General features: G+C 33.6%; 5 protein-coding genes across 8 annotated transcripts in view; 2 read left to right on the top strand and 3 right to left on the bottom strand.

Moving 5' to 3' along the window:
* Window positions 1-8,850: 8,850 nt before the first annotated feature.
* On the bottom strand, window positions 8,851-10,601 carry LOC131655403 (heavy metal-associated isoprenylated plant protein 7-like). Its single transcript, XM_058925286.1, has 4 exons — window positions 10,475-10,601; window positions 9,984-10,376; window positions 9,805-9,889; window positions 8,851-9,562 (listed from the first exon to the last, which is right to left on the bottom strand). Exons 1-4 carry the CDS (start codon window positions 10,481-10,483, stop codon window positions 9,078-9,080), a joined length of 972 nt encoding a protein of 323 aa, XP_058781269.1. The 5' UTR covers window positions 10,484-10,601; the 3' UTR covers window positions 8,851-9,077.
* Window positions 10,602-28,343: 17,742 nt separating this feature from the next.
* LOC131655401 (squamosa promoter-binding-like protein 13A) lies at window positions 28,344-31,169 on the bottom strand. 3 transcript variants are annotated; one of them, XM_058925283.1, is made up of 5 exons: window positions 30,900-31,169; window positions 30,707-30,778; window positions 30,098-30,579; window positions 29,468-29,604; window positions 28,344-29,098 (listed from the first exon to the last, which is right to left on the bottom strand). In XM_058925283.1, exons 3-5 carry the CDS (start codon window positions 30,538-30,540, stop codon window positions 28,515-28,517), a joined length of 1,164 nt encoding a protein of 387 aa, XP_058781266.1. In that variant the 5' UTR covers window positions 30,541-30,579; window positions 30,707-30,778; window positions 30,900-31,169; the 3' UTR covers window positions 28,344-28,514. The 3 variants fall into 3 exon arrangements, with proteins under 3 accessions (XP_058781266.1, XP_058781267.1, XP_058781268.1); XM_058925284.1 differs by having other exon boundaries at window positions 30,710-30,778; XM_058925285.1 differs by lacking the exons at window positions 30,707-30,778; window positions 30,900-31,169 and having other exon boundaries at window positions 30,098-30,699.
* Window positions 31,170-46,946: 15,777 nt separating this feature from the next.
* LOC131660999 (F-box/LRR-repeat protein At5g63520) lies at window positions 46,947-55,213 on the top strand. Of its 2 annotated transcripts, none has more exons than XM_058930389.1 (10): window positions 46,947-47,307; window positions 47,440-47,547; window positions 47,626-47,718; window positions 47,804-47,938; window positions 48,914-49,015; window positions 49,113-49,152; window positions 49,524-49,679; window positions 51,012-51,187; window positions 52,396-52,514; window positions 54,513-55,213. In XM_058930389.1, the coding sequence occupies exons 1-10, from the start codon at window positions 46,948-46,950 to the stop codon at window positions 54,958-54,960; spliced, it is 1,737 nt and encodes a 578-aa protein (XP_058786372.1). In that variant the 5' UTR covers window position 46,947; the 3' UTR covers window positions 54,961-55,213. The 2 variants fall into 2 exon arrangements, with proteins under 2 accessions (XP_058786372.1, XP_058786371.1); XM_058930388.1 differs by having other exon boundaries at window positions 50,994-51,187.
* Window positions 55,214-55,717: 504 nt separating this feature from the next.
* LOC131657874 (uncharacterized) lies at window positions 55,718-62,457 on the bottom strand. The gene is made up of 3 exons (XM_058927225.1): window positions 61,734-62,457; window positions 61,278-61,655; window positions 55,718-56,964 (listed from the first exon to the last, which is right to left on the bottom strand). The coding sequence occupies exons 1-3, from the start codon at window positions 62,455-62,457 to the stop codon at window positions 55,718-55,720; spliced, it is 2,349 nt and encodes a 782-aa protein (XP_058783208.1).
* Window positions 62,458-69,786: 7,329 nt separating this feature from the next.
* The window catches only part of LOC131660998 (CBS domain-containing protein CBSCBSPB1), a 7,108-nt gene continuing 4,805 nt past the window's right edge, over window positions 69,787-72,089 (top strand). Inside the window, exons 1-5 of the mRNA XM_058930387.1 lie at window positions 69,787-70,301; window positions 71,176-71,344; window positions 71,468-71,600; window positions 71,691-71,861; window positions 71,995-72,076. Of these exons, the coding sequence (XP_058786370.1) occupies window positions 70,216-70,301; window positions 71,176-71,344; window positions 71,468-71,600; window positions 71,691-71,861; window positions 71,995-72,076 (641 nt within the window). The 5' untranslated portion in view covers window positions 69,787-70,215. The remainder of the gene's footprint in view (window positions 70,302-71,175; window positions 71,345-71,467; window positions 71,601-71,690; window positions 71,862-71,994; window positions 72,077-72,089) is intronic.

The raw sequence follows: 72,089 nt of genomic DNA, 5'->3' as shown, positions 1-72,089 counted from the left end.
TTGGTTTTTTAGTAATAAAGGCTACTAAAGCGCTTCTGAAAAGCGCTCTCATAGCCTGGTCTATACCAGCGCTTTTGACTAAAAAGCGCTCTCATTAAACCCCCCTATACCAGCGCTTTGAAAAGCGCTTTAATAGACAACCCTACCAGAGCGCTTTTGAAAAGCGCTCTCATACCCCCCCTTACCAGAGCGCTTTTTAAAAGCGCTCTCATACACCCCCCTACCAGAGCGCTTTTTAAAAGCGCTCTCATACCCCCTCCTACCAGAGCGCTTTTTTTGCATCATTTTCCCTTTGTTTATTAATTTTGTTTTTAGCGAACCCTACGAGAGCGCTTTTGATAAAAGCGCTTTAGTAGCTGCGCTGCTACAGCTTAAATTTGGCGTAGTGGATATAACAAAGGAGGCAACAAAAGCCTTTTTGTATGCTCATTTGGGCAACTACCAAATTGTAGTTATTTTTGCGTATAGTTTTGTGGCACTTATCGTCATTTTTTCCTCAATTTGTGCGTGAATGCATACGTTTTCGTTATATTTGAGAATAATACGTATTCTCCCAGTTTTGATTCATTTATGTACCGTTTGACCAATTTTTTCCATTCATTTTATAGGTATTATTGTGTATCGGAGTCTCGAGCAATAAAGTGACGAAAGCACAACTTCGATTATGCAGTTTTGGAGCAATAAAGAGAAAATGTTGCAGAAGCTCGCTACACCAAAGTTGCAGCGCGCTATACCTCCATGACAATAGCCAAAATTTATTTTGCAAGCTCACTTAGCGAGATCATTTTTACTGTTCCAGATATTTTCCTCCAGAGGCGGTTTGGCTCAAATAAACGTGGACTCGCTTAGCGAGGTCTGCGAAATATTGTGCTTATATTTTCATTTCGAATAATTTTCTATGCTATGGTTTGGGAAATTTTTGTCCCAAATTCATCAAGTCACATTTTTAGGTTAGATTAGTTTAGAAAACAACACTGAGTTGTGCATTTGAATGATCGGAGGTGGATTACTCATCAATCGGAGTCGACAACCCGTGAGATGTTTGGTTTATCTCTTCTCCTCTTTGTGTATTTCTTTTGTGTTGAATTTGTATGTATATTTACTCAGAACCTATGTGTATTTGTTATTCTATTATTGTATAAAGTTTGCTTTACAAATTTTTATCGGTGTTTCCTTGATTTTTTGCTTAAATGCTTTGAATTTGTGTTGTTGTAGAAATAGACATCGCAAGTCTCAACTAGGGGGATATTTGTTAGCTTTTGATTCTAGAGATAAGGTTGGGGTTAACATCCACATAATATCAGAGTTTAATGTTTCTGTGTTGTTTGATCAGTTGAGACATCGTTGAAAGAGCAATACAGTTAAACTCTCGTCGGTGTTGCATACATGGACATTGATGTGAGGGATATGTGGTGATTTTGACGAGTATTGTAAGTTGAGGGCAATAGAGTAATAGGTTTAAGTTTGTGACGAGTGAAGTATATTTGTATACCTGATATGTTAATTCTTTCCAAAGAGTATATTCATTTTCTGTTCATATGTTTTATTTTCCGCTTTTACTTAAAACCATTTTTACCCGAGCTCAAAAACATAGAAATCGTTGAATGACATTTTAACGGCCATCTCTATCGACACGATAAATTTCCGGATAAGTATTTCCAAATCTTTTGTTGCTTGCCCTCTACCACTTCAACAACAATAAGACTAGGGCGGGGGATGGTAAGAAATGTTCCTCGTTTTTCTTCACGGAATTCCCAAATGATTTTGGAGCAAGGGTTTTATGCAATTTTCAAAGATTATGGAGAGATTGGCAAGGTTCCGGTCTCCCCAAGAGAGATGCGAGAGGAATACAATTCAACTTTGTCACATTCTTCAACGTCCCAGATGTGAGGTTATTGGATACTAAGCTTGATAACATTTTCACTTGCAAAAGGAAAATACATGCAAAACTTCCTAGGTTTAATAAAGAGGAGATCAGCGAGGCAAGAAAAGAGTACTCAAGCTAAGAACAGACTCGAGGAGAATAGGAAGAGTGAATAAGTACTTCAAGCCCCATTCTGCCAAGCTCAGAAGGCATGTTCAAGAGATCATAGGGCTCATATGACAGGTTCAAGAGATCCTAGGGAATCAAAGTCTTATGCGCAGGCGGTCAGGATGTAAAATAATTTTCCAAACTCAACAAAGCCTTTAGGATCGGGGTTGCATTATTTCATTTGAGAGTTCAAGGTGGAAGAAGCTGAGATGGAAAGATTGAATAAAGCATATATTGGTCTTGTGGAGAATCCTGGAATGTCCTTTAACATCAAGAAGCCTTTAATATGGACGAGTATTTTTCTATTAAGGCTACCCCTCTGGGTGCAAATTCATGTTTACTAGAGGAAAGAGAAGACGCCAAACTAGAATATTTAGTTTCTGAAGTGTTGGTTGAAAACATATGGTGTCACATGCACGTATGCATATATCTTTTAAGTAGCAAGTGATAGAATAATAAGGATGTCGAACCCATATAGAGTGGAAAGTAATTTAGAATGATTTTGTAAAGAACTATCTTTTATATATGAGCATGAGCAAGATAAAAATAGATTATGGTTGTCAGAGGTTCAATTTAGTAGCAAAGAATGCCAAAATCATCTTTAAGAAAGTAAGTGAGTTCAATAATAGAGAACATGTTGGACAATGGTTTTAACTCATAGTGGCCTTAGTACATACAATATCTAGTTTCTAAGCTAATCATTCTTAAACACATAGTAAAAAAGAAATAACAACCTAAGAACAACTTATTCGTCTTCTTGCAATGGTTAGTCACCAAGAGACGCCTTTTGTCATGCCAAGTACTGGTATAATACACTTGAAGGGATGGGAAGGAGAATATTTATTTTGTCCATCTTCATAAGGACGGTTGTCCACTAAAAAACATACAACAAACATAAAAAAAATATAGAAAGTATTTAGCAGAACTACGGCGCTCTGACTTCTCCACTGCACTATGGAGGTACGTAGGCATAAAGTTCAGGAAACTCTGGCGAGCACAACAATTATTAAAACACCTTATGTTTATTCATGCATTGCATTCCTCTTTAGCATATAAGTAGTAAAGTAGACACACCCTTTGATTAGAAACAAACAAAAACAGATCTTGTCGAGTACGATGGACGTGAGGAGTGTTAATCCCTTCGTCTCGCGTAACCGACTTCCTTACCCTTTTCACTGTTCGTGAGACCTGTGTTCTTTATATTTGAGGTTTGCTGATATTCCTTTCTCTTTATGAGATAAATATATTAGTGGAGACTCTGTTATTTTTCGCGGTAGTGACAATATGCTATGTACATTGTTTGTTTCATTAACCTTTCACTAGAAATACATTAATTTAAATTGGTATAGAAACTTATAATTTGAAAATTAAGTTGTATTTGAAAACCAACTTATATCAATCAATGTTTTTCAAATTGCATACGTCTCATCATTCATATCACGTTCTTTAGCATTTAGAATGTGATTCAGTGACATGATTCCTTCATTACATTGATATCCTCTCTTATAGTTTAATTTGAATAAAATATAATTATTGGCTAGGTCAAGCTCATTGTCGTCATTTATCATCGTGATTTTTAACAAGCACGATGATAAGCGACGATGATGAGGTAGATCTAGCCAATGTTACTCAAATTAAACAAGAATCAAAGGAATCGGTGCAATGAAGGAATCATACCATTGAACCATATTTTATGTGTTAAAGAGCATGAAATGAATGATGAGAGACATGCAATTTGGAAAACAGTTGTTTTTTTAAGTTGGTTTTAAAGAATAGTTTAATTTTTCAGATTATATACTTCTTCATCAATTTGAATGGTTGTATTTCTTTAATGAGGTGTATGAAAAAAAAAAGCAATCTACATATTATATAATAAATTAACCGTTGAGTTAACTAACCGTTGTGATATCGAGTGCGCCTTCCTATATAATACAATGGTTCCAGGATCGTGATTGCAAGTAGTGCATTTACAACAACACTCTACATAACAACACCCTTGTGTGATTATATATCTTTTTCAACCGTTGTTAAAATCGGGGGTTATATATCGTAGTAGTGATACCGCTGTTGGGGATACCAAATCGGGGGTTTAACACTAGAGAATTTTTCATTTGTATTTTTTTAGGGTGAAAATATGCATTAAATTCCATTCATAATACCTCAAAGGTATGTATACAAAGTACAAGTGGATTGGGACATAAGCAACAAAATCAAATATCCAAAAAACTGGAATTACGTACATGTAATCGGTTACAGCTACTTCTAAAACTAAATTCAATACAGTGGTAATTGATTACAGTAACCGATTACGCCCTCATCAGAACCACATACCTCTAACCAGTTACACCTTTGTGGTAACCAGTTACAACACTTAAATCATTAATTTTCACGTAGCACACCACCTTAATTCAAGTGCTTCAAGTCTTCCATGCCCATGTTCATCTTCAACATCTTGAACACTTCAATTGTGACTTCCTTGGTCAACAAATTATCCATTTGGTCTTCACTTCTACAATATCCCAATCTCAACCTACCTTCACTAACAAGTTCTCTCAAGTAGTGAAACATCATCTCAATATGCTTGCTTCTCCCTGTGCAATTGGGTTCTTACCAAGGTTTATAACAAAAACGTTATCAAGCATGCGCGTCACAGTGTCACCCTCGTCACTACCCAGCCCCTTCAATAAATTCATCAACCACACGACTTGGCACGCACACAACAAAAACAATTATTCTTAAAATATAGTTTACGGTAACGACAACTCGAGTATCGTATCACAAGTATTCTTGTACAATTTTTAACCAACTGAAAACAATTATGGGGGGTTTGTTTGATTGAGAAAAATCGTTCAAATAAGTGATTATCAAAATAAGCTGAAACGATTAATCTACTGTTCGGGTTTCCCAACTTATCATCGACCCAAATATTTCCCAATTCCTAAAAGCATTCTATTCCCTTTTCGATTATAATAACAACCATACAAGCGTAATTGATATTATATGATGTATGTTCCTAATTTCCTAATTAAGCAAACAAATTAGAAACATCAATCGTGAATTAAGCAAACACGATAAACATACGCGAATTAAGCAAACGCGATTAAATTGTATCTACATGCAATCATCAAAATAAATCAAACAATCCTAAGATAAATCGAATTAAGCAAAATATCAAAGAGAAAAATTGAAAGAAAGTATAGTTTTATTGGAAATTAAAAGAACCTCAAAGTATCAGCGGAAACCAATTACAACAGATTAATCTCTTGGACTTAGTTCTCCATGATTAAACGTACAAAGTTCTCCCAAAGTAAAATCGTGAATAGTGTCTTTGCTATAGTACTGCGGCTGTAATAGGTCTAAGGGAAAATGGGATTTCTCCCTCTAATTCTAACCGGGTTGAAAACATAAAAACTGACCCAAAACTAATTATTTCATATAGTTTGAAACTTCAACGAATCATTTGAGATTCATGCACTCCGAATCAGCTTTTGCCTTCAACATGAAAGTTATAACTCGTTCTCTTAACTTTCCAACACATATCAGAATGCGCAAAACGGCATCCCGTAGCTCTAGTTATGATCCACACATTGGACATGTATCAAATAACCGCTAAAGTTGAAAACAACATACGAAAATAGATTAAAGGTAAACAAAGACTTGATTCTAAAAACATAATTAAACAGAAAATAAACAAAATAAACTAGGGAAATGCCTAAGTTAAATCATAGTAGAATGTGCAATAAAATGCACTGATCATCTGCCTCACAAGACGAAAGTGCTACTACTAGTTCCTTCTTTGAACACCACAAGATTGGTGTTCCACCAAACATAAAGATGCATCTAGTTGTGCGGGAAAGAGAATTCTGCAACCAATGTGATTTTTTTCCATTGCGGGTTCAATACGAGGGAGCAATTTCCATTGGATTTTCTTCTTTTTTAGCAACACGTGTCCAGCTGTCGCGTACGAATCAAAAACGAGTATTTTTAAAAATTAGAGTTAACGGTAACGACAACTCGAGTATCGTATCGCAAGGATTTTTGTTTTGTTATTAACTAATAGAAATCTAATTGGGGGTTTAAGAATTTAGAATCAATTTATAAAACAGAATAAATAAGTGATTATCATAATAAGTTGAAAAGTCAATTTGCTGATTTGGTTCCTATCTATCATCGATTATTGTAATTCCAACCTCCTAAGCAGATTATCTATTCCTAATCGATTATAATATCCACTGACAAGCGCAAATGATAGTATAAGTTGTATGTTTTTATTATCCAAATTAAGCAAACGAGATTAAGTTTCATGAATTAAGCAAACATGAATTAAACAGACACTATAACGAATTAAGCAAACGATAATGTGACTATAGTTAGGATCATACAACCAATCGAATTAAATCAATATAATCAATGCAAATTAAATTAAGCAAACAAGAGACATAGATTAATATTGAAAGGAATAGAACCGAATTAGAATTATAATAACCTCAAGGTCGGAACCTGAATACAACAAATTGTCTTAAAGGAATTAGTTCTCCATGGAATTCGTACAAACTTGCAAAATAATTTCGTGAATAGTAAAACATGAATGAACAGTAGCGGCCAGACCTGACCTAACTATAGGGAAGAAACAAGGAATTCGGGTTATAACCCAACTGGGTCAAAAACATGAAAAACCCGGTCCAAAACTAATTGTTTCTAAGTTGCAAATTCAAACGAAATTATGGTAATTATTCACTTAGGATACGCCTTTGACTCCAACATGAAAGTTGTAGCTCTTTTTCTTAGCTTTCTGGCGATTATTAGAACGCGTCGATCCGATTCTCGTAGCTCCAATTATGATCATTTTAGTGCAGAATGCTAATACTGAAAATAAAGTGCGAAAATCAAATAAGTGCAAAAATAAACTGATTTATAAAAACACATTAAAATAGAAAAATAACCAAGGTAAAGTATGGAAATGCATAAGTATAAACATAGAGGAATGTGCATCAAAATTCACTGATCACCTTGTGAGACACACACCACATACTCACCCAAAACCTTAAGGTGATAAGTGTGTGAGTTCTCCCACTTATAAATGTTCGATTCTCCACTTTTCTAATTAATGTATGATTTTTCCTCAAACAGAAGTTCTTTCATCCACGTACACTTGAAACCCTTTAATGAGACACCTCTTACCCACCGCCACGTGGGGAGTACTTTCGACACAAGTGAGCCTACCCACCACTTGGAGAGTACTTTCGAAATAAGTGAGCCTGCCCACCACCATGTGGGAAGTACTTTCGATATAAGTGGGAGACACACCGCTTCTCCACCTAAAACCTTAAGGTGATAGGTGAGTGGGTTCTCCCACTTATATATGCTCAAGTCGCCACATGCATGTCCAATGTGAGACTATTATCCACAGTCACACTTGTATTTATTCTCAACATTCCCCCTCAAGTGGAAACTCTTCTTCCACTTACACTTGTATCACCGATGGACACACGGGACACTCTAGGCATATGCGGAACACATACCAACGACCATGTGGGGATACTTTCGATACAAGTAAGCTGGTCCCTTTCTCGAACCAAAGGCTCATGATCTAGGACATTTCGCTTGAGCTCGCTTGAGCAACACACCTTTGTGGAAGACACACCGCTTCTCCACCTAAAACCTTAAGGTGACAGGTTAGTGGATTCTCTCACTTATATATGCTCAAATCACCACATATATATACAATATGAGACTATTATCCACACTCACACTTGTATTTATTCTCAACAATTTCTTCACAGAATTCACATTTGTTATTGTAGACAAAGAGCAGCACAACTCACTCACACACAAGTTAACAACATATGGCAGGGTCCACAAAACTACTATCAACTAAGCATACTCATTAAATTGTTCGCATATCATCAATTGTTACATTAAATAATGGGGATGCTTACTACGTGGAAGCCCACTTCCCATTTCTATCATATAATCTAGAAGTTGGGATCAGATATCCACATTACAAGCTATACTCATGCAACACGTTTTTTTTACCAAATTATACGAATGCTTGGCATGTTTAATGAAATACAAAAAAAAAACTTATTTAAAAAATCACAAGATATGAAATGCCAAATAACCAATGAAAATGCTACATATTCTACAACTCTCAAGACTTGAACTCCGTCTTTATAGTTGCATAATAACTAAGTCATCCATACTAGTAGTAAGTCAAGTCAGGAAATGTTTTGGAAATCTAACAACACTTTTGCATCAATATTAACAACTTTCAGAAAAAATATTTTGAAAATCTAACACAAAATGCTCAACAGTATTTGGAAAGCACGGAACAATGCCGAGAGCAACAATGAATTAATGGCTCACGTTTAATTGCATGAGTACTTCTAGTACTCTTATTTACTGCTATTTGGTCTTATACAGAATACATGATCATGAGTTCATGACCAAATTTGAACTTTGACTGGAAACAGCTTTGTTTGTCAGAGCTCAAGGCAAATATTCCCTCTGAGTTTTCTTTTCAGATTTCACCATAAAAAATTCTCTGAAGGACTAATATAGAGCCAAACATAATGGAAGAGAGATGGTCCACCAAAAAAACACAAACATAACGTCCAATATAATATCAGAAGAGGCTAAAACAAAAAGCATGTAAAATGCATCAACTTTCAAAACATAATGCTTTCCAACTAAGATAGAGGCGTGTTGGTGTTTGTATATCATAACAAACTTTCCCTAACTATCAACATGCCATTAAAATTTGTTGCTAATTTAAGATATAATGACTTTTTGTCTTAAAATAATCAAACCTTTTAAAATAAAAAGCAAAATAGAAATTCCCACTTCAACCGAAAGTATATGATTTATGTATAGAGTCTATCCTCTAATAATATATGATGTTTTTGCAGAACTATCAACTGAATTCGTTTAGCATAACAATTTATACTCTAGTATATTTAGCAGGACTTGTAAACGGCGCAAAAGCAAAATAAAACTAATTATCCCTTATTTCCAATATGACCCATGATATTTGTGAAATTAAATTTTACATAACACTGCAAGCATTTGGATTCTCATCGCTGAAGATCTGAGGTGCTGGTGGAATGTATGCTTGATAGTATGGTGGATATGCAGGATAAGCTATTGGTGGATATGCATGATAACCTAATGGTGGTTGTGCATACAAATCCATCGGTGGATTATAGTAGTGTTCATTTTTCTTAATCTCCTCTTCCAGTTTTGTCTCTTGTACAACAATTGCTCCTTCTAGTGTTTTGGCCTCACTCTCTCCTTCTTTCTTCTCCTCCTCCACTTGTTCACTCTTCTCCTCTTTTTTCTCTTCCTCGGCTTTCGATTCTTCCTCCACTTTTTCTTCCTCGGCTTTCGCTTCTTCCTCCACTTTCTCTTCATTCACAATCATAGCTTGCTTCCCAAATCGCTTGTGCACGTATTGAACCAACATTGCTGGATCATACACTCCCTTCACGGTTACCTCCGATTTCTCCAAATCAGTTTCAACCGATTCCACTCCTGTCATATCACTTACAAATTAAGTATTAAAAGAGATTTTCACATGACAGACAACAGATAAACAATCTCGTTCAGATCACTTATTCAAACTTATAGTGTTAAAAATTAAACATAATATTCTGCGGCACATCATGATTTTATTGGTTCAATCAATTACTTTTTAATCAAGTCAGTTAACCAATATAAAATAAAAATTTAAAAAGTAATAAAAAATATACACATAAAGGAAAATTCAATCATACCCTTCATTTTGAGTATGCGTTTTTTGATTTCTTCAGCACAAGCTTCACAATGCATGTGAACTTTAAGAACAGTTACAATCTGAGGCTGCAAACCAGAGAAAAGTGTTTAAAAAAACAACAACATAATTCCACGGATTCAAAGGCTCAAATTAATGAAAAGAAAACATTGAAAAATTCACCTCTTCTTTCTTCTCCTCTTCAGGTGGTGCTGGTTTCACTTCTTCCTCAACAACTTTTTCTTCCACAGGAGGATTCGGGATTGGAGATACAAGCTCAACCTTCCTTCGACTCTTCATCTGAATTCTCTCCATAACCTTCACTGGATCCGCTTTCTCACCTTTCACAACAACCTCGTGAGTTTTGCAGTTAGTTGTCACACCTTCAACTCCTGGGAAATTCTTCAAACACCGACGAACTTTCCGAGCACAGCCTTCACAATGCATAAACACTTTAAGCACAATCTCCTCCGGCGGCGGAGGAGGAGCAGCAGCTTCATCTTTAGTTTCCTCCGGTTTTTCCTCCGCCTTGGTTTCTTCTTCCTCTGTTTTGGTTTCCTCTGTTTTCTTTTCTTCCTAAACAAAAGATGCTTAAAATCAGAACCAAACACAATGAAAAATAGAATGATTTGAGAAAGAAAGTTAGAGAAGAGTTATCATTTGAAATTAGAAACCTCTCCCATTGATGTTAATCTCTATGATTCTGCCTCTGAGATAAGCTTTCAAGAGAGACTCCGCTTTTGCTCTTTCTTTTCTACACTTCTCTATATTATGTGACTAATCCTATTTATAATCACATTTCCTTTTCAAAATTATATTATTTCTAACTTTTTCATTATTTTATATTTTAAAATAGTATGAGTTAAAGATTTTTTTTATAATAATAATAATATTAAATACATTAATGTAATTTAAATAAGTCTCCTAGTCAAATATAAAGTAGAAACAGTAGTGAAGGAGTTGGCACAATTAATATAATTAATGTGTTGATTATGTACTCCAGAAAATAATGTCTTTTTCCTATATCAAGAAGAAATAACGGATAAAAAGAAAAAAGTTATGATTACAAGAAATTGAATTCTAAATAAAAATAAAAAATAAAAGACTTTTTATATAATACAATTTTTATCTAATATTATTTGATCCTTTTGCTTTCACATCGGTTCCAACCTACTTAGTAGATCGACTAATCCGACTCATGCTATGCAGGCACGCGCACTAACCAAGCATGTTTTATTTAAAATAAAAATAAACAATTTTTTTAAGTAATAGAGTTGTAAAGTCTAAAATGCATATTTCATCTATTCTCTTTTACAAATAAATTTTAATTTTTTATATTTATTACGTAATTGATGTAATTGATGTGTCTAACTTATATATACTCTAAATATATTATTTATTTAATAAATTTTAAAAAACAAAATTTATTTATAAAAAACAGGAGGAAGTATGAAAGAAAACGTGATTAAGATTGAAGCAGCAAACACGATTATTGAATGATTACATATTAGAGTGATTAGTTTTTAAAATTGTGTGTTTGAGGATATTTGATATTTATAAATAAGAAATGTTATACTGATTAAGTTGTAGTATATCTATTGGCTTAGGACCACCTATATAGGCATCACAAACATTATATTTATATTGTATCAATATTATCATAATTTAGTTGTGGCCTATTATAAAAGGCACGTGCAAGGGAGGAGGGACATGGCTATATCACATGGTTAGTGACTAAATTACGTTACTACTACTAGCATGTATTTCCTACGTAGTCTTGGATAACTTTAGAAATTATGGAATCTGTTACTAACACTCTTTCTTCCATTTTTGTGTCTAACCGAATTTTACCTTTCACCACACAAATTAATTACCATTATATAGTACTACTACTAGTAGTAAAATATTTGTATTAATTTATTTGATTGATTAAAAAATTAATATAAATTTAATTGATATAGTTTAAATTAAACAATACAAACAAATAATGAGAAATATAACGAATGTTCTGGTACATTGATTAGCATAACTCAAATAATACGATTTTTCTTTTTTTACAGAATATAGCTATACATTGATTATCTGCAATTTAGATTAACTTTTACCTACATATTTACTTTTTATATTAATTAAAGATAATTATTAGTTATAAATATTTTGCTGGTATCCTTTATGTATATGTCTCACAAATATATTTTTTTTATATTTTTGTGTATTAATCACAAATATAGTTTATAATTGATAACTGATGCTTTATAGCTGATAAATTAATTAAAGTGTTTAGTAGAATTAATGGTTCAATTAGTTGATAAATTAAAATGACATAAAACATATTTAAAATATAATTGTTTTATTTTAAATTAAAATAAATTATAAAGGATAGTAATATGTTTTAGTAAAAATAATATGGAGAAAATAGAAGAAAAAATAATAATGTATAAGATATAAGATATAAACAAAAATGTTATTTGAAATAACGGCTGTAGAATAAGATATAAGTTAGCAAAATAAGTTCGTGATTAAAAAACTCTTATCTAATATGTCTTTTATTGTCATATGAATTTATAACTTAAAAATTATAAACTTAAAAAATATCTTGTTAAATAGAGCTTAAATTTCTATGTTTTAAAATTTGAGAAGAAGAAATTATCATGGTAGTGTTTACCCAGAAAAATGGTAAACAAGCGCTAGTTTCCTTTTTAAAGGTTACTTTGCGGAGTCAACTAGAATACTCCAGGACTGATTGCTTTATTTTGTTATGTTATGTGTATCTGATTTGTATTAAATGTAAAATAGTGACTTTAACGTAAAAGTAAACACTGAAATTAAAGGCTTTAAAGTAAATCAAAGCAATAAAAAAGAAAGACAGTAAATGTGCACTGAAAGATAAAATGTAGTGTAAAATGATTGCATTTAATTAAACTGGTACGCATACGTACATTCCAAAGTTGCACTCGTTACTCATTGCGCAGAGATTTGAGTTTACTCGTGTGTATGTAGAAAATGCGGACCCCTAACTATTCCTATAAAACTTGCTTAAATAGAAAAATAAAATAACTACTACTAACGGTCGACTGGCTATCAGTCAACACGTGTCTTCGACATGCAAGATCTTCAATTGTGAGACTTCCACGCGTCCTGTGAGAACTGCCAGAAAAACTGCCTGGAACTGCCTCTTAACTTCTACTGCCTCTCGACCTCCACTTCAGTTTCTGCAGCCAAAAATCCTTAAGTCTTCGCATCCTTTTGGTTTGGTCGAACGCTGAAGCCTCTGATCATCTTTCTAGTCGAACCGCTTCGACTACTAAGCGTTATTTGGTCGAACCACTTCGACCCAAATGGCAATGTAATTATTTAATTGAGGCCCAATTACCATTTTAGGGTCTTCTAACCAAATTGAGGCCCAATTGCCAATTTTGGGCCTTAGTTGCCCATTTATTTAGTAAGTCGAAATCCTAGGGTAACAGGTAGTAATAATTGTTTCGCAATCGTTCTATACAAAATTTAAAAAATTATCTTAAATAGCATTTTAATTTGATCTTTAAATGGGCGAGACGATTTCAAACTTACACAAACCAGTAAAATACAGACGTAAAACATCAAAATAAATACTATAAATGTATCAATATAATTTGATACTATTATAGCAACATTTCTCTTTAAGGATGAAGATAAATTGTTTACTCTTTATTTTACTATCCCTTCACTAAATTGGAGCCATATATTGTGTAGGTTCAACCCCTTTCTTATATTGAGGAGAAAAAACAAAATGTCTGTCGTACTAACAAAGCTTATCCGTCCAAAAGCGTTATGATTTGGCATTTGCCACTAGCTATACAACAACACAAGAGTGATGTGTTATTGAAGAAAACGTGAAAAACTCGAAAACTAACTAGGATATTGTCCAATAAATGTGAATTCTATATATCACTCAAGATATATACTAGTAATATTTAAGTTTCACAATTCATTAGACTTTTGTATCAAAGTTTGGGCGCCTCTTTAGTTATATCATGATTATTGGTTAGGACTTGTCAAATGACCAATAAAATCGACTCAATAAAATCAATCAATAAAATTGACTCAATAAAATCGACTCAAATAGCATGTCAATTAGTGATACATAGGTGAATCTTCATTCTTGGACATTTGTATAAGAGCATGCCCTCTCCTCCATCCCAACATTTGATATGCACCCAACAATTTTTCGTATTTTATGTCGGATAAATAGAAAATAGTTCTTATAGTCTTCTTTATATAAATGTGACGTGAGTTATACTCAAGTATTTCAATCACGCTTGAAAGGTTCTACCTCATTCATAGAGGATTAAAATTTCCAATATACACGAAAGCAGCATCAACTAATGAGCTCAAAAATCAATAATCAAAAGAATTCAAAACTTGTTTTAAATGTTGTCCACCAAATATCGAAACTAAGTGTGGAATAAGAATAACTTTTTAAAGGTAGAGGAAAAATTGAATTTCATAAGTTGTTCAAGTAGTATTTTCTAAAGGGAAATAAGATTTTTTATCATTGATGATCCAAGAAGACAACATTTGAGCCAAACCAAATTGTTTAGACACTAATAAGGTTGATATGGAACACTCTAATTTCTCTTCCAACAAGACTCGGAAGGAGCACCAATCAAAAAAACCCTTCAAATATATGTATACTCAGTTTGAGTTTGATTACATAAGCATGTGAATTTTTGAAAACACCAACTTGACCCTATGATTTGATTAGCAAATAGATCCAAAAATAAAAGGTGTTGAAGATTTGTGGAAGCCTATAAGTTATGCTTTTTTTTTACTTAAACATAATGATTTCATGGATAACTTTCTTCTCCCAAATTTTCCTTTCATCTCTACAACTCTAATTAACTAAGCTAGATACAAAGCCTCGATAGTGGGTTTTTTTAGTTTTTATGGTTTAAAATTATTAGTCGTAGACCTAAAAGAATTAATATTCATTTAGAGAAAATCAGGTCTAACATAATATGTAAGAGATATCAAAGGATATATAGGATGATTGGGAAAGAATGATTCAAAAAATTTTAAAAAAAAACGCATATACACAAGAGGACTAAATTATGTTGCTTGAAAGTCAAAGGACGAGTAAATGTGATCTCTACATAGTTTTTAATTGGTTTAACTCAAGAACCAGAAAATGACTTCTTTCGAAGATATTACACAAGAGACAAACCCTCTTGAGTAACTTATAATATTCTCACAACAATAGAACAACAAATACGTCAATGATATTTTTCATTCTCAAAACACTAAGGTGACTTTGTTTCAGCCTTCACCCTCATTACCTTTTCGACGAGGTTGCTTGCTATTAGGATGTCATCCACATAGAATAGTAAGATGACAAGTGAATTCTCAGATGAGAATCTGAAATAAACTTAATGATTGAAGTTACTCCTTGTAAAACCTATGTGTGCCATGAACTTGTTGAGTCTCCTGTTCCATTGCCTAGGAGATTCTTCCAGGCCGTACAGTGACCTATTCATCTTGCACACATAATCCTCCTTACCTTTTACTTCATGCCCTTCAGGTTGCTTCATCAGAATTGTTTCGTCCAGATTACCATATAAAAAGGCAATCTTGACTTCCATCTGCTCTAGTTCTAAGTCAAACCTAGCCAACATAGAAAGGAACATTCTAATGGATATGTGTTTCAAAATAGTAGATAATACATCATTGAAATCCACTCTTTCCCTCTGAGTGAAGCTTGTTGCAACTATTCTTGCCTTGAATCTCTTTGACATAACGCCTTCGACTCTTTCCTTTACTTTGAAAATCCATTTATAGCTGAATAGTCTTGTCCCTGTGGGCTTCTTGATCAGATTCCAGGAGTTGTTATCATGAAGAGATTTAATCATCATAGATTCCTTCTTATTTCGGCTCCTCATAGATTCCTTGTAGTCTCTAGGTTCTTCATAAAGTAATTCACTAGTAGAGATTAAAGCAAAAGTTACAAGATCTACATAACCAAGTCTCTGAGGTGGTTTGATGACTCTTCTCGATCTATCTCTAGCTTACACGTAGTCATCATTAGTTTCCTCAATTTCTTCAGCATTCAGTGCTTCGACTGCAACTTCATCTTGGTTTTGAACTTCAGCAGCTTTATTGACTCATCATGGAGCTTGAATCATATCTTTTCTTGTCAAATTCACCAACTTTATTGACTCATCACGAAGCTTGAGTCATATAGATCCAATCCCTACAATTTTGTTGGCTTTGTTATTTTCCAGCAGCATTGATCCACCATCTCGATCACATAATTCCTCAAACACATCTTTATTTGGAGTCATGTGCCAAGTGCAACCTGAATCCATAACCCATTCACTATTACAAAACACACATACAACAACGCCCAAGTCACTACGGTTCTTCCAAACACTGCGGTGACATCTCTAAACTCATGCGCTAATATTTTTTATTTTTAATTAAAAATTATTACAATATAATAACGGTTGAGGAACTCACTGTGGTGATACAATCAAGCTTTCAGTCAAGACTTTTCTTTCACTCATCTTGAACGAATACATAGTCTGCTTTAGGTAGAGACGTTTGATGAACGGCTTGGTCATGCACAAACCTTCAAGTTTGTTCCACACACATGCTGCCGTTTTCTCCTTCGAGGTCTGCCGGAGAACCTTTTTCACTAAGGCTCAATATGATGGTATTGTGGTCTTTCTGAATCATCGTCGTCTTCTCCTTCCCCGTTACGGCAACATCCATTTTTTTTAATCCCTTCAACACTTCTAACAACCCTTGTTGAACAAGAAGATCTTGCTTCTTTAAGCTTCATAATCCTAAATCATTCACTCTGGTGAATTTCTCAATCTCATACTTTGTTGATGACATCTTCTCCACGCTCACCGCGCCAGTTTAATGAGAAAACAACGTCAATAATAAAGTGAAACTGTGAGAAATAGAGAGAGATTCTTGATCAACCAAGAAACTCTTTGGTTCACAAAGAGAGAGAAGAGGGAAAAGGAAAAGAGAGAACCAGAGTTGGTTATGACGGTTATTTTTTATTCACTTTCTCAATTTGAGCGTTAAATTATTAGAAGCGAAAAATAACAACCAACCTCCCTCCTAACAAGTGAGAGAGCAGCTTATTTATATTTATAAACTACTAGCATATGTATGATGATAACATGACTACATGACATATTTATCTAAAATATCATCAAATTGCATGCTATATGAATAGACTTTGACTACAACATATATGAACAGACTTCAACTACATATCAATTCGATTTTGTCGAATCCTTATGCTATTCCTATCGAGTTTTGAGTTCTATCCAAATAATATTTTAATTAATTTCATTCTAATTATTATGCATAATATTTTTAATTAATTTCATTCTAATTATTATAAAGCTATTAAACCAATAGTATTTTTAATTATGACTCCAAAGCTATTAAATCAATAGTATTTTTAATTAATTTCATTCTAATTATTATACATAATATTTGAAAATAAATAATTATGTTAAACATTATAGATTATTTTGTAAAGTTTTATTTATAAAGTAGTGTACTTTATAAACATTTAAAAGTTTTTTAAATCATCCACTATAAAAGGTTTCTAGATCCGCTATTATGTATCTAGATCCGTTATTTTTATTATGTATCGTATGGCCGATTCGAACCATTCTTGTGTATCAAAGTTGAAGAATCCTTAATTCTCTCTTTTAATGTATTTCTTGCTTAAAAAAATAATAATCGTAAGTAACCACGTGTTAATGTGTAAGATATTCTCTAAATCATAAACTCTAACTTTTAAGAAGTAATATAGGTGTGTAGAAATTTTGAGACTAAATTATTGAAATGTAAACACACGTGTTAATGAATAAATTTTGGTGTAATTTTAAGGACCTAGCTAGAAATATGTTTCCTAGCTCAATCCTAATCAAGAAGTTGAAGGGCTTAACTCAATCACTTCACTAAGTCATTATATTAATATTCCTCTCCCCTCACATCCAAACAGAAAAAGAACAAAAATCCAAATGAATTGGCAACAAGATAACAAAATTAGACATTTGGCCAAAATTGATGACGTTTAGAAATATGGCAAAAGAGTTATACGTAATTCTCTGATCTCTAAATAGTGGGCAAATAAAGTTGATAGGAGGATATAATCTATGTGACGTGAATGATTGGTGCTTTGCTTGAATGAACGACATATGTAAGAATAATATATTATATGTGGAGACATGGATATTCATAAATGATTCCACAAACTATAGATAAGGATATATAGCATGGCCAAATAATTAAAGAATAATAGTAATATTTGGATGTGCATGTTGCATGATTTATGATTAGACGTCCAAATGTTTTGCAAATATTACGTATATATCATCAACATGTAAATAGATGGTTGGTTCACTTGTTATGCTATATTAGTGGATTGTAGTTAATCAATTTTCTTTTGGTAATAATTAATCAGTATTTTTATTCTAGACTATCTAAGAATGATTTGTAGTATTTGTAATCAAAAGATCTTAAGAATTTAATCATATATTCTTAGTATATGTAGAACATAAGATTATTGTAAAAATAAGAACAATTAATATAATTATTGAATTTTGATTTATAAAAATTAATAAACTAAATTAGTTTCTCCTTATATAACTTATAAATTCCAAAATTCAGTTTTATATTTATATATATATATATATATATATATATATATATATATATATATATATATATATATATATATATATATATATATAGGGACATATCAAATAAAAAGTATAGATATTTTGAAAATCGAAATTTTTTAATAATAATTATTAGATTAAATATCTTGTTCATTTAATTATTAAATAAATATTTTAAAATCTAAAACAAATTTATGTCACGTATCATTGGATTATATATATATATATATATATATATATATATATATATATATATATATATATATATATATATATATATATATATATATATATATATATATGGGATAGGATCAAATGACACCAAGGTGTCAAAGTTTAATTTGACACCAAATCTCGATTGTTAAGATAATTGATCAAATGGTGATACTAAATGAAATAAAATAATAAAAAAAAATACATAGCATATTTTTCTCATAAAAAATAGGCTATTTAGCATCACCGTTTGATCAATTCTTTTAACGGTTGAGATTTGGTGTCAAATTAAACTTTGACACTTTGGTGTCATTTGATCCTATCCCTATCCCTATATATATATATATATATAATTTGATCTTTACGAAAAAGATTTTCTAAGATAAGGTTTTATATTTTGTTTTTACTTTTATTTTTCCATGCATATACTCCTTTATTCATTTTTATTTAATTTTATACTTGAAGATGAAAGACACGTATGATTTAATTTCCCTTTTGCACATGAAACCGACTTTGTAGATAAAGCAAACTAGGAAGAGTCATAATAAATAACAGAAACTCTTATTAACACTCCATTGGAGTTCTCAGGTATGTTATGTGTTTTCAAAATTGCCCATCTTCTTTTTGGAGGTGTATTCTCGAAAATATTTTTTTTATTTACCGTGAAAACGTTTCAAAGATGTTTCTACGGAATATGTTCGTATGTATATCTGTGGAATAAACTAGATATAGAAAATCAACATTCCAACGATTAAAACAATATTCATAGATTAGAATCGGCATTGCATTGATGATTTCAACAACAAATTAAATATTACATTTCAATAGTCCAATGGACGCTTGCACATCTCTAAGATTTGCTCGACCGTTCTTTGCACCGTCACTACGAACTCGAGCGGGATTTTCTCTTCGAAATCGTATTACGTTCGCCACATCGCCAAAACATCCTCTCGGTTCTTAAGCTAAAAGTTGTTGTAAACGACGTTCCCTCTGTTGTCAACTGAAGGTGAACGATACTTGAGCTTCACAATATTTAGCTTGTCTCTGTAAGGTAAGTGATAGCGTATTTCGTCAATAATATCATCGAGCGAGGTGTAATCGTTGAGTTTGAATGTCAGTCCGGGTGTTCTGCCGTCGAAGTAGGAAACACTTGCTACATACGAACAAAGACATGTTGCCTTCACAATTCCCCGATATTACTTCTCCAATCGATGACTTTGCCCTAGATTTTCTAACAGTGAAGCGTGACATCTTAGGCCTATTCCCCCTGGCGTCGAGTCTGCTGAAATTATTGATAGTAGGATTCAATTAGTTCACCAAATGGATAGAAGTAGAGGATGTTGCCAAATTCAGGGCAGAGAGTGGGTGGTTTCTATTGGCAGAAGATAATGTGCATGTACAAACTTATTAGAGCCATTGTCTCTGACAATGGGACCCAATACGCCAACGCATGGTCACAAACTTTTGCAATGACTTGGGGGTATAGACAAAGTTTGTGTGCGTTGTGTACCCCCTGGACAATGGTCAAGTCGAATCAGCAAACAAAGTAATTCGTAAGGGACTTAAAAAGAAGCTTGATGATGCCAAGGATTTATGGGCAGAACTACTCCTTGAGATATTATGGTCATACCACACCACTCCGCATTCCACCACCAAGGAAACCTCGTTTGCCATGGTATACGGGGCGAAAGCCATGCTATCTGTATAGATTGACATCCCATCGTGGTGACGATCCTAGTTTAATGAAGAGGCGAATAATATAGGCTTGAAGATCCTAGCCGCCCCTTGAGGAAATATTTCTTATGTTGGACAAATATTTGTGTGATTTCAGGTGCGTCTGGAGATGCATCTCCTGACACATGAAGAATAATTTCAAATTTTCAGAGATGTGGGACGCACCCTTAAGGGTGGAAAGAACATTCTCCAAAAAATTTCCCTTGCAACTATACATTAACTTAAAACCTATCATGGAGTGACACAAGATTCTATGCAGGATAGAAGGAATAGTGGCACATACTTATTCCATAAGGCCTTGGTCATGCAGCCTACTCCCTATCATCCATGTAACCACTCCAAACAAGACAATGTCTTAAGGGGGTTACTATTTCCACCCTTATTTGTACTCCCCACCACCGTGAAAGTTACAACTAGAGGAGCCTTTTTCACACGCAACTCAGATGAAATTGCAGAGAAACTCCTATTTTGTTAAACTTTAGTCCAGAGATATATCTCCATATGCATAGAAGTTTAATTCGGGGATGCTTATCCGGACCACACCAAACTTCGTCTAGATATATATATTTGGATTCAACGTTCATTTTTTCAGTTGAAAAAACACATTAATGCAAGGAATTAGCGATGAAATAATGAAATCTACCTGCAATTTTAGCTTCTTTTGCTCCCTTTGATGTGATAAATATAAAATGATATTTTGGTGTTGAAAAGTTTATAGAGAAATTTTTTAAGGGTTTTGTAATGGAGTATATTTTTAGCAAGAAGTAGAAGATCGTGCAAGGTGGTGTTTTATTCAATTTTCCACTTGACATTTTTGGAGATGCATCTACATAAACGTCACTAAATTGTTAATTAAACCAGTTCAGTGAATAAAAACAACATATAGATAAGTACAAGTGGTATTTCGGTGATGTATCTTCAGATACACTCAAATATTATACAGAGATGCATCTCTAAATCATATTTTATTCAAAATGAAATAAATCTCAGAAAATTAAAATCTGATATAATTTTAGATATGTCCGGAGATAAATATTCAAACGCATTAAGAACATTTTCAAATTTCCAAAAATATAAGACACACCCATAAAAAATAAAATAAAAAACATTCCTATTTCTTAATCATCCCTCAATATGCTTGGAGCTCCTCTTTAATTCCCATTCTTACTCTTATTGCAGGTACTCTATTTTAGACGTAATCTTACTATTAGCAATGTATAGTATCGTTTACATAATCATTCATACGACTAACTAAAATTTGCAAATATATAACATTTTATCCAAAGTTTTAACAACTTCCAGTTTAACCCCTAAACTCAATAAGAAAAATATCCTTAATATTCCACAATGGTTAATAAAACTAATGTTATTTTTCTACTTTTTGACAAAGCCTTTGTGTTTTTTCTTCATAACCAAAATAGACATTATGCATACATAACATTATGGAGAAACTACAACATAAACGTTGGTTGTGAATCTAGAACATAAGCTCTATCAGCATTACATTACAACCAAAATCCTTAAAATGTGAACGTTGATTGCACTGCAACTAAACAAATTATCCATTAAAGTTGGAACCAAAATATCATCAAAATTGTTTCCACCATAACTTTTTTTCAAGCTTATCTCATAAACATTGCAACCATAAGAAAAACAACAACAAACCCGCCTAAGAAAACAATGTACCTGGTTCCATTAACAAACCTAGAATATTTATAACTACCTACTCTAATTTCTGCTACGTTATCCACCATATCTTTGTCCACAAAATCACCAATAGAACAACGAGATAAAGAAGACGATGAACAAGATATTGATCTCACTTCACGTTGTGGAACCATATTGTCTTCGTTATTATCACTCTTTCTCTCCATAGATTTTTGGAGAATCTCTTGCGGAGTAGAACGATATTTTCTTGAAGCTGTCGATCGTGATTCCTTAAACGCGTTCCAATCATGTTCTAATTTCTTGTATTTCTGAAGGAGCTTTCTTGTTTCTTCTCCTTTTTCTATACGTTGGTGTGTGGGGTCGATGGAGCTTTCTTGATTCTTCTTCTGTTTTTTCTTTTCCATCACTACTTGGTTCATCAAAATCTCGTAATGGCTTTGGGTTTTTTGAAGCTTAAATCAAATTAGTAGATTCTATTTGTTTATAAACTAAGATTATAGTTTTTTTTTTGTTCCAAAGTGGGTGAGATTATAGTCTTAGTGAGACTCAACACTAATCACGGAAAACTTGTTTTTATGTATATCAAATCACTTTATAATTTCATCTTTAAGATCAATTCTTAAAATATTTATCTAATAGGATTTAATTAGATTTTACATTCAATGTCGTGTTTTAATAATTTTAAATTTTAAATTTAAATTTATTTATATTTAAAATTTATGGATATCAAAAAATATATATTTATTCTTTTGAAAATGAATATATTGGAAAAAAAATTCATATCTATAAGATTTGATTGAGTAAATTTTTTAATATCTATAAAATTAAAGATGTCGATATTCAAGTGTTGTAAAGAAAATGACATAACACTAGGTGGCAGTGTTTTAAAAAACTGACCGGTCATCAAATCAGGATACTGGGTTATTGGTTCATTGGTTGAACCGTATAACTAAATCGGTTAACTCGGTTGAATAAATCAGTCTCAATTACAATACTATATATTTATTAAATCGGTCGAACCAGATGATTTAGTCCTTAAAAAATATCACAACACCCACAAAATTTTAAAATATCATAATTTCACATGTTTATTCTTTATCTTTAAATTCTAAATATAATCATCACTCACAACAAAATAATATAAAATTTAAATTTAAATAAATTTTAAATCAAGCCTAATTGCAAACATGGAAAAAGTTGTTCCGAATAATGTTTGAATAAAGTCTAATTATATTTTAATTATATCTTTAAAAAATACATCATGAAAACGACGTCGTTTTGTACGGGGAAAAAAAGAGCATGCTTTGAACCACCGATTTTCTAAAATCGCCGGTTCACCGGTTTTGATTAGTTTTGGCCGATTCTCACCGGTTCAATAGCATACCTGGTCCAGCAATCAGACCAGGCCGATAATCCCCCGGTTCTCGATCTGACTGGTCCGACCAGCCGGTTCGGTTTTTGAAACACTGACACTTGGGATGTCAACGAGGCAAGAAATGTTCGGAGGATGCTTCTCCGTTTCCCGCTTTGTCCCCAAATTTGTTCCCCATCCCCGTCCCTTATCCTCGCCTCAGGGAAATATTTTCCTCCATCCTCATTCCCACAGGTCTCCACGTAGATCCACAGAGATTGAATCTTAAGAAAATTTCTATACTTTCCGATCAAAACTATGATATTAGTATTTCGTTAATTTTTCCTTTAAAATAACACATATATTTTAAAATAAAAAAAAATACATCTTGCATCAATAAAAAAAAAAGTAAAAACACTTGCTTGTTGTTGCTAATATTTTTTCTATAAAAAAATAAAATAAATATTTATAGAACTTGTTGCTATCATACTTCCATTAAGGCTTAAATGCAATTTTGGTCGTTGTAAGTTAGCGAGATTTTGATTTTCGTCCCTGTAAGTTATTTTTTTTGGTTTGAGTCCCTATTTCTTACTTTTTGCTTGAGGTTTAGTCCCTAAAGCCAAAATCCGCAGGAAAATCTGCAGGTTTTCTGTGAATCTTCCTGCGAATTTTCCTACGAATTTTAATTTTAAGGACTAAAACAAACGCGAAAGTGAAATATACGGACTCAAACAAAAAAAAATAACATACAGGGATGAAAATCAAAAACTCGCTAACTTACAGGGACTAAAAGTGCATTTAAGCCTTCAATTAATTTACTACTACAGCACCTCTTTCATCCAGCATAAGTGGTTGATTATGTGTGAGGGTGGCAAATCTATAACTAATAATTTAATAATTGAGTAAAATAGAGATAAAATTTAGTGAGGTGAGAAAAATGAATGTGTTATTTTAAAGTAAGAATATATAATTATGCGGGCCTAACTGGCTATCCATGGTCCATATGGGCTAATCCTAATGGGTAGAGGGTTTTTCAGGGTTAGGGTTAAAAAGCCCTGAAAAATATGGGTTCTAATTTTAAGGCCCAAGTCCTATGATTTTTTGAGTCTAGTCGGCCGACCCATATGGACTAGCCCATTTTGACAGTTCTAGGTATCAGGCAGTGGCATTAGAGAAGACAATTTATTGGTTTCTATATAAAAAAGAGTTTTTAAAAATTCCAAAAATTACTACTAATATCTGTAAATTTTGACGAAAACTCGTTATTTCTTTATCAAAGATTTAGATTCTTTTTTCAAAACACCGATCTCTTTCTCGAACTTATTAGATATCAAGCTCGTAAAGCCATTGTGACATTGAAAAATTACTCGATTTGACACTCAACGGCTTGTCGTTGTTGCGGCCGTTGAAAGTAACAATGCTTGGGTTCCCCTTCCAAACGGAGACGATTCAATTCTAGTGACCTCTTCGTTCGTACCTACACCACAAGATCTTGCTCCTTAAAAATTGGTCAAGGAACATTTCAAGCTTTCCCGACTTTCCAACCTCTGTAACAGGCTTGCCAAGGCTAACCGCTAAAGCAACATCCATCATGATTGTTAATGTCTGTACAAGAGATGCTCCAAAGTCTTTAGAAATTGCAAGGAAGCTTATGCATGAAATGAGGTAGCAACCTGCTGAACAATATCTATAACCTAGTGCGGCAATAAAACTCTCAACTATTGGCGGATAGGATACTTAGGGTTGAAGGGATCTTGTAGTACACTCCTCTAAGAGGCAGCACTATGTGTGAGGCAGCTTCGTGTGGCAACAAAGGAATCATATCATAGTTGATTCCCGATGACACAGTTTCACCTCACAGAGAAATCCTGAGATTTCTAAATCATAATTGTAACGGAAGACATCGCACTCCTCCATTCGGCACCTGAGGAAGAAGTGGTAGTCACACTCCACTGGAAGTTCATTGTCCTCACCAATCACAAGCACGCCACTCCCAGAGATGAGAAAGGAACAACGCAGATGCAGTTGCCCCTGAATGGAAAAAGAACCCACTCTCCATACATATTATCGATAGCAGGATCCCGAGGTCCCTTGAGAAGGCGTAAAGTTACAACGGTACAGGGGATCCGAACTAACACGTCGAGCATGGGGACAACAAACAAGATTATTAGCATGCCTAAGGGGCCGTGAAATGTAAGCTCTTTGCATTAACCCTTAATGGACATGTTATGACATGGTTTAAAACCCTCCCAGACGGGAGCATAGATTCATGGAAGGAATTATTTGACTCTTTCACTGCTTAGTTTACAGCTCGGAAACAGAGATCCACCAATATGATTGTACTCAGCGGGGTCACACAGAAGAAGAAAGAAACCATGCGGGATTACGTCGATTGATTCACAAATGTGGTAGTGGAAGTGGGAGACACAAACAATGAATTCATGTGTTGGTTATTAAAAAAAGGGATTGAGGTCAGACTATATGTTTGAAGAATAGGTAGGGATAGAAGGAGCTAGTATATTTAGTGACCTACAGAATAGGGACCAAACTTATATTAATTATGATGAAGAACTTTTGGCCAAAGAGAGGAGATGAAAATTCGGGGAATAGGAAACCTCGTGTACAGTTGTACGCCTGAGAATAATAGCAGTCGTCAGGAATAGATTTATTTGAAATAAAAAAATAGTAAGGCGTCAATTTTAAAAAATAATAGATAAAATTTAAATAAAAAAAGTTCCTTGTGAAAGTTAAATAGATATATTATAAAAAAAATAAAAGTAAAAACTGCAAGAAATAGGATTCAAAATATGGTCTCTGAGCCATATTTCCTCTCGGTTGGATGTAACAACTAGGGGAATAGGTGATATATTTTTAATTAAAATTTTAAATTTAAATTAAGGTGTCAAATGGAAGTGATTTTATCTCGGTTGGTTAGAACACCGAGGTACAATTTGGTTAGAAAATATAGTATTTGTAGTAGTGTTCTCGTGTTACAGGATCCTAATTATCACTTGATTTGTAATAGAGTAAGGAGGAAAATTATACCACCTTAGAAATACAGTTGTGATGATCTTATTTGTTATGCTTTGAATGTAGATGAATGATTGTAAGAATTAAAACCAATGACTTTAAGGGAGGCCTTTAAAAACAAATAGAGTCAAATGGTTAAAGGATGTGAATGGTAAAAGGCATCCACTTATGAAGAACCTTATTGATGAGCTTTTGAGATTATTTAAGCATGAAAAGATAGTCAGATGCAAATGCCAAGATCAAGGTTTAAACATTGTTTGGATTTGATCTAGTTCGTTGAATAATGACTTCAGTTTTGGAAAATGCATCAATGTGATTGATGGGTAAATTGACATCACCGTCGATTTTGATCTGAGGTGGAGATTTGTGAAAGTAAGTCTAAAAATTCAAGTGATCAATAGTGTGAACATTTAAGATTTGGTGAACCTTGGTCAATGACTTGAATTGACTCGGTCAACAGATTGGCCTACTTGGTTATTGGCTTGACCTGTTTGGTCAATGTGTTTACCTCCTTGGTCAAGAACTTGATTAGCTAATGGAGGCGCAAGTAGCTTTGTAGACCGGGTCCGTAAATATGGTCCGTTAGGGTTTCAGGGTATTATTAATATGATTCTTAATCACTTTTGTTAGTATGAAAGAAAGAGGGAAGATGTGGTAATCCTAGCGAGAGAAACTTAGAGAGGTGAGGGTATAAATTCTTAAGATTCATTGTTCTAAGAATTTGTCACAACTTTAGGGATATCTAAGGCGATTGGAAAACATTTATAAACACTTCAGATTTATGTGATTCATATTATTATAGTCAGAGAGATTGGAAAACACTTAGGTAGAAAATAGGGTTTGTTCTTAAAACTTGAAAGGCTATTTCATTTTAAATCATTTGTAATATCTAGTTACAACTTTTAAAGTAAAGTGAATCAAATAGCTGCTCTCTCCTCCAAAGTAGAACGATTTGATCGAACTAAGTAAATAAATTTTGTGTGTACTAGTCTTCTATCTTATTCTTCTTGCTCGTGTGGATTTGCCAACATTCTCCTTTGTGTACACTAATTTTGTTTGATGTCATTTTTTTTTTTTTTTTGTCATTATTCTTTGTCTCACACATAAAAAAATTGGTGTAGTTGTTATTATCATCTTTCACAACATAATGATTTAATTCATATATATTTATCTCATAGAAGATTGAATATTGGTGAACGCTTGACAATGGCCTGTGAAATGAAACTCCCAGAGGTGGGGGCGCACATGACGATCAAGTCAATATGAGTGATGAAGTTTAGGATTTTGAGTAATGTGTACCTAATTCGGAGCCGTTCTTAAGAGTTACGCTCTAGCGTGTAGAAGTCCAAATACCAACGTATGTCAAATTCGAGTTTCTAAGTAAATTCGTTTTGCATAGAAAAATTTGATAGGTAAACTCGATGCATAAACTCTTCGAATTCACCTCATGATAAAATTGATATATATTTGACATATATACATATGTCATTATAATGCATCAATAATCCAAAATTTCAAGTTAACTGCAAAGTTAAAGTATAATAGAGACTACAGTGATAAAATCTCATAGTCATAAACTAATATCAAACTAAATAAATTTTCTTACCTAGTCGAAGCACTTCTCACCGCCTTAAGAACCATTTGAAACCAATTAAAAATGATATCAATGTCAATGAATAGAGATTACTCAAGAAAGAAGACGAATGGTTGTGTTTCCCTACGTGCTCGATAAGAAAGTGATGCTTGTTTCTTTTGTTGAAAAGGATAAATAAGGAAAGGAAATATGCATGTGCATCATATATTGTGCATCATAAGCTCACAACTAATCTCATTTGCCTGCGGCTTTTACATAAAATCTGATTTTGAATATTATTATCTGGTGTTTCTTTTCCTAAACACAGATATAAATTTCATGATGGTACATTATTTTTATCAACTAAAGAAGGAAAATCATAGTTAAGTAGTCCTTAGGTAGAGAATTCATTTGAAATTAACCAACAAAGGTTGAACACTTATGATAATTAAAATGATCTATTCCCATTGATAGGGGAAGAGTTGAGGTGCTTCATTGCCTTGAGAACCATCTGAAGCCAAGTTATACAATGAAGAACAATGATCACTCTCACTCCCATTAGGGACCAAAACTCTATCCATAGATTCAAAGCTGTTGTTGTTATTACCATGCAGACTCAGTCCTAAGGGCTGCATAAGGGACATTGAATGAGTCTGCTGCTGCTGCTGCACCATTTGGTTCAAACCATTCTCGGGTGTGTGTGTCTGTGATGATGACAGAAGAGAGAGAGCACAAGGAGATTCGTTTACTGATGAATTCGTTAAGCTATCACAGAACATTTTGTTGCTTGTCCTTAGAAGAGATGTGTTCGGGTTATGAAGCGAGGGAATGTTGTTGTCGGTGTGTAAGAATTGAAGTTGCTTCCCTTCTCCGTAACTGGTTGCAGTAGAACCGAGGAAAAGATCTTGTTTGTCAAGTACAGGAACTTGTTGGTGTTGATTGTGGATGTGAAGCATACCACTTTCGCAGGAAGAAATGAGGCCGTTACTCCAAGGTGAATTCACCATAGCAGTAGAACTCGAAAAGGGTAGCAACTGTGTGCCTGAAAAAGTACAGCAGTAAAATTTATTGGTATCGACGTGTTAGTATCAATATCGTGTCTGGTGTCGGTAAATGATATGATATGCTTGAGCAAAATCTTTTTGTTTGGTATATGTACCCTACTTGACATATTATATTAGTGGCCATTAGATTGTCATGAGCTTGTAGGAACATAAATGGACCAAATCAGACGCACTCATCTAGCTAAGTGCATACATTGTGTTATCACACATGAATCTTCTTACTCTTCTGATATACTGTGTATTTTTTGTATCTATGTGAGAATCTTTAGCCAACTTCTGCAACAAATCTAAGCATATATATACAAATGGGTCCACACTCAGGATAATAATGCGGTAGAAAAGCTAACCTTGGTAATTGGACAAAAAACTGCCAGCAGGTCGCGTGATAGGTTCAGGCTGAGGTTTTCTTCTCCTTTTATTGTGTCCGTCTAAACGTTTCCTGCAACTTCTTTTTCTTTCATCAAATTGATCGAGCGAATGGAACCTACGAAAATGGAAATTATGACTCAAGATTTAAGGAACCTCAACCAATCCACGTAACATGATGTCACATAGACACGGACACCAGATACGAATCATCATCACATTGACACCAATAGTCATTTGAGAAAATGCTATAACAAAATCTAAATGTAAGCATTTGTATTGGATTCGTGTTGGTGTCAGACACTAACACATATCAGACATAGGACACTGACACGTATCAGACACATGACATGTCTTTCAATATGAAGTGTTGTGCTATGCAACTTGCCTGATAGAATCAAATTTTAAAGTGTAACCTGCAGGTTTTTTATATGTTGAGATTCTCTTTTGGCTTAAGAATAAAGAAAGCTAATAAAATAGTAAGATGCTAAAGGAATATCAAACAATTGTACTTGTGAAGCTAACATGAACAATGGATAAGATTCAATCAAGGCATAAACAAACTAATAGAACAAATTACAAGCAATCTATAACTATGCATAAACATATACCTGCTACACTGTTGGCAAAATCTTTGTTTTAGTCCACCAATCGAAACCTCCGGAGTTTTGGAATGAAGTTCACAAACCTTATGCCGCCTATGATAATCCCTACAATTACTAAGATCAGAATTGCACCCATCCACGAGACAAGAAACTGTCAATGTAGTGTTATTAACCGCTCGCGCTCTCTTAAAAGACCCCGAAGACGAAGAAGGCGACGCAATTTTGGATACAGAAGAAGCAGAAACATCTTTGGACAATGGAAGTAACGATGATGATGATTCAGTAGCTGAATTCCCAACCTGACCAAGCTTCAAGTCAACAGAAAACTCCCCTTTGGTCTTATAAACTCCAAATCTGTTTGATTCTTCCATTGTTTCTATGTTAGGTAATGCTGTTGCCTCCTCTATACCACTCAAATCCCATGAAGATGCTTTCAAATTCCACTCCATAACCAAAATTTTCACCTATACTTATCAAACAATAACTACCTAGGAGTCATCAAAAACAAAAGTTCCAAAGAAATTCAGATTACTCTACAACATACAATGAAGCAAAAACAATGAAACAAACATAGAAAATAAATAAATGATGAGAGAGAGAAGAGAGAGAGAGTACTAGTAGCAGTAGCAGTAGCAGACAATTGTAGCAGAAGGATGCCTACTTCTTCCTTCAAGCACCACTCGTTGCCTGACATGGATCATGGATGGAATCCGTGAGTACACAAAACAGTAAATAATAAAATAGAAAATAAAAAATAAAATAAATAAAATAAAAAACTGTTTTCTTTTTTAGCAGCTAAGAAACATACCTAAGAAACTGTGGATCACAGAATAATGGATAATGTATTGAAAAAAGTTGATGATACTGTGTAGAGAGAGATAGGAACAGTGATGAAAGTGAGGCAGAAAAGGACCTGGATGATGTATATGATAGTTGTAAGAAGTTGAAGGAAGTAAAAAAATGATTAATATTATTTAATTTTGCCAAATATAGGGTTACTTGCTATTCCTAGAGTGTATAAAAGATTGAGAGAGAAAAGAAAGGAAGATGCATAATTGCATAGTATGATGGTATTGAGTGAGTATTATTCATATAATAACGACAGGCTGTTAGTTGCTTTCAACTTTTATAAGTCAGGAAAAGGAAGTACATAGGAATGGATGCTCAAGACAAGGCATGTGGCATTATGTTTCATTTTTCATGGCATGTCTTTCCCCTGGGCTTTTTTTTTATTTCTTCTTTTTTTATGTTTACTTCATATGATTCTTTTCTTTATATATAACATTTACATTTTTTTTGGGTACAATAACATTTACATTTTTTGATTTGAACAAGATGTCTTTTATAAATGACAAAATAGTAATGGTTTATACAAAGGTCCAAGACAGACAAAGTCTTATAAACACAATTTTGTTGACTTGAAAACGGATTATTGACGTGTTAGGTAGAGTTAGATCCTATGTCACGCAGATCTTTTAGCCTTTTAACTTTGATTTAGGGGCTACTATTTTGATTGGCATGTAACATTCACATTCTTCAGCTCAACCAAATAGATACAACATTAGGGACTTGGGTCGGGACATTGTCTTATTTTCTAAACGGTGACTGAACTTTTAAGATTCATTCGTGTTTATCATTTTCTAGAGGCTAAAATCAATGATTTTTCTTAATATTTTATGGGTAATTCTCAAAGGTAGAACATCATTTGGCTTGACCGCCTCCTAAAAAATTTTAATTATTTTTTATATTAATAGGAATTCAACTCCTTGAGATAAACTTTTTAGTAGAGGTGTACATGGGTTGGGTTGGATCGGGTTGAGACTAACCCGTTCAAACTTTAATGGGTTAGGTTCGTCATCCATCCCGCAATTTCATGATCAAAACCAACCTGAATCGAACCGTTCATTTATGGGTTGGGTTGAGTTCTGGGATTGTGTTTCAAATTAAAAATTATTTTTTTTCAATTTAAAAATATTGTAACACAATTCAATACATTTATACTCATTTCTAACACACAAAATGAATGAAGCACATCATATAATATCTAATAATATTCATCAACATGACATAACACTAGATAATAGTATAAAATTCTACAAGACACATTATTTTTATAAAATACAAAAGTTGGAAATGATACAAAAGAAAATAAGAAACAACATTTAATTTTAGAATTACGTAAACTCATTGATTTAGTAGTATTATTGGTGGAGGATAAAACTTTTTTGAAAAAATTATGATTAGTACTGAGATAATAATTTATATTTTTATTTAAGATAATAATAAAAAAACAAATTACTAATAGAACATCAATGGGTTGGGTTAACGGATCCGCGGGTTGCAAAACTCAAACCCGATACCCGAACCAAAACTATATAGATTGTTGTGGGTTGGGTTGGATATAATCATAAATGAACGGGATCGGGTAATTTATGGGTTGGTTCGATTTGCATTAGCGGGTTCGTGAGTCGACCCGCACCCATGAACACCCCTACTTTTTAAAAATGTTGCATCTCCTCTTTCCAATTCCTTGCCGCTTTGGCTGATTTTGACTCTCAAATGTTTCATAATTTTGACATAGTTGATTATCTTCTATGTGCTTTGAAATTATTCATATAAGTTAACAACTCCCTTTTTTCTATATATTCAAACCAAACACACACAACATTATTAAGGATTGTTCGGACATTTCTGCTTGTGGCTATATTTTCTATGATCCTATTTCAACTTGTTTTGTTGATTCTCTATATCATCATAATAATGTGTTTGATTTGCAAAAGAGAAAGTATTAGACATAACAATATGTGATAGTCCACGATAATTTTTATACCACGCTCTATTTAATGATCGATGCACTAGACAAGTAATTTTTTACCACATATTTTTTATGAAATATAAAGTTGACAATTTTGTGGTGCCCCCCACATTTATTAGTAAACAATCTTCTACCCATTTGATGAATTGGTTGATGGTTGTGGTGATAAGTGTATGCCTTTGGTTGATGTATATATATATATATATATATATATATATATATATATATATATATATATATATATATATATATTCAATTAGATTCAATTAGATTCATGGTTCACCTTATGAATGGATAGGGTTTAATGACATCTGACATTAACTCGATCGATGTTCTTTGTATTGAGTCATGTTATTAACATATTTTGCATTATTTAGTATAATGAAAGCAATCAATCGCGATAGTCGACCAATAACACCCATGACGATGAATTGGCCACTTTATCATTATTTGGTGCATTGTAAAAAAGATAAGATAAGAGGGGGAAAGATATGAAAAAAATAAGATGGGGAGAGATGGATTAATAGGAAAAGGAGGTGAAAGATAAAAGGGGAGAGAGGAGGAGAGGAGAGATGTGAGATAAATGGGGAGAGATATAAGAGAGGTGTATGAAAGTAGGGGCGGAGCCAAGGCCCAGCCAGCCCGGGCAGGCGCCCGGGCTCAACCCCTATTTTCTTTGTATTTCTCCAATGTAATAGTCGATTTTTAGATAAAATTAGAGGTAAAATTAAAGGCAAAATTAGTAAAAATAAGGTGTAAAAATTAAAACAGATGAATAATAAATGGTGTAAAGTTTTTGCCCAGACTGTCTAAAATTTCTGGCTCCGCCACTGTATGAAAGGGTGAGTGATATGTGAGTGAGAGAGAGGGAGGAGAGGGGGGGAGAGGTGCGAGATAAATGGGGGAGATATATAAGAGAGATGTATGAAATAGTGCGGAATATGAGAGAGAGAGAGAGAGAGAGAGAGAGAGAGAGAGAGAGAGAGAGAGAGAGAGAGAGAGAGAGAGGGAGAGAGAGAGAGAGAGAGAGAGAGAGAGAGAGAGTCTTTATTACAACCACCATGATTTTCCTAATTTCTTGAAGTACATATAATTATCTTATTTACTACAACTCTAACAATTTATAATCAAACTTGATGTTTTTTATAAAATATCACTAATGAAAATGTAACCATACATGATTTGGTTAGTGCTAAATTATGAATGTGTGGTTAATGCAAATTGTGCATATTTGAGATATATGTGCCGAAAAGCTATTTACAATGAGATCCCCATTCCTCCCTGAATTATCAGAAAAAATGAGATATCTACGCTAAATTACATTGGAGTTTTCAAATTGCTTTATTTTTTTAAGCAAAATTTATTTAAAAAATATTTAATAAAAAATTATTCTAAAAAATAAGTGAAATATTTAATTGAAATGTATAAAAGTAAATATTAATCTATTAAAAAATAAAAATAAATAGATAAAAAATGGACAAACTTGCATTAATCTGTCACTTTGACGGAGCAGATTAAATTTTTAAATCCAATTTTATTTGACGGAGTTAAGGTGGAATGGAGCAGACTGCCATTTTTTTACCTAATAATAAACATAATAGAAATTATTTTTGACCAAATAACTTTTAATTTGTTAACTCTAACTTAGTTGTGTTGTGGTTGCATTTAAAAATATAAAATATTAATATTGTTTTCCGAAAACTTAAAAATAATCGTTCAAGAAAACTGCATTAAACTAACAAATATATCAAGAAAATGTATGAATATGGTTTTACATATAAAATTTAATAAAACCCACAAAAAAAAAAAAGAAATTTAAAAAAAAATAACAAAACAAAATAGTGAGATGTTATCAACATTACCTAACATTACAATAAGTTTTCCAAAATTTCAAAATCGCGAGTGGCCCCACACCCCTGCCTACACTGTACTCATAGTGACCAAACAAAAACCCTTCAAAAATCTGAAACCTTGCCCCCCCACCTCAACAAAAACAATTTGAGTGGCTCTTTCTTAATCTCACAAACCATAATAGACTTAAAAACACAAGAAAGAAATAAAATAAAGAATTCCAAAAATATGTTTAGTCGTGTCTAATAGTTATTGTGGATTAAAGTATGATTCCGGGACAGTAATGATGAGTGTTGTTGGTGGGACTTGGTCATTAATTTAGAGGGCTCCAGAATTAGATACTTTGCTTATTTGAGCCACAACAAGCATTGAGTCCCAAACAAACGTTCCTATGCCCAAACACACTCGACCATGTGCTCATTTTTACTCCTTATGTCTTCCATCTCCCATACTGATGTGAGTTGTAGGGACTAAGTAATAATCACTATTTTCTGATTCTTGTAGGACTCATTCATGGCTCTTCTCTATTTTGTAAAGTATACTAGTATATGATAACTTTCTTTTTTATTTTGAATAGAAACATATTTTGTTGTGAAATTAAAATTTAGTAGATTGTAGTATGTAGTTTGTTTTATTCATTAAGTGTCAAATATATAATCAGTGTATTTTGATTGGTTTGTTTGAATTATCTAAGCATATATAAGCTGTATTTGGATCGGTTTTTGTAAATTAGAGGGGCTGAATATTTGCTTTCTTTTCTTCTTCTTAAAGGTTAAAATCATATCATTTTATAATCATTTTTTAATAGAAAATTAAGTGAATAAAAATTTTAATTTCTAAAACTTATTTTCTATTTATTAAAATTTTATACAATTTAATAAATTTAAAAAATTCTATAAAATAGAAATATCATCAATCACAATATCTTTGATAGACAACAAATTGATTTAATCTACTGTAGTTTCGACATTTTTTGATGTCATCTCTTTTTTATAAAAAATTTAGAGATTGGGTCAGCTAATTCAGCCTGATTTTATACTCATACAACTTTGTTATTGAGCTCGAGTTATGTGACTGTGTCATTCATTTTTATATGAGTTAGCCATGTAGTTAATTAGTGACTCTCAAGTTTGACAACCTACCTCTTGACCCTATGACCTTGTCGGGTCGATGATCGGTCTAGTTTTTAAAGCATTGGTCGGTGGTTCTTCAGTCAAGGCAAAGTGAGGCAAGCATTTCATGTTTGTAGCGTCACTAACCTAAGAATGCAAAAATGATAAAAACGCAAGCTGCAAGAGTTATGGACCTTTAGATGAAGTCAACGAGACATGTGTTGGGTGCAAGTGTGAATGGTTAAAACCCCACATTGCATATGAATGGGTGGATTGTCAAATTTATAAGAGAGGGAACCCATTTACCTAACACCTTAAGGTTTAGGGTTGAGATGTGGCGTCTCCCTCTCTTGTGGTCTTGGAGCATTAGCCCCGTTAGTGCTTGCGACTCTCCCAGACTCCCCAAACAGTGGTATCAGAGTTGTGGTTCGGCTTTGTGAGGGAGCGGAAGCTTGATCTAGTGTAGGACTCTATTATAGGATGTGGGGGACTCACACTTGTGGGGGAGAATGTTGGTGCAAGTGTGAGTGGTTAAAGTTCCACATTATGGAAAGTTCAAGTCATAAATATGTTGATACAATCAAGATTACACAAGGTGCGAGATTATGTCGGTGGTTAAAGAGCTTACTACCAACAAGGAAACTACACCATAAGTTTTCAACCTAGTTTTTGACATGTGAAATTCTTGGAGTGGTTTAACTTCAAGTGAAATTTATTCTTCATGATAAAGTATTTGATTGTCGGTGATGACAATGTGAAATTCTTGAAGTGGTTTATCTTCAAGTGAAATATATTCTTCATGAAAGAGTGTGATAGTTTTTAAAACTATGATTGTCGATGAAGACGATGTGAAAATTCTTGGAGTGATGTAGCTTCAAGTGACTATACTCTTTATGGTGGAGTATGATTGTCGGTGAAGACAATGAAAACTTATGTATTATTTTCAATCAAGGTGGAGATTGTTGAGGTTGGTTGAAAATATACATGTTGAAGAAGTCACACCTCGCTTATTTTAGTGAAGGAATAGGGAGTCCAATGCTATATATAGGATTCAAATTTTTCTTTACAATGCACCAGTCAAAAGTACTTTAAGCTTGTATTTGACTTTCTTTGTTCTCATATGCTCTTGTGTTAGAATGTTGTGAGATGTAGTTAAATATTTGTTTTTAAGGATGTGGGTGTACTGGTGGTCTAGGTTAGTTGAGGTTACATTATGTGTTGTAACAATTTCATATAGTGTTATTCTCTGGTTGTCTATTGACAACGACCTAAGATTTTTTCTCTAGTTTTAGAGTTTCCACAGTATGTTCTTGTGTTGTGATTATGTTCCTTTTTCTCTATGTTTGTTATTTTTCCAACAACATGCTGAGGAACAAAAGACAATAACCAAACTTTGGATGTCATGTATTCCACAAATGGAGAGAACAATCATGCACTACATGCGTAAATGGTCTAACGAGTATCATTTTCTGTTGGTCATAGTGAAATGACTAGTATGATAGTTTCTTCTATAAATACCACTTTACGTAAGTTTCAAATAATATTCATTCAATCAATCAAGCTATTTTCACTCTTTATATTATTTATTTTACTCTAAATTTATGCCTTTTTTAGACTAATCATTCAACTCCCAAATACCTCAATTGAATCTTAAATAGATCATAGATTAGGTACACCACCATCAAGAAACAATGTTTATATCTATATTATGCATGAACCAAACTATAGTATTATTTCCTATCTAGATAAGTGTTGGTCTTATATAAGATTTATATAACCACGTATATCATGAATAAACTCGTTTTGAAGGTTGGTTAATGAAATAGGCTATTAAGTTTAACACTTTTGCATTCAAATACGTATTTTTGAGGGAGGTTAAAGGTTAGACGCTCGTGTGCCAAAGTCTAAGATTTGATATTTGAGTCGACTCTCACCATTACTATCAACCCTTGGGTGATGATGTTTGACGGGTCTAGGTCGGGGTGGCAAATGGGCATGTCCTCCCTGTTTAGACCCACCCCGCAAAAGCCCTCAAGAAAATAGGGTGGGGCAGTCATAGTTGAAGGTGCAGACCTAAAACCTTAGCCCACCCCACAAAAAAGTGAGGGCAGGACGGGCTAAGCTCGCGGGTACTGCACTTTTTAAGTCTAAAAATACAAAAATTATGTTTATTCTCGTGCCCGCAAAAGTCAGCATAAAAAATGGGGCGAGCGGGGCGGTCACACTAGAGGGCGAGGGTCTAAAACCTTGGCCCTCCCTGCACAAAAGTGCGGGCAAAATGGGTATGTCCAACGGGCCGTGCCCATTTTACCACCCCTAGATCTAGGACGCAAAAAGGCACTAGAGTTGGCGTGATCATCATTAACTACGAGGAAAGATTCATAAATTCAAATGGAACCTAAATCTTAAGTTCTCCAATAATTAAGTTGAAGACAATGCGATGATTATGGGACTAAAAATACTAACAAGCATGTTCTATGAATAGAACCATATCCAGGTGTTGGGAGATACTCGCGTAGAAATCAAACAAATCACTTATGAATATAAATTGTTTGAATCCAAATCTTCTAAGAAGTTAAAGACAAAGGAAATTATGGGTTTATAGCTATTGCATCATTGCAAGTATATGGTGAGGATGGTTGATCCATGGTCTGTCGAGACTTGGATAATGAATTAATAGCTATACAAAGTCTCTACGATAAGTTATTTGAAGAATGCTTACAAGAAATGAGAGAATCTTTGAAGATATTAAGCCATGGTCCTCATCCCCCGAGAGAAATGGATAACAATACCAAATATGATTTATGTGTGACCTCCTATATAGTCACCCCTAGCAACTCAACAATAAAAGCAACAAAACCTTATTTGTTTATACCCATAGGTGAAGTAGACATGAAATATCGTATAGAGTAATCGTCATTTCATCAAATGACATATAAAATGAATATGTCTCTGGATGCCACATCTCTACAAATGTTGATATAAGGTTGGGATCAACCCACTTCAAACTGACTCTTTGGAGTGAAGATAGATTACGTCCATCCAACCAACCTTGAATCATATGAGGAAAATATGCATGGATTGTAGGAAATAATTTAAACTTCACACCATGTCCTGGAACTTAAATTTACTCCATGTGCTGCAACTTTTATTTCCTTTTTTGCACATCGCTCTTGAAAACAAATTAAATTTTACATTATAAAATATAAATAATAAATAAATTAAAAAAATTATTTAATCTAATAAAAATAATTATTTACCTCTGTGTGTCATAATCGACAAACAACATGATGTTTGTACTATACTAGAAGAGACGTGCCGTACGACCTTCCTAAAAAAAGATGTTGCTGATGAGTTGGACCTTGCTCATCTTGTAGTGCAACCATCACATATTTAGCTTAGAAATCTTCTCTTCTGATATACACACTCAATAATTCTATTGCCGCGTCCTCTTCTATGCACCACTGGTAAGAAAATAACATGATTATAAACGAATTTTGAAAAAAATTACAGACCAGATGACTTGACATCAAGACATCCAATGTATAAGCTTGCGAACCTGATTACTCAACCTTAAGAGATTTAGTAGTGAAAAATATGGACTATATCTTTTGATGTTAAGACATCCAGTGAAGAAAAAAGTGGATAAGATGACTCATCTTTAAGACATCTGCTAGTGATAAATATGGATCAGATGTTTAAACATTTAGACATTCGATAGTGAAAAAATATACATTGGATCAGATAACTTAGTTTCCTAATGTTCAGAAAAATATGTGGATAAAATAACTTTTTAAGATTTGCAATACAAAAAATAGGGCGTAATAGTCATTTCAAATGCATTGTTGAGGTATAGGAAAAGATTTCCAACAATAAAATGGGCATTATTTTATCCATCTCATGGGGTGAGGGTGAATATACTGAAAATCCAATTTTGCCCTTCCCATATTCAGAGATGCATCTCCGGAGTCACTCAATACACACAAAAAAAGTGTTGCAAGTGAGCCACACCCCGTTAATACCAAAAACTAATCCAGAGATGCATCTCCATAATCACCATTGTATGTCTTTGATGGTGTTTTAAGTTGATTGAACTATTTTAATTAAATCAATGACAATTCTGGATATGCATCTCCAGAAATGTCAAGCGGAAAAATTAACAAAATACCACCCTTTCATGTTCTTATTCTTCATGACCAAACTCCACTATTCTATCAAAACCCTTAAAAAACCCTCCTTACATTCCCATTCAACTTTTGCACTCCAAAACATTAATTTCGTATTTTTTTCACATGACAAGAAGCAAAAGAAGCTGCATTTTAAGGTAAAGAACACATTTTTCCTTCCACATTGCTTGCATTAATTTGGTTTTTGTTGTGAATGAACATTGAGTTCAGAGATGCATCTCCGAATTAGGTTGCATGTGTTCCAGGTATGCATTTACAGATTGTTCTAAAGTTGAATTTGAATATTAAATATGTTTTTCATATTGTGATAGGTTGTAGATATGATGCACCCTGATACTTCCCTAAAGTTATTGTGTATGTAGATGTTAAATCAGATGAAATAGAGGATGATGTTAAACTGGGGGATGTCGAAATTGATGTTAAATCGGGTGATGTCAAAGATAATGTTAAATTGGTTGGTATCGAGGTGGATGTTAAACTGATTGTTGTCGAGGTAGTTGTCTGTGAACAATTTAAAACTAAATGTGAGTTTTTTAAGCGTGAACATATGCTCCAATGGATCCGCACGGAGGTCGACAAACTTGGGTTCAGTGTTGTAATTGGGATGTCTGGTAATGGTTCTTATTAAAGACATGCATTTGTAACAATGAGATGCAAAAGAAGTGGCACGTACCGGCAACCTATTCGGAAGTTGAAACAGGATGACACCGGATCGAGAAAGTGTGATTTTCCTTTTAAGGGCCGTGGATAGCATAAGGTGAATAATATATGGAAATTTAATGTGGTTTCTAATATACATAATTATTAATTGTGTCATAAGTTAGCCGGTCATCTCATTGTCTGTCGTCTTATTCCTGAGAAGGATGAACTTGTTTGTGACATGACATTGAATATGGTGTCTCCTGAAAACATGCTTGAAACGTTGAAACGAAGAAAAAAAACCTCAAAATGTCTCAAATATCAAGAAAACATACACTGTTTGTGCCGTAAACAACAAGGCGATAAGAAGACCAAGAACTGAAATGTAACAACTTTTGAAGTTTCTGGATGATGATCGTTATGTTTCTAAGTACAAATTGTGTGAGGATGGAGTCATTGTTCGAGACATATTTTGGACTCTTCCTGATTCTATCAAGTTGTTCAACATATTTCCCAATGTGCTTATAATTGATTCAACATACAAAACAAACAAGTATAGACTTCCACTTCTGGAAATTGTTAGCATTACTTCGAAGAAGATGAAATTTTAAGTGGGTTTTGCATTTTTGGAAAGAAAAAAAATAGGTCAATGTTACATGGGTTTTGGAAGTGTGCAAGACTATGTTGAAGGACCAAGAAAATATGCCAAAGATCATTGTAATTGATCACGATATTGCACTGATAAATTCGGATGCAAAGGTGTTTTATACATCCTATGCATTACTTTGTAGGTATCACATAACCAAAAAAGTGAGAAATAGACTTAAACATGCAGTAGGAACCAAACAAATCAAAGGTGAAGATGGGAAAATGGTCAAATATGGTGTGGTAATGGAAAGAATAATGGATTTCTAGAATGATGTTGTAAATTCTTCCGCAAAAGAGTTATATGAAGAATATGTCATACAATTCAGAAGGATGTATGCGAGATACCTAAATTTAGACCAAGTGAAGGAGAAGATTTTTGTGCTTGGACCGATCAATTTAGATGGTTTGTCAATACAATAACTAATAGAGTTGAATTTGCACATGTTACACAAACGAATTGGTTGGGAAACAATAAAGGAGAATTTTGTAGAGGTTGAGATTCTGTGAACCAAATGATCTGAAATCAACATAATGAGATACAAACATCTTTTTGGTCGGAGCATTACTGTATTAGAATATCAATTCAAAGACAACATCCTTTATTCACAATTGGTTGGCAACATCTCTCAGGCGGATTAAATCTTATTTATATCGAGCCCAAGCGAGCAGAGAAAATGGGATCATATGGTTCATAGTGTGATTTTACAATTAAGAAAACGTGCAGTCATCCACGTGTTTGTTTAATTGCAAAGAAAATGAAGGTTGTTGCACCAGTACGTATGAATGATATTTATATCCACTATAAAAGGCTCTTGTTTGATGGTGGTGGTGCGATGTTGTCTACTTTAACGACACGAAACCATCAATTGAATTTAGGGCCACATATTACATCTCTTTTGTAGACTTAAAATCCATACTAGATAATCTCCAACAATACTCTGACAATCAAAGAGTTGTGAAGCTCGAGTATCATTCACCCTCAAGTGACAATAAAAGGAAGATTCAACTCAACAACTTTGAGATGAAGACATACAAACATTTAAGGGTTATGTTGAGTACATTTCATCGTTATAAAACAAATGGTTTAATTGAAGTGGATGCGACAATTGCGAGATCGACCGAAGATATTCTAATGATGTTGCAACGTTCTAATAAAATGTAATATTAAATTTATGTTAAAGATCATATATGTAATGCTAAATTTATGTTAACGGTTATCCATGTAATGTTACTTATTTTGATGTTCATTTATGTTTTTCTCCAACTTTCTATAAATGTTAATGGTTTGGGGTTTAAGCTAACAAAGTGTATTTCGGAGATACATCTCCTAAAAACTCATTGAGTTTTGAAATAAGAGTTATTATGAATCTGCACTTTTGAATTTACCCTAATCTGGATATGGAGATACATCTCTGGACACTTATTTTGGCAACATGGGATGACTAACTCAAGAAAGTGTTGAATATATAATTTGAGTACGTCCGAAGATTCATCTATGAAATCTAAGAGCTTTTGTGACTTTTCAAAGTTGTGAACTAGCATTCCATGTAATGGATAAAGTAACCAACTCTTTCCACCCTTATATGTGTAACCCACACCCTTGAAAAGCCCAAATTTCCCTTCCTGCGTCCGGAGATGCATCTCCGGATGCACCAAAATGCGTTATTTTTAGGTCCACCCTAAATTGATCAAGAATATGGTCCATAAATGCATCTATGTATGTTATTTGGGTGTATCCGAAGATGCATCTTTGAAATATTCTCTGAAGTCCTTTAAAAGGTGTTGGAAGCGTATTAATTGCAATAGTGATTTAATTCGGAGATGTATCTCCGAAAATCCCGTTGAATCATTTTAGAGTAACATCATTGTTCCAACATCGTAATTTTTTGCGGCCAACTTACATTATAGTAAAATCAAAGCAAAATCCAAGTGAAATGAAAATAAAAAGTCATACATTAATCTAAAAAGTCAACACCATACATAATATTTGTCCGAAAATACAAAAAAAATTACATCCAAACATAAACTAACTCAACAACATTCTGTAACTTAGCAACCATGGTCTTCACGAGGGCCAATTGGGAAGTGTCATCCTCAAAGAGTCTTGCTTATATGGATCTTTTACCCATCTCCGCAACATGCTGACAAACCTCCGTCAAGCTCTCAGCATGATCTTCCTGAACCTCAAGTACCTCTAGGTTAGCTGGCCTATGTGGTCTTCCATGAGCATCTAGTGTCATGATAGGTTGTGTTGTGACACCCTAAAGAACCATGTCATGTAGCCCTCAAAATAAGCCAAGTGTACATGAACAAGCTCCCGACGACACTCCTCTAGTACCAGATAACTCTTGAAATCATCAAATATAGCACCAAGATCTCTACGACGGACACCAGTAGGTGTAACACCCCATAAATTTTGATTTATTAATTTAATTGAATTTTTTAAATTAATTAATTAATATCAGTATTTTAGATTGGGATTATTGGGGAATTATGGATGAAGGAGAGAACTGAAGAACGTGAAAAGAAGAGAAGCTGAAGGAGAGAACTGAAGAACGTGGAAGAGGAACCAAAGAGGAAGATGACCAAATCAAGAACTTGGCTAAGGTAAGGGGGGACTCTCCAATTAACTTCTCTTGTCGTATCCTAAGTGATGATATTGATTAGGCATATTAGTTAGAACGATTGGATTGTATGTTTAGGTTTTGGGGTTTTGGGAGATTTAGGTTGTTTTGTTGAATCGATGTGATTGATGAATTGAAGAATGATTTTAGTGTTAGGTGACCACTAAAATGTGTTATAATTGTATTATGTGATGTTATTTGATGATGTTTTGATGTGGGGACTGTTATGGTGCGATTTGATTGAGATTGGGAGAGGAAAGATGTCAAAATCGCAGAAAAAAATTCTGTATCAGCGCAGCGTGCGTCGACCTATGAAAGTCATGCGTCGACCTATAGGTTCCCAAATGGCCAGCATGAGTCGACTCATGGGTCGATCTGATCAAACCCGAGGGGGACAAAAAGTTCTGTGCGTCGACCTATGGATCTTGTGCGTCGACCTACAACATACAAATTTTTAACGAATTTTCCGAAGACCATAACATTCAAACCGTATGTCCGTTTTTAGTGCCTTTTCGAGCACGATGAACCTTATGAGATAATCTATGTGTATAAATGATGAAATAAGGTGTAACTCAAATTATTTTGAAACATGATTTTATTTCTTGATGAATGATGTATGGTACATATATGTTATGAGATGTGTTAATACATGCTATGTTTAAAGTAATAATCATGTGATGATTTATGAATTGTATGATGATGATAATTGGATGATATTTGATTGATGCTAATATATATTTAAACATACTTGATGATGATGATGATGATGATGGTATAAGTATGTTATATATGTTGCATTCATTCATAATCATTTGTTGAGGGCTGAATCCTGATGATGAGGGGATTCAAGGAAGGGCATAATTCTCATTGTGTGGAATTTGTGTTGGCAGGGCCGTATCTTGAAAATGTTGGATCGGTCGGTGGGTTATTCCCATTGATGATGTTTGGTACCATATGCATAGTGTCAGTTCATTCATATGCATGATTTTCATAACATGATTGAATGTGTTTCAGTGTTATGAAGTGTTGATGTGTTGGTTGTGTACTTGTGGAATTGTCTGAATATAATACAATTGGGTGATTGATATAACTATGATGTGTTATTATTTATGATGCAATAATATTTATTAATTGCAATGAGACTCACCCTTACACTATATTTTTCAGATTGAGGATAGCGGCTTCGACTTGGTGAGGATTAGCTCATGAGTCTTTGTTTAGTTAGCGTCAGGTGTCATGCTCTGATAGATGTAACACTGGGGAACGTTATGTTTTGAAATTAATTTAATAACTCTGTTTGTTTTGAATTAATTTTGAGGATTGGTGGTATTGATGATGAAATGTTATTTTGATAATTTATTCCGCTGTGTAAACATGATGTTGATGAGTTAGGAATGATTATTCCCTAGTAAATGCATGACAGTGACAAATAATGTTTATTTTATTAACAATTGTGGCACCCTTGTTTGCATGTACTCTGATTTAATTATTAATTGCCGCGGGGGTTTAGAAGGGTGTTACAGTAGGAGAGGGAGGTCTCTTAATGATCTGCAAGTAACCAAAGTAGTGCATCACTTGCTATGGAAAATAAGAGATGACCCACATGCCAGCCATTTGGAGTATATGGAGACAACGTCAAACAGACGTGTCTGACGGTGACCCCCGTATGGACAGAAGCAAACCTCATCTGGTACCATATGATCAAGAGAGGCTCTGAATGGCTCGACCCCACTATTCCCTCTGTATGAAACAAATGCGGGTGCACATGGCAAGTCTTCATTATAGGCAGGCGCAACCTCCCACCTAGTGATGCGAGAGAAGTGAGAGAAGATCCACCTATGAAAATGTTTTAAATAAAATATTAGTAACAAGTGTAACAAATAAATTATAAAAATATTAGTAATAATAAATTACCATAAGAAGCGTGCAACTCCCTGTAATTTGCTTTGTATTCCAAAGACAACTTTTTCCCAGCTTCGAGTACAGGTAAACCAAACAGGAAACCCTTAATTGTACTCGTGAATCGAAGTCAGGTCGAAGAATTATTTTACCTAATGCATTAAAAGTAAACTATTTTCGAATTCTAATACTACCTAATGCATTAAAAGTAAACTATTTTTTACCTAATACATTAATCAAAAATCAAAATATGTTAATTGAAAAACTTAATCAAATAAGTGTTGATAAGGATAAATAATATTCAATGCAGTATGTGGAGCGAGTTGAGATTGGTAAAATTGAAGTAAATGTTCTTTTGTTGTTTGCAAAATTGATTGGAATGGTGTTGCTCACAAGCTCCAATGGGGGAAGAAAAATATTCAGAAAATGAAGAAGGAGGAGATGGAGGGTCTGGCGCGCGTTATATATACATTAAAAACTTTCGGAGATGCATTTCCTAAAATTTCCTTTAGCTTGAAAACAAAGTTTGATTTGAAGATGCATCTTCGAACAAACTCTTAAACACATTCGATCTCCAAATTAAAGTTGGGTTAATGAACTTTTTGGTCCCTCTAAATATTGCAGATTTCGTTTTTAGTCCCTCCAAAATTTTCCTTTAATAAATCGTCCCTTCAAAATTTTTTGTCTAAATTATTGGTCCCTAACGTCAACTTTGCTAGAGATTAGCTACGACTTTAGCCACCGATTAGCTACGAAATTTGACGTTAGGGACCAATAGTTCGGAAGAAAAATTTTGAAGGGACGATTTCTTGAAGGAAAATTTTGGAGGGACTAAAAACGAAATTTGAAATATTTAAAGGGACGAAAAAGTTCATTAACCCATTAAAGTTTGACAAAATAAGAGATGCTCAAAATTAGTGTTTATTTTGGGTGAAAAATGACGTGTTCGAAGATCCATATTTGATTTTAAGATATTTATAACTTTTCATCGGGGTATTTGGGAGAATATTCAAGGGTGGAAAAAGAAATTCTCAATTCATTTATTTTGTTGTTGGGCCAAAGCTAAAAACGGTTCGAGCCCATGTCTAGAGTGTTTAGCAAATTTCTCTCCGGTGCATTTTTGTCACAAAGCAGAATCAAAACATCAAAATGGAACAAAACTACATTTCGCACTGACGCAGTTGATCTAGAAACCACAATGGAGGAAGCTCAACCAAGTTCTTCATCGGCGAGATCAATCACCAAAGGAAAATCCTCAAATGATCTCAACACCGGTATCACCTTGCTGAACGACGATCTTCTCCACAACATCCTTCCCAGACTCCCTGCTCTATCGTTCGCTTCCGCATCTTGCGTTAGCAAATCATGGAATTCCATTTGCACTCGCATCATTTCTCGTCCCAAGCTCTCTTCCGCACTTTCTCTCAACCCTTCGCTTCGCGTAAGCTCCATTCGGTTTTTCTTCTTGCTTTTAGGTTTTTTCAATCAAACAGATATACCTTCAATTATATCTCAGAATTTGTGCATTTTTGTTTGTTGCTATTTATTTGGTTAATGTTTCGAAATGGAATAGGAGGCTGTGAAGGAGGTTGTTGACAAGGTTCTATCTGAGCCAATTCGACCTCATTTTGCTATTGTCAATATTGGATGTGGATTCGACGCGAACAAGATTCTTCGCCTTGTAAGGAATTACTATTAACTTTGTTTTTTTGTTAAGTAGTATTTGGATTATGCAACTGAATTAATGTCTGTGGTGCAGATTAAACAGAAATTAGGGTTGAATATTCCGGTTATTGTCACGGTCAATAATGGTATTATTGGAAGGGACGCTCTTACAGATGAATTTAAAGAGGTTGGATGTTGATGATTTTTTCCTCTTTGTGCTAGATATTTATATTTGAGAAACTCATGTCTAAATCCTAGGATAATTTGTGTAGGTCAAATGGGGTGCCCGTTTTAGTGGCATTGGCGACGATGAATATGCAAGACATTTTAATGAAGGCATAGTGTTGACAATTGGCTGCTTGCCAGGAATGAAAGCTGAAGCTATACCGTTACTACGACCGGTAAAGGTAATAACATCTAATTGAGAATTTAGACTTTGCATACAATGAAAATGAACATGTAAGGGTAAGACATTTAATATTAATTTTTTCCGTTTGGAATGGCAAATGTTAGTAAGATAGTCTATTATAAATTACTTAATCAATACCTTACAACCAAGGGTAGTCTTGTGTAAAAGGCAACCTTAACCTGTCAATTGGATTTAGTAATATCTTAAGGCAAGAAGAGAAACTAAGGTGTTAATAATAGATAAAAGTAGGAAACAATATAATGTTTGGATATCTTGCATTAAATTTCAATATAAAAAATTAACCACTTAATGTGAAAAGCAGTAAAGTCCAAAAGATTGACATTGTTTTTATAACATTATGATTATTTCATCCTCTTTATCAACATAGTTAAAAATAGTTAAAATGAATTAAATTGTAACACTATTGGAAGAGGGAGTGTAGATTTTAATATAAGAGGAGAGGAAAATGCAATTCAAGCTCCTCTCTGGGGAGGAAAATTGGTGCTAGAATGGCATTCTATGTATGAATGGAGATTAAAAATTCATAAAGGTGAGAGAGTGCACAAGAATGAATGGATGTGAAAGTGTGTTCTGAGTTAGGGAAATGCAGAAAAATAATATTGAAATTTAATATTATTTTATATTTTGTCAAAAAAAAAAATTATATTAGATATTGACTTGTAACCTTGAGCTTAAGTATGCGAGTTTGTTAATGCATTAAGTTTAATGATTTTTATGTCTTTTTAATATTTATTTACATTTCCCATGAATCCAGTGGTGTTATGATCACTTGCTTTTCATGTTTTCTCCTCACTTCCTATCCAAAGAAGGATTTCAATTTTTATAACTTTTTAATTGCAACTAGCAAGAGGGATATTACTCTCCCCTCATTTTAGATTTAGATAATGTGATGCTTTATTCTTTATTTTTTAATTTCATAAAGTTATTTAATTAAAAGTATTTCTGACGCCAGACACCTCAAGAACTATGTGTTGATAATTTTGTTATGGATATCAAAGAATACACAGCCTCTGTCTCTGGTCGCCAATTCCCCGTTGGGGTTATATTATTTGGAGTGAGTTAACAACCACACTTATTTACCAATATTGATTTTATTTTAGTCAATTTACCAGTCTTGGTTCTGTTTCTAACACTTTGATTTGACGATACAGGAAGCTAGCACCGACATGAAACTGGTTCTGGAGAAGTTGGGTTGGTGATACTTGTATACATGTTTATTTACTCTGTTCTTGAGGAAAAAGTTGGAAATTAAATGTTATGCTTGATAGAATATCTGAGATTTATCTCTTCAGTTTTAATGTGTTATAAGTTAAAGGAAACAAACAATTCTAAGATTTTATACACACAATGCCCTGTTTAGTCTGAAGATATAATTGAGTGCTTTTCCAAAAATATTTTGTTGCAAAATGTCTATGGGATACATAATGATAATTGGATACTTAAACTTAGACTAGGCGACTGTGCAGCCAAATAATTGGAAAGAACACAACTTCAATTAATACATTTCTGACACATATATGCTTGGTTGTTTTCTTCTTTGACAACATTTTGTTTCATTTCAGATTATGCCATGCCTAAAGACACAGTCATTGTGGGTGATGAGAGAGGCTGCTCTGTATTCAGATACGGAAATGATTCTAGAAATGCTTACAGCTACAGGAAAGGGTTCATAGAAGCTGTTGCTCTTGTATTTGCTCAGGACAGAACCAGGTCTTCTGGTACCTCCCAATTTCTTTTTCTTAGCTATGGCCACAATGCACATTGTAACTCATGCATGTCGCTGTATCTCAATATTGGGGAATGTAATTTTAATATTCCTTCAAAGCTCAATGGTTATCAGAATTATCGAATTGAGTATAACCTAGCGTAAAAGTATCTAATTGTATTCCTCATAAACTTATGTAGTTAATCTAGTAATAGTAAGTTTTAAGAAAAAATAATTGAAATTTTTTTGAAGTTTGTTTAACACGTCTAGATTACGTTGATCTCTTAAAAGTGGATAGAGGCCGCCTATGATGCAGTTGCTTTCGTTCCTAGTCTTCTTTAAAAGGAAATTGCTTCTTTTTTTCTTGCGACAGGTAGGAGACACTTTTCAGGATCTAGGTGGGAATTTGGGGGAGATTTCTACTAATGCAGTTATTTTTGTAGAAATCGCAATATTGGACACGGATATGACAGTTCACTGGCTTTGGAGTATGCATTATAGGGAAAGGGCCACTACTTGTCTATGGCGGATTGCGGAAAATTGCGGTGAGGCAAAAATCCGCCATAAAAATATGGCGGATGACGGAACGGCAAATTGCGGAAGCATGGCGGACAATCAAAAAACATTATTATATGCTCACTAAAAACAGTAAGAGCTCTAAAAAACAGGAACAACTTCAAAAAACAATAACAGCAACAATAACAAGACCAACAAATGTTCACAAAAAAACAGTAACAACACCAAAAAAATCAAAAACAAAATTCATAGAACTTAGAAAACTGAATTCATATATCATGATGAGTTTAGGAATATTACTTGCTCAAATAAAAAAACATTATAAAACAAAACAATAAAACATTATAAAATCTCTAACTTCATTCATTCTTTTGTGCTAAAGCCCATTTCTCTTTGGACCGCCAACCCCAGAGGTTATAGAGTAAACACAGTAGAAAATAAAATAAAAAACAGAGCACTTAAAAAATGTAGAAATAATAGAGCTCTTAAAAAATAGAGAAAAAACTGCATGAAAAAATTACAGAGCACTTAAAAAATGGAGAAGAAACTATAGAAGAAAAAAAAACGTAAGTAGAAGAAGAGTGTACCGATAGTTTGTTGAGAAGATAAAAGGAACAAAGAAAAGAATAATAGAGTCTGTCTTGTATATGTTTTTTTTACCCGATAGTTCTTTTGCCGTTATATGTGCGCACATGTTGAATAATAGAGTCTGTCTTGTATATGTTTTTTTACTGCAGTCATTGTTTCCAGTGTCACAAGGCATACCTATCTATTTTGTAGTCATTTTTTATAAGTCACTCATTGCTGTTAGGAATTGATTTTACTGCAGGAAACATTAGATTTCATGTTGCTTTCTCAATTGGTGTTTCACCTGTGGGTGGCAAATACAAAGCAGCTTCAGTTAGAACAAACAGTGCCGATTATTCGACATGGCTAACTGCCAAAAGGGAATGGCATCAAGAACCTCTTGATGGTGAGACTATTCTGCATGATATTAACACTTTGGTGAGCATTTATTTCCATATTTTGGTCTACCTACAAATTCCTTTTACTGCAGAAATGCTAATGTTTGAAACTACCGTGATTGGAATATGTAATATTGAGGAATATAAAAAGCTTAAATTATTAAGGACTAGTCAAAATTTATCACATAGGGAGAAGGGACATCAAATTTCTCGCAGTAGACCAAAATACAAAGAGAGGGGGGAATTGGTAATACACTTTTTATATGGATGTAGAATTCAAAGACAATTACATGAGCCTATACATAGAAATGATGAGTTGAAGGGGAATAACATCAATATCCTTTTCAAACTCGAGAATAACCAAGAAAGTGACATTTATAACACAATCCTTCATGGAATAACAAAGAATGAGATACATGTTTGCGTTGTTGTCTAGAGACAGTCTTCTTTCTATTAATAAACAGCAGTAAGAACAACATAACTCCAAAATTTTGAAGGTACATGGGCATGTATCTTTTGTTGTCAATTCCGAATAGCATAACAAAGGCTTCACAAAACTGCTAAATAGTAATACTAATAGTAATTACTATTAGTAATACTATTTATGATTCTCTCCCACTCTCTGTGTCGTGTTTCACAAAACGAAGGGGGATTTAAAACATTGAAGGAAGGGCTGACTCAAAATTTCAGCATGAACCGACCATGTCAATCGTTTTCACAAAATTAACCGAGTAGAAACAGTCTGCATTTGTGCTGATTCAGAACAAATGAAAATCAACACAAGATTGCTTGCTATCTTATGGAGATTATAACGGAATAGTTCGGCATGATTTTGAAAATTGTCTGGAGCCAGTTAAAGAATGGTGATAAAACTTCTGTGTCAATAAGTTATTGACAATAATTAATAGTCTAGTTGGGCATCTAAACACACCCAAGATGTAACCTGGTTGGTTTTCTTCTTCTATTTCAGTAGTATTGTTTTATTGAAGCAATTATATTCTGTATCCCCTATTGATACTGTTCATGATGGACCTCGGATAATGGCATGTCAAATTGGGGATATTGATTTTATGCTAAATTTTGCGGAAAGATGAAAGGTGATATAGGCTGATGCTATCTGTCAATTTTTTTGATTGCATACATCATTTCAACGTTTTATAAAATTAATTTGATATGAATTTTGTGTGCGCAGTTATTATTTTATTGCTATTTATTTCTTTTTTTCACTAACTTTCCAAATTTTGGCAGCTGGAAAATCACATTGAGCCTCCCGAGTTGTACATTGGGGTAACTAAAAATAGGAAAGTCTCCATTGGAGCAGAGAAGCCAATGCCAAGAACTTGTATTGCATATCATGGAGTTGTTGGGTATGATATAAGCTCTTATATTTTGTAGATTGTGTATCTTCTAATGCCTTGTCGACATTAATTATTCGGACGTGTTGAAATAAGATGTTGTCGTTTAAGTTTTTAGTAGGACATAGCGGGATAGGACACCAAGGCCCAATAAGCAAGCTGACCCAATCAGTGGGCCCATATTACGTGAGCACACCTTTTAGAAGGTTGTAGCAGATGTGTGAGCTGTGACATTCCCCTGATTTTTAGGAAGTTCTGTTATATAAGCGAGGGAAGGGGAGTGAATGATGCATTCAGAAAAGTAGTTACCATTCAGTTTGGGAGAATATTTTCTCTGGTCTAGGAGCTCCATGCTCTTGTAAGGAGTTTCACAATTATGGTTTATCCTTTCATTTTCTGTTTTCCACCATTGTAGAGCTATGAGCTCATAGTGCTCAAATTTGTGACAGAAACTAAAAGCAAAACTGGGAGAAGGAGAGAGAGAAACCAACAATTCAGATTTTTTATTGAATTGGTTACTGAGCACTGAGCATGATGCATTCAGAAAAGTAGTTACCATTCAGTTGGGAGAATATTTTCTCTGGTCTAGGAGCTTCATGCTTTTGTAAGGAGTTTCACAATTATGGTTTATCCTTTCATTTTCTGTTTTCCACCATTGTAGAGCTATGAGCTCTTAATAGCTCAAATTTGTGACAGAAACTAAAAACAAAACAGGGAGAAGGAGAGAGAGAGAGAGAAACCAACAATTCAGATTTTTTATTGAATTGATTACTGAGCACTGAGCATGATGCGATGAAAAGTCTTTGCTAACTAATCCACTGACTTAGCATAAAAGAAACTAACTGACGGTGATAGAAGCTAACTGCTAATAACATAATGTACTGAATCAGCACATTCTGTCATGTACAGTGGCTAAGCATATAGCTATATGACTATATGAAATGACAGGAAGATAGAGTGAGACGTGAACCACTGAATCCAAGTAGGGCGGATTAAATAGACGAATTTTTCATTTGCGATTTGTGATAAAAAATACAACCCATGCTCTAGGAACAATTTTACCATATAGTTGTAAGACCTGCAGTGTTGTATGGTACTAAGTAAACTTAATATTGTAAAGAGGGGCACACTGCAACAGATGGGAGTTTACACATAATGAGATTGGACTATATAGAAACCATTAGAGAAATAGTCAGTAGCTCCTATATAGTAGGAAAGATGATAGAATCTCATTTTAGGTGGTTTGGGCACGCATGGAAAAGACCAAGGAGGTATATGAGGCGGAGGATTGTCTAATATCCAGATGTAAGGGAAGGCCGTTGAATATTATAGAACTAACTATTAAGAGAGATTTAAATAATCTATCTTGAGATACAATGCGCGAAAGAATGTTAGTACATTATGTGCTTCAAATGGCCGACCCCACCTAGTGGGAATAGGCTTTTATTTTGACTCAATTATTTCATCCACTTTGCCATTGTCAGCAGCTGATTCCAACTTTGTTTTGGCTAGATTAGGCTATAACTTATATGATAAATTCTAGTTAATTATAAGCTGTTGATCAAATTAAAATTAAGTTGTCTAAAATTATATATTTGGTAACATATTAAATTATTTAATGTCCGCCTTACAAAAATTTTACCTTTTGGCGTGTCACGTGCTTTGTTGATAAACCATGCCACACGAGGAAACCTTGCAAAAATTCTACCTTTTGGCCAGTCATGTGTTTTTTTGATAAACCATGCCACACAATGCCCCATGATTGATTTAAGTGCATAATTTTATCATTTCGTGCTTCGATATTTTGTGCGTGTGGAACTGAGAACTGTCTTCTAATCTGTTAATTGATACTTGCTGGTTGTACAACTGTGTATTATATATTTTGAACGCATGGAACTAGAAACTGTCCTCTACAGTCACTGTTTCCTTATCCTTCCTTAGTCTATTAACCCCTATTGTAAACAATCTCGTTCTAAAAAAGAAAACACTAACTTTGCATGTATTGGACAGCGGTGATGAAGAGTATCTGTATGTTGATGGAATGGGCATCAAAACAGGAGATATCTTTCAGTTCTACCATTCAGATCCTAATGCCGCATTGGCTTCATTAACTGAGGTTCGTGATGCCCTTAACAATATGAAGCTGGAGAGGAATTCCAGGAGTGTCAAGGGTGATGGAGAGATTGAGAATGCTACCAATGTTTTTGGCGGTATTCTTTTTGCTTGTTATGGCCGCGGCCATTCATTTTTTGGACGTCCTAATGCTGATAGCTCCCCCTTCTTAGAGATTTTTCCAGGAGTGCCATTGGCTGGAATATTTTGTTGTGGAGAAATGGTGCGTCCTTGTACCACTTTGATTGGTCAATCTCCAGATGCAAAGCCCATCAGTTGCTTTTTGCATGTTTATAGCAGTGTCTATTTAGTGATGTCATATGATCCTCCCTCTGTGGAACATTAGATGCTACTCTTAATTTTCTCTACAAGATGCAGATTGCTAGTTTGAGCAGGATGCCTGTTTTTTTTTCCCGCAACCTGAGATGATAATATTGTATCGCGTCATATGTGATGTGTATGTATGTTAATTATCGCAGTTTCATTATGCAACTGATTTCAGATTTTCTGGAAATTTGTTGCTGCGCTTGCTTAAATTATCGCAGTTAAATTCGGCAACTTTGGGATAAGGTTATTTTAAGGAGTAAATCACCATTTTTAATTTTAAAATTGTAAATGAATGGCAAGTTGGGACCTTAAATTTATGAAATATTAAATTGTTCTTCTAAATTGTCTGATTTAAATTAAAATGCTTCCTTTCTCAAGTAGTTGAATCAGAGATGATAGATGTAAAATGCCACGTGACCTATTTCGCGTTCATTATGCATTGTAAACACAAATCTCAGACTGGTTTTAAATTTTTTTTTGGTGTGTAGGCTTGTCATCGGTACTACTTGGTATTAGGGTTCTGGTGACAAGTTCATTAAGCATAAAAAATAAGTTTCGTTTAATATCTTGTGTCACGTGACATTAATAATTCTCATAATGTCAATAAACATGATACACCAATCAGTGGCGGAACTAGGCTAAAAAGTTTGAGGTGGCCACCAAATTAAACTATGAATTATAAATAAAATATTCATACCATAATGTATATAAAATATCTAAATTGTAATAAACACAAAGTTAAACATGAAATAGTTAAAGAATTACATAAAAATACCTTAAAGTAATGCTCTACGAGTTTTGAGTAGCTTGAAATCATCAATATTAGTCTCAGAATCAATACTTGCAGCAATTTCTCTTTCAATGTTAACCGTCATGCTATCTCCTAGAAAATCAGCTTCCATTTTGTTTCTCAACCTTGTCTTGATAATTTTCATTGTCGAAAAAGATCTTTCTGTAGTTGTTGTAGATACAGGGAGAGTCATGATAAGGCGGAGCAGTCTATCAATCAAATAATAAATTTCCTTCTTTTCAATTGCAACCAAAGATGAACATAATTCTTGAATAGTTGACAAATTATTCAAACTTGATGCTTGACGAGCGTCAATAATAAAATGCCGAAGTTGAAATTTCAAATTAGTCTTCTCTTGCTCATTGAAGTCCATAGGATAATATTTTTCAACTAGAGTGCAAATGGTATCAAGATTAAAAGCCTTGTAATTATCCGTTGGAGCCAAAGCGCAACTTAAAGTTAACAAATCAATCGCTTGCTCACTAAACCTGTTATTCAACTCTTGCAATTGTTTGTCAATGGTAGTGAAAAATATTTCAACTCTAAAATAATGCTCAATGGTTACCTGATTTTCTTCAAGACGAGAACGACCAAATCTTGTTGTTGAACGGACATCATTAAGATCATGAATCTCAATATCATGTTTTTCACAAAAAGACTTCACAGTAGCAAACAATTCATTCCAACGAATTTCTCTTAATTCTTGAATAAGAGTTTTTGTTGAACAAACCAAATGCATAGCATTAACTACATCCTGAGATTGTTGTTGTAAAGCTTGACAAAGAACATTTGTGGTCCCCATAATTTCTATCAAATGCAATATGAATATGAAATCAAATGACTTCAAATAATTGTAAGCACTATCTGCATCTCCACGTGAAGCATAACTTAATCCTTCCTTTGCAAATTTTCTTGAAACAGAACAAGTTACTTCATACATATTTATCAAGCTAGAAATAGAAGAGAAATGTGATCCCCAACGAGTATCCCCTGCTCGCTTCAAAGTACCAATTTGATTTTCACCTTTACCTGTTACAATCTCACCAATCTCTAATAAATGTTCAATTTCATCTAATTGAGAAGCTTGTAACTCGTCATGGCGTTTTTTAGAAGAACAAACAACATTGACACTTAAAGTCAACTTCTCAAAGAATTGATGAATTGGTTTAACTTCTCTTGATGCAGTAACCAAAGCAAGTTGCAACCGATGAGCAAAACAATGAACATAATATGGATAAGTGTCGCTACCGCGAAAATTAACAGAGTCGCCGCTATCATATTTATCCTGAAAAGGAAGGGAATGCCAGCAAACCACAAAACAAAACAACGGTCTCACGACCAGAGAAAAAGGGTAAGGGAGTCGGTTACACGAGGGGAAGGTATTAGCACCCCTCGCGCCCATCGTACTCGATGGTATCCACGCTAGTGTCTAAATCTATGGGTTTGTAACAAATCTACGCTAATCTGAACTAAAATGAATGCAGAATGTAGGGAAAATAAAGGATTGTGCTCGCACGGGCCCTACCCCGCTGCTTACGTATCTGTTTTGAAGAATCAGAGCTACCGTAGCTCGGCTAACTAGTTTCTGTTTGTTTTGTGTTTTTTAGGTGAACGTGTTACATTCACACTCCGCTGCTCGACCTTTGGAGACTTATGCTGGGAATGGAGCGGAAATAACAAGCTTTTAAGAAAAGAAAATCAAAGAGTGTGGTTTGTGTTTTAAAGAATGCATGAGGAAGACCTAAGCTAAGGGGGAAAGCTTGCTACCTAATGTTATCATACAAAGGGTACAAGTCTAAGCTAAACTAACAACCTACGGGGAAAAGGGAAAGCAAACAAGAGTATCACACAAACGAGCTCCGCTCGTAAAGCAAACAAACCAACGGCACTGGCCGAATGGTAGAAAAGCGGTCCCGCCATAGCCAAGGGGAGCGAATCACCCGAGTCAACCAAGCATTAGACCTCGCGAAAATGATCGGGCCATAGACAAGAGGAGCGGATCCCTCTCAGCAACCAAGCCGTCACGGATCGGAAAGGAAAACGGTGCGTGCATACACCGAGCATCAACGTCGAGCAACGCGAACTATAGGAAATGCGGGGGTCCGGCTGCATGAACCATTTTCCTGACATACTCGATAACAAAATCTAACAAGGCTAATATTTTTCATGACATTTTTATCTAACAATATAGAGCAAAACTATGTGACAAAACATTTAAATTCTAACGAGCAAAATATTACATGTTTTTCATTATTCCTTTTTTATCAAGCAAAAATCTAATCAAACATAATATTTTTCATCACATTTTCTATCTAAAAACTAACAAAAATAAGAGATCACATGTTTTTGTATTACCTTTTTATAAATGCTAAAAATCTAACGAATGTAATTGTTTTTATGACATTTTTATTATGCTAAAAATAAGAAAAAAGAACCAATTCTAAACATGAATTCTATGAGAATCAGGGGGTGTTAAATTGAAAATAGTGTGTAGAAGCTAAGGATTTCGCAGGCCCAATCAGAACAGGGCCCAAGGGTGTTTTTGTTCAAGTTCAGCACACAAAAATCGTGTGCATTGGGCTAGGGGGAGGTGCAGATCCAGTATTTTCGTACATGGCCCAAAGATAATTGAATTGATCCAGTTTGAAATTGATTCAGATTTTATTATGATTTTCTTAATCAGACTTTTACATCAATTGATGCAAGTAAATCAGACTAATCACCTCCTAATTACAATTAGAGTAATGTTATTCATACACCACTTTCTACACCAAATACTTACACTATTCACCGTATTTATTTACACTATTCACCGTATTTATACGGTGAATAGTGTTTTTTAAATAAAAATATATATTTTATGAACAGTAAAATATTATTATAATAATAAATAATTTTTAATTTTTTTAAATTTGTGTCATTAACCAACTTTATAACTTCATTAACCAACAATTTACATTGCATTAACCAAATTTGGTGACTACTGTAAAGTACTGTTCATGGGTGTGAGAATAACATTATTCAAATTTGGTTAATGCAGTGTAAAAATTTGGTTAATACAATAATGAAGTTGGTTAATGCAACATCCAGGTATTAAAAATAATTTTTAGCAGTCACCAAACTTGGTTAATACAGTGTAAAAACTTGGTTAATACAGTAATGAAGTTGGTTAATGCAAAATCCAGGTATTAAAAATAATTTTTAGCAGTCATCAAACTTGGTTAATACAGTGTAAAAATTTGGTTAATGCAATAATGAACTTGGTTAATGCACGTTTGTACATGAACAGTGTCGTCCGTAATTTTAAAAATAAAAAATATTTTTTATAAATATTATTATTTTATTTTAAAAACACTGTTCACCGTATAAATACGGTGAACAGTGTTTGATGTAAGTATTGTGTGTAGGAATTGGGTGTAAGAGTAGCATTACTCTTACAATTAATACTCATGTTTATTCAATTTGAAACTATAGGCTAAAATTAAAACATATAGAAAGAGGATAAAATTAGGGTTGAATTATGACGTTTCAGATTAACCTCAAATCTCCTTCTCCCTCATCGCGAACGCAAGAACGGCGGCCGGCTTTGCGTCTCCGATCCACAAATTGACGGCGCCACCATGACGTATACAACTCCGATGACTCTCTCCTTCTCTCACGGCTGAAAACGGCGATTCAAGATTCCTTCCGGCGTGATCTTCTTCTTCCCGTGAACGATAGCAACGGCGTATCCTTCTTCTCCGATCAACTGTTCAGAATGCCGTGGTGGAAACGCATATCTCCGACATCTCTCATCTCTCTCGTCTCTCAGATATCTTAAGTTTCATTCCATATTCGATCCTTTTCCGATTGCAGCTCAGGTATGCGTATTCGTTCTTCCATTCAACTTCCTTCTTCTTGAATTTCTGCCGCGTGTTGTTGTTGTTCGTAGATTGGAGCAGTGTCGTGATGCTGTGATATTGTTGTTGGGCAGTGATGATGAAGATTTGATTCAGAAGTGATGGTTGACATCGAAGCGATGGAGATTGTGAAGCGATGATGAAGATTGAGAAGAGGTGAAGGTTTGATGGAGAATTTCAGAGGATTGAAGAAGATTCTCTGGTGATTAGAGATTTGAGCGGTGTTGAAGATTGTCGATTGAAGAAGGTTAAAGGAAAATTGGAGAATCGTGTTGATGGTGAATGAAGATGGAGCCAAAGATAATTCCAGATTGTTAAGGATGAAGAAGGTTATGGAGGATTGAGGATGATGAAGATGAGATTGGTGGAACGTTTAAAAGAAGATCCAGAAAGAGAAATTTCTGTTGAAGAGTTTGTTACCGGTTTTCTGAAGGTTGATGAAGAAAGAAGGATGTGTGAATCGGTTAGAGACTCATGAATATCAAGAAGATGAATTCAAGAGAGAGAGGGATAAAGTTTGTTACCTTTTTCCTCTTCTGTTATCGATTTCCCTTTACTCTTCTTTTTTTCTTTTTGGTTTTCTGTTATCCCTTTTATTGTGAATGAAGATGATGAGTTTGTGAAGAAGAGTTGAATCGAGAAAGGGAGAGAGTTTCGGTTAGGAGTTTGTGACCTCCTCCTTTTTTTGTTATCTGTGAATCTTTTGTTATAAACTCTTTTCCCTTTTGGAATTCGATTACTTTCTCTTTTGTTCTGCTTTTTCCTGGTTATGCAGGCAGGCAAGCTTTGACATGTTGATTCACGTTTTGGTTCGAATCCTCTATGATGCAGGGGCTGCTTCGGTTTTGGCTTTATTTTCATACCTGTTTTGTTTTGTGTGCAGGTTGCCAGTTTGTATGTTAAGCTGCTGCAAATTTGGAGTGGTTTAATGAACAAGAAACTTAGGATTTTGGATGGTGTAATCTTTTTGTATGTTTTTTTTGTAATGGACTTGAATATTTGGATCAATTGGTAATGTAATGAGTATTTGGACCTCGGTTTGAATTTGAATTTTGGATGAATGTATGTATCTTAAGACCATGCCTTACGACTTCGAATCGTGGTGAACTTTGACTTGATAAGTGAATTTTTTTTGAATGACTTTGTATTCCCATTTAAATCCTCAAATGAACCTAAATTCAATTTCTAACACTATTCACCTTGTATTGCAATCAACAAACAATCGAGAGAAATAATAATTCCTTGTTCATAAACAATCCACAACCCCATTTCTTGCACCATATATTTTTAGCTTGAATTAAGTTCTTGATGAACAAAATGCCTTGAACGAAGTTTGAATAATAAGATCAATTAGACCATTAAATCGACTTCATCCTTGAATCATTGGGACCTTAATTCAATCTCGATTCCTTAATTCAAACCAAACTTGTACAACTAAAAGTATAATGGCGCCTTGAACACAATACTCTCCTCAAGCTCATAATCTCGTACCATGACTTCTTCTTTGGCAATTCACTTCACAAACCTCTTGACTTAACAGTCTAAAAACAATGAAAACTCTTTAATTTTTCTTGATTTTTAAGCGACGAAATAAACGTCCTTGATAACTTATAGTTCAACTAAAGAGGGCAAATTTTGGGGTGCAACAATAAGGACAATCCTTCATAAAGAGTGCTTGTAAACCGTTCCACTCTCCTCTCATATTGCTAGCACCATCATACCCTTGACCACGAATGTTAGAGACATCAAGATTATGCAGAGAAAGTATATCACAAACTTTTTGCTTAAGAGTTGAAGATGTAGTGTCATTAACACGTGCAAGGCCAAAAAATCTCTCTTGTATAAAACCATCTTTATCAACAAATCTCAAAACAAGAGACATTTGCTCTTGTTTAGATTCATCACGCGCTTCATCTACAATTATACAAAATTTGGAATCACCAATTTCTTCACGGATATACTTTTTCACCCTACTTGAAAGAATGTGCAAGATCTCTTTTTGAATTAGATGTGAAGTATACTTGCTATTAGATGGAGCATTTTCCAACACAACTTTTGCAACTTCATCATTATAACATGCTAAGAGTTTTATCAATTCAAGAAAATTACCTTGGTTTAATGATGTTGTACTTTCATCATGACCTCTAAAAGCACACGCTTGAAAAGTTAACCAACGAACAGTGTCAATTGAAGTCTTGAGACGTAGGCGATTCTTCATTATATAAATTGAACTTTGAGCTTGAACAATATTCCTAATGTGAGCATCTTGATTCAACAAGTCTTGACAAGCTTTCATAGCATTGTTATGTGGTGAACAAGGATCTTTCACTATGTGTTTAAGAAATGCACAATTCTTTCCATTTCTAGCTTTCTTCCAACCTCTAAAACCTATAGAAATGAAGACATCGGAACCAGGACGCCCACTTGGTCTTTTGCTAAAAAGATAACATGGTAAGCAATAAGCAGCATCTTCTGAAGGTGAATATTCTAACCATGAAGGAAAAAGGCTAAACCAAGCGTGTTGAAAGCGTCTTTGATGATCTTCTTTACCAGATAATGGATATTGCTCTAAATTCATTTGATATGGACCCCATTTTAAATAAGCTCTTCGTATTTCATCCATTTGATTTACATTATATTCCCACATTGAAGAACGTTTTCCAGGATCGCGTTCCAAAGAACTCTCAATGTCATCCGAACAAACTCTATTAACGTTTTCTTCAATTCTTGGATTCTCAAGAACTCTTTGAGGTTCGGGGATAGGTGTGAAATCCTCTTTATCTCTTTCTTTCCTCTTGAAAAAAGAATCAATTTGTCTACTTTTCATTATCACTTTTGTGTGCTGCATAATCAATTAAATAAATTAAAACAACACAACAAAATCCAAAATCAATCTTAGTGAGAATCAATCCCAAATTAAATTCCAAATCAAAATCATAATCCAACAAAATCTTAGTGAGAATCAATCCCAAATCAATCCCAAGTCAAAATCATAACACAACAAAATCCCAAACTAATCCCAAATCAAAATCATAACACAACAAAATCATAATTCAAACTCTAAATTTACAATACAATATTACACAACTTAGTAAGACAAACCAAATCATTAGTAATAAAACAAATCAAATCAATATGAGTTTATCACAATCATAAGACAAACCTAACCTAGAGGATAAATTTATTTTTTTCAAAAACATAACAAACAAATAAATTAATCTTACTCAATCAAGTGGTAGCAAGTTGTTAGATGAAGAAGAGCTATTATTGGAGCAAATGGTGGAATGAAAAAAGGTAGGTGGTGGTTGAATGAGTTCACCGTAAAAAAATTTGAAAAGGAGAGTATTTTGATTGTTAGAGAAATATTAGGATTGTTGGTAAGTAAAGAGTAAAAGGATTTAATGGCAAAGTTGTTAATATTTATTTTAAATAGGGGTAGTTTAGTATTTTCACATTATGAAAAAAATTAAAAAAAAAAGCTTGGGTGGCCGTGGCACCCCCTAGTCTCAACTATGTTCCGCCACTGACACCAATGCCTCTAACATAGCTATTTTTGATAAGGGTGGCAAAACGGGTTGTGGCCTATAGAGTCGGCCCGCGAACCCGCCCATTTCTACTTGACGGACTTAAGACGGGACGGAGCGGGCGGCCCTTTTTGCCACCCTTAATTTTTGATAGAGGAAGTATTGCAATTTCAAGACTCAATTTTGGTTTACTCTTTTAAGAATTATCAACATACGTTACAAGCAGGGAGTTTAAAAGGAACTAATTTAATTTGAATAAAAAATAAAGTCAAATGGTGTGATATATAGAAGATGTGTGTATATTGCTTCCTCTGTGAAAGGGGATTGCTATTATTATAATGTTAGACTTTTGAGAGGGATTATAGACAATTAGGATTCACAATAAATCAAAGCAATTTGTATACCGTTCAAAACTCGTTTTAAAAAATAAATCGTTGAATTAGAGTTCTTGATGGTGTTGAGTTTGATCTTTATAACTCAATTTATCAACTTACTTGAGAGAAAGAAACATAATTATCGCGAGGATCAAAATTTATTATATTATTAGTAATTATGTTCTTTAACCACATCTCTCCTCCAAAAGAATATTTTGCTTCCTCTTTTGTCTTCTGTTTCCTTTCCTTCTCTTTCCTTCCAAATATTCCTTGGTGTAAGTGCTTCCCGTGTTTTCCTGCTGGTAGGTTTTCGTCTCAGGTATGGAAAACCTCAAAGCCATTGAAGTATGCAAAAGATCCAGGTTCAACATTATGCTTGATAATATGCTTAAGCAAATTCCTGAAAAACAACTATCAAGAAACTATAAGAAAAACGATCAAGATCGATAAAGATAAATGAAAAGTCAAGAAAAGATGGAGGAACATGATTTCTATGTCAGGGATGACGACGATATACATGAAGGGTGCAAACACAATCATCTTTCGGTCATAGGAAATTTTTTATCAGAGAAACCCGTTCATTGTCAATCTCCCCAAGCAGGTTTGGTAGGAATATATTGCAACCTAGTGGGGCTAAAGCTATCATAGATTGAGCAGGACATCTTCAAAAAATCCATGGAAAAGGCTATGAATGTTAAGAGGATCCGGAGCAGAAGCCCATGGACATTCAGAAATGTTTGACTTGCTGTTCAACCTAAGAAGTCTGAAGAAAGCTATAAAGAAACAAAATTTTACATAGTTTCGGTGTGGGTGCAGTTATGGAACATCCTCCAAAAATAAAATCTAAACAATTTCATAAAATCACTTGATTTTGAAGCTATTTCAAATAGCTTTTCATAAAAATCATTTTTGAGATACAACCTTTTTAAAAAATTACGATTTCGACTATATTTTGATCTTCGATAATGTATGTTTACGTTATAGGATGTCAATATTTGTTTTTTAATTTAGAAATAACTGATATAAAAAAATGTAATTTCAGAAAAATAGTTTTACAAAATCTATTTTTGAAAATACAAAGAAAAAAATCCATTTTTTAACGTTAAATCAAACAGGCCCTATATATGCTTGAGATTAAGCACAAAAATGAGTGCAAAAATGTAGGTAGATTTGAATTAAGAACATCTCATGGTTTGAGTCAAATGAGCAAGTGAAGTAGAATAAGAAGAAAATAGATTTTTGACCCATTTCACAGTGGATTCGAATCAAAGACCCCGTGATTCGAATCAAGTGCAAATCCTGATTCAAATAAATTGCAATAGGGCCAGATGGAAAATGCTGAAAATCATCTTATTCGAATCAGGTGTAAAGTTTGATTCGAATCAAATCGAGCAGAGGTGACAAGAAAATGCTTGATTCGAATCAGGTGTAAATTCTAATTCGAATTAAAGTGTTGAAAAAGCTTTGGTTTGCCTTTGTTCAATTTGATTTGAATCAGGAAGTATGCTTTATTTGCTTGATTCGAATCAAACACACAAATTCTCAACTTTTTATAGTTTTCAAAATACTTGCATCTAGCTTGAATAAAAAACTCAAAAGGTTCTCATTCCACTGACTCGTGCAATTGACTAAAATCATCATGATCAAGTATATAACTATTGATTTATACATGCTAAAACAAATACAAATTGATTCGAACTTGATTCATAGATGTGAAATCATGAGGGAGACTCAATAAACGATAATAAATGAAAGTGATAAGACAAACAACAAAATAACTCTATTCAGGGTGCTCCCCCTGAATGTCTCATGAAACAATCTCCCCATAGAGATATATAACTTTATTCTCCCCTTTTTTGATGCTTGACGTGCTTTCAATTTGAAACTGAGTCGACTTTGAGCAAAAAGTAAAATGCTCGTGCTCCCCCTAAAATATTGCACACAAACCCCAACATAAAACACATAAAATAATTTAGAATCCATTACAACTTCCTCCTCTTTGACAACATTAAAAAGAGATAGATCAAAATGAGCCAATACACCAAATAACCAACCACAAATAAATAATGAAAAAGCTAACATGTGCCCTAAGGGCACAAGTTAATAAGCTATTTATAGAAATATTTTATTGGAATACGTGCATTCAATGTGTCGAAACTTTAAATATGACTTTATTACATTTAATTTCATTTAACTTTTTCTAATTATAATATCCTTAACATGTGCCCTTAGGGCACATGTTAGCTTGACCCAATAAATAATTCCAAATGATCACACGAACTAAACAACTAAGAAGAATATACAACAATAAAGATCAGATGCAAAACTCGAAGAGAGACATGCTACATGGAACAACATGAAAAATAGACATGCAATTCCAACTTTCAATTAAGTGATCAAAATTATTATGTAAAGGAATGGATTAACAACATAAATAATGCATGAACAAGTATATAAATGCTCAAATGCACATAATTATCAACACACATTTAAAAGACTTAAATGCAAAGAAGAATAATCAAAATATGCTAGAGATGATTGAGTCTAATAAAAAAGGTAATATACAAATCAATAAACATATCAAGAAAAAACATACACAATGATATAAGACCGGATACAAAAGTTATAGAGACATACCAATGTAGCTGACAAAAGTATGATTTGCTACAAAATAGTGTTAGCTAAAATAGAATATACATAGCAAATGAAACTAAACATAATTCTCATTCTATTTAAAGCACAGAGAATCTAAGATTCCCAAATCCCTACAGATCTTGTGAAAAGGTGTCGATGATAATGGTTTTGTAAAAATGTCAGCAAGCTGAATTTTAGTGTCAACGTATGCAAAAACAATATCTCTTTTTGAACATGATCTCTAAGAAAATGGTGTCGGATCTCATTGTGTTTAGTTTGTGACTAAAGTACTGGATTCTTAGTGAGGCACATCACACTAGTACTATCTCATTTAATCAAAATACATTCAAGTTTTAAATCTTAATCTAGTAATCGTTGCTTTAGCCATAAGACTTGTGCATAATAACTACCAATGACTACATATTCAGCTTCGATGGTAGAAAGAGCAACAATACGCTGCTTCTTACTGTGCCAAAAAACTAAACAACTTCCAAATAAGTGACAAATATTGAAATTCTGGAACTTACAACAGATGTTAAGACAAATTTCCCAATAACACACAATGTTAAGCCAAATGTTATCACATCTACTGACTTACAAGACACTTATCAAAACTGAAAAATAAATTGCAGAATGATAAATAACACAATGAATTGTTAATCCAATTCAGTGCAACAACACCTATTCTTGGGGCTACCAAGCCAGGAGGAAATCTACTATTAGCAGTACTAGTTCCAAGCCTAAAAACCCCATTTTATAACTTCTCTCCTAATCCCTACCCTGTGCAACTTCTACCTAAAAATCCACATCTAGATATGAGAAATCGACATATCACCTCCAATCGCCACAATGATAAATAACAGTCACACACCTCGTGACCAAGAGAACCCAAATAAAAAGATTACACAATCAAGCACCTTAACTAAGAATAATACTTGATTTTGCTCAAAAGTTTTGATCAAGAATAATACTTAATTCTCTTGCTTAAAAGCTTCAAGAGTGAGAACACACGTCCTTCTCAATGTATCAGAAGATACATGAGTGACTCAAAGAATATAACATACAAAGAACTTGAGAGACTCCCAAAACAACAACCTTTATTGCACCCACGATTTTCCTTATGTGAATGCTTGCAAAACTAGGTTTCCTAAGTTCATTTTTATAGAGTCTTGCGGTATAGACTTGAATTTTAAAATAAATCCAATCTTCCCCTTTCTGAAAACAGCTGCAAGATCTTCACACATACTAGGATCAAATCAAATCAAATTTTAGTTTTCTAAAAGAAATCTCAAAAATTCTTTTTCATAAAATCGAGACTAATTTGCATTTGTCTTAAACATTCCTTGATTGCATGCGCTTGTAATGAGTATCTGAATATTTCATATTCTCATATTTTTTAATCAAAATTTTCAAGGATAAAAGACAGTCTGAACTGCCAGGATGTTCTGGTGTAAGATGTCACAACATCTGGCTGAACATCTGTCAAATTACATAACAGCTGAACCTGTTATGGCAGTAGGACAAGATGTTTCAACATCTTGCTCAACATCAGTTAAGAATCATGTTTTAGAAAAATTATGCCAATTACAAAAACATGAAACTAACATATATCACTAGTAATTTCCCTATTCGACTTACAAACTCGTGAAATTGGAATCGGAAAAATCTACTAAGCTACAAGCACCACCTTTAGGATACCAAAGAACGTGTTTGGAGGTTCCGTTAAGACACCTCAAAATAGGTTTTACGGTCTTAAAGTGAGATTCCTTAGGCGATGCTTGATATCTAGCACACTTGCACATGCTAAACATGATATCTAACTTACTCGCAATTAAATAGAGTAAGGATTCAATTATACCTCTATACCTGGTAATGTCGAAGTTCACCCCTCTTTCGTCTTTGTTAATAAACAAATTATATGCCATAGGTGTTGAGACACTTTTCTAGTCTTTTATATCGTACTTCTTAAGAAGTTCTAAGCAGTATTTTGTTTGATTTATGAAAGTCCCTTCAACTTCTATAACTTGCTTAATTTGCAATTCTAAAAAATTTGTCAACTCTCCCATAAAGACATCTCAAATTCTTCCTACACCAAACTTACAGACTCTCAACAAAGAGATTTATTAGTAAAACCGAAAATAATATCATCCATATATTTATCTATTAAATCTTCTAATTAATTTATTGTGGGTTGTGAAAAAAAGTTTATAGATTGTTTATATAATTTTGCTTTTTTTGAGTTTGTACATGATTTTTTTAGAGAAATATGCTTATTATTTTCACGCTAAATTATGAAATATAATTGTTAAAGATTGAAGAATGAATTTTTTTTAGCTCAATTAACACTAATTGAGTTAAAAAAAGACAAAATATCAAATTTAACAATAGTAATTATATTTTTTTAGTTGAACTTAGCATTAGAGACCATCCTACGCAAATCAAGATACTCTTTTTTATTATTTTTTTTGTGATTTTTTTAAGTGTTTTTGTAAAGACTTATTGTTACTTTCTTGTAAAATGTTTTATTTGATAGATCTACCCAACATAAGCAAAAACAATTTAAATTAACTTTTAAAAATATGTAATTTTTAATAGACTTTATTGATTAAAGATAGAAATAAAATATTTTTAAGTTTAAATGAATATATGTTTGACTCAATTTTTATTTAAGATAAAAATAAGTTAATTAAAAATTGATTAAAAATAGAAATAAATTATTTTTAAGTTTAAATGAATATATGTTTGACTCAATTTTTATTTAAGATGAAAATAAGTTAATAAAAAATTGATTAAAAATAGAAATAAAATATTTTTAAGTTTAAATAAATATATGTTTGACTCATTTTTTATTTAAGATGAAAATAAGTTAATAAAAATTGATTAAAAATAGAAATAAATTATTTTTAAGTTTAAACGAATATATGTTTTCAATTTTTATTTAAGATGAAAATAATTAATAAAAAATTGATTAAAAATAGAAATAAATTATTTTTAAGTTTAAATGAATATATGTTTGACTCAATTTTTATTTAAGATGAAAATAAGTTAATAAAAAATTGATTAAAAATAGAAATAAAATATTTTTAAGTTTAAATGAATATATGTTTGACTCATTTTTTATTTAAGATGAAAATAAGTTAATAAAAATTGATTAAAAATAGAAATAAATTATTTTTAAGTTTAAATGAATATATGTTTTCAATTTTTATTTAAGATGAAAATAAGTTAATAAAAAATTGATTAAAAATAAAAATAAATTATTTTTAAGTTGAAATGAATATATGTTTGACTCAATTTTTATTTAAGATGAAAATAAGTTAATAAAAATAGGTTAGACGTATGTTTGCCAGTGCCACCCATTGTTTAACAGATTATTTATTTCATTTTTAAAAATATTTTATTTTATTTATTATAATTTTTTTGTCTGATAATTTAATAATTATGATTTCACTTTAAAAAAATGAATAAATAAAATGTTGGAAATTTTGGAGTTTTAAAACCAAAACCAAAACCACGTGCTAATTATTAAGCTTTAAAGATGAATAAAGCCGCGGTCGAAAAAAGCGAATTTTATAAATTTTTATTTTGAAAGCTTCTTTTTCTTCCGAATCATGAATTTTACAAACTTGAAGTTGTAGTAGTACTATCAACAAAAATAAATATTCCAATCCCAACAAAAAAGGAAATGCTGACGTGCACGCTTTCTATTGGACCAATCAGAAAAGCGTTGAACTTCTCTGTCCGAAATTCTCATCTTTTCTTCTCCACGCACGCCACGCTACTTGTCTCTGGTTAGGGTTCTTTCTTCGCTTTCCGTTCACCCTCTCCCCCTCGCCGGCGGCCGCTCACCAAACTCTATTTTCCGATCATATCCAATTCCGGTTATCTCAGTTCCCTATTCAAACTCTACCACCTCTTTCAATTTCGAACTCGTGTCTACTAGCTCTATCCTCTATTCCAGTTTCTCTGGTTTTAATTTATCAATCGTTTTGATCCTCTGTATCGGGTTTTGTTCGGTGTAAGCGATTGGAGTGAAGTAGAGTAGAAGGGAAAATGGCGAGTCGAAGGAGTAGTACGTCTTCCCGGAGAGTATCCGAGTCTGGAGCAGCTCGAAAATCGATTTCGTCTTTGCGTCCTATGTATGTTCTTCTTAATCGATTACTCTATTTTTATTGCTTCTGCTTAATTTTTGCTTCTGTTGCGTTTTTTATTCCCCTGATAAATTGCATGTTTGATTGATTTGATTCTTAATCTTTTTTTAATCCTGCATGGTTATCGACTTATCGTTGATTTCGTCTGTTCTATGTTTTAAATCCTTAAGGCTGAAACTAACCTGAATAAGTTATCTTATACTCACTTTTTGAGGCAGATATTTATTTCTGTTGTTTGGTGCCATAAATGTAGAACTTTGTATTTTTCAAGTGTCAATGTCAAACTTAATTGGTTGGTTTATGCCTTAGTAGGAGTATTTATGAAGAGCTCTGACTTTGATGGTTTACTGGTTTGGGGTCAGTTTCTGTGTTTCTTCTGTCAACTTCATGAGATTGAGACAGTTCTGTAGTTCGTTACATATAGTTTTCCTAGGACTTTAATTAATCAGAAAGTATGTAGACAAAGTGCACTTTGCAAGACACTTCTTCTGCTGGTTTGCCTTGATATTTATTTCAAGAAATTCTGGTATGAACTCGGTCTTTATGTACTTTGTGATTGTGGATCAAAGTGAATATGGACTGATGTCCATGTAAAAATTTCCCTTATTCTTCCTTATACTTTTGACTGGGTTTCAGTTGTGGAGGTATATGGCCAAGCCATGACTATCTATTTAAGAAATTGTATTTTTGATTCACAAAGGGCTAGAGGAGCTTGAATGTTTTCATGAGTTGTTAATTAATTGCATTCAGTTAAATTAAATTTTTCTGCTTCTGCTTTAGTATCAAAGAGATGATAAGTGAGTGAGGGTTTTATCAATTTAACTAATGAAATAAGTCCTTAAATCTTCATGGAATTGGACAGCGGGTTAACAGGGGAGCGGACAGTGAAATCACTGCGACTTTCAAGGGCCTTGACAGTACCCGAAACAACAACTATATATGAAGCTTGTCGTCGGATGGCTGCCCGTAGGGTGGATGCTCTACTACTAACCGACTCTAATGGTTTGCTTTGTGGAATCCTCACAGCCAAGGTGTGACCAAGACATCTTTTTCTAACTAATTTACAAGAAAGGAAGAAAGAAAAAAAAAATACTCCACGTATATTTTTTGAAGTTTAACATGCCTATCTCTCTGTCCTGTTTTGTGACTTAAAGGATATATCAACAAAAGTTGTTGCCCAAGAGGTTAATCCTGAAGAGACACCTGTTTCCAAGGTTATGACAAGGAATCCGTCATTTGTCCTTTCTGAAACTCTTGCGGTGGAAGCCCTCCAAAAGATGGTGCAAGGTTGGTAGTGTATATAGAGATTTATTCAACTTTTCAAGTTTCTGCGTTGTATCCTTGCCTTTTTAACACATCGCTGATATATGTTGACAGGGAAATTTAGGCATCTACCTGTGGTGGAGAATGGAGAAGTTTTGGCTTTACTCGATATCACAAAGTGTTTGTATGATGCCATAGCACGAATGGAGAGGGCTGCTGAGAAAGGTAAAGCAATTGCAGCAGCTGTTGAAGGAGTTGAAAAACATTGGGGATCAACTAATTCTGGTATGTAATGTTTTTTCATCTTCATGGTTAGCTCTTTGATTTCTAATGTCAGCATCCCTAAAAATTATCACTGTTGCATGGTCCATAGTTTCAAATATCTCAGTTTTATATCAGGCTAATGGTCTTTGTGCAGACTCTAATTCATCATTCATTGAGGCTCTTCGGGAACAGATATTCAAACCATCATTGTCCACAATCTTTCCTGAGAATTCAAAGTAGTTAATACCT

This window comes from Vicia villosa, linkage group LG3, assembly GCF_029867415.1.
Source record: "Vicia villosa cultivar HV-30 ecotype Madison, WI linkage group LG3, Vvil1.0, whole genome shotgun sequence".
Classification (NCBI taxonomy): domain Eukaryota; kingdom Viridiplantae; phylum Streptophyta; class Magnoliopsida; order Fabales; family Fabaceae; genus Vicia; species Vicia villosa.
This window is presented reverse-complemented; position numbering and strand designations above follow the sequence as displayed.

Bases quoted from the DNA above. Each gene is read 5' to 3' on its own strand.
- LOC131655403 (XM_058925286.1), bottom strand. The intron at 9,890-9,983 runs GTGAATTTTTCA...TCTGGTTTGCAG, and splicing joins AAGAGGAGAAGAAAGAAGAG to CCTCAGATTGTAACTGTTCT. The intron at 9,563-9,804 runs GTATGATTGAAT...GTGATATGACAG, and splicing joins ACGCATACTCAAAATGAAGG to GAGTGGAATCGGTTGAAACT.
- LOC131655401 (XM_058925283.1), bottom strand. From the start codon at position 30,540: ATGGAGTGGAATTTGAAAGCATCTTCATGGGATTTGAGTGGTATAGAG. The intron at 29,605-30,097 runs GTATATGTTTAT...CCATTTTCGTAG, and splicing joins TTTTGCCAACAGTGTAGCAG to GTTCCATTCGCTCGATCAAT. The intron at 29,099-29,467 runs GTTAGCTTTTCT...GTACTTTTTCAG, and splicing joins TTTTTTGTCCAATTACCAAG to GCACACAGTTGCTACCCTTT.
- LOC131660999 (XM_058930388.1), top strand. From the start codon at position 46,948: ATGTCTAGAGTGTTTAGCAAATTTCTCTCCGGTGCATTTTTGTCACAA. The intron at 47,719-47,803 runs GTTGGATGTTGA...TAATTTGTGTAG, and splicing joins TTACAGATGAATTTAAAGAG to GTCAAATGGGGTGCCCGTTT. The intron at 49,153-49,523 runs GTTGGTGATACT...GTTTCATTTCAG, and splicing joins ACTGGTTCTGGAGAAGTTGG to ATTATGCCATGCCTAAAGAC.
- LOC131657874 (XM_058927225.1), bottom strand. From the start codon at position 62,457: ATGAAAAGTAGACAAATTGATTCTTTTTTCAAGAGGAAAGAAAGAGAT. The intron at 61,656-61,733 runs TTCTTGAATTGA...CTCCATCTAATA, and splicing joins ATCATTAAACCAAGGTAATT to GCAAGTATACTTCACATCTA. The intron at 56,965-61,277 runs GTTGCACCCCAA...GCGACACTTATC, and splicing joins TATGAAGGATTGTCCTTATT to CATATTATGTTCATTGTTTT.